A 72089-nucleotide genomic window follows, 5' to 3' on the forward strand; every position below is an offset into this window, starting at 1 on the left:
TTACAAATCCCAGAGTATCTGTCTAGTTAGTCCCTAAAAAGATGCTACAAGTGGAGTTTGGAGTCTAGGTCAATTGCATCATCTAGGAACTTCTGAACACAGGTTGGATTTGGCCTGGAATCTCCGACTGTCTGTCACATGATCCTACTAGAGCCAAACCCAAAGCATTTAGTGTTTGAAGTGATTAAATAAGTATGAATACAATGAAATATATAGGTATAGATATGCATATAATAAATACATATGGAGGGAAAGCTTTTCTGGTAAATGCCTTCCCCTACACTAAGTTGACATAGTGGTCCTGATGTAATGAAGCATGGAATTCTACCAACAGATGAGACAGATTTTTTTTTTTTTTTTTAGAATGTGACAATAGCAGGGAAAAAAGAAGAAGAAGAAAAAACAAGAAAACAAGTACTTAAAGGTCCTTTGCCCTTAGCAAACTTTATAAGCAAAATGTCACTCTGTTTTAAAATAACATTTCTAGACCAAACACATTTTTAGAAGTCTATTCCAAGCAGGTTTTAACTCAGTGCTAAGGAATTTTTATCCTAGAATAATCCAAATTTTCCATTCCTTGGAGGCCAAGAGACTTAGGTATTTGGGAACCATGTGGTTTCCTTATCTAGTCAATCAAATAAAGGCCTTTGCGTGACTTTTGATTTGATCCCTGAACAAATTTGCCCTTCTGATTGTGATACTTGAGGAGCTAAATAATGTGTGAAATTTCTTCCCCAGTGACTTTATGTTATGGATCTCAAATAATTCTTCCCTTGGGTTCTTTAATGCACCAAGTGCTCCATTCTACTCAGAAGGTGATTCTTTGAAAGTAAAATTTTAGTCCAAAGTAATTCATTAGCAATGCCAGTGAAGGATTAAAAGGAAAATTTATTTTATCAATAATAAATTGCTCTCTTTTGCTTTTATAGATATGAATTAAATACTTATTGGTTGTAACTACTGAAATTTAATTTTAGCAAAGCACAATTCACAGATTGAGACAAGGAGTTATTATAACTGAAGAAGATGACAGAGTTTGGGTTCGGACTGATCTTTCTAATTTCCTGCTCTAACCACTGATTGATTTCTCTTGGCACAGAACTAGACATGCAAGAGATTTCTACTTGGGTGTTAATTAGGATCTTTACCTTGAGTATGCTTCTGACAGTGTTTGCATAGAGCCTTTTCCTAATAGAAAATGTCTGAAAAATTTTAAGCACACGAAAGGGGGAAGGTGGGGAAGCGAGGATCTATAGACAAATGTACAAGTGTAGGAGAAGATATTATGCATAACTGGGAAGCAGGTGTCCTTGAATAGATCAAAAATAGCAGTTAGGGTATAAAAAGAAAAGAGACATCATTTCTAGTCCAAAATGAGAATCTGAACTTGTGATTTAATTACACGGCTCTTACAAATGCCAACTGAAGTGCCAAAATCATAGAAGAAGGAAGAGTGCAAATGGCCCAGGCAAGAACGGAAGAGCACCTCCCGTAGTCAGAGACACTGAGGCATTTATTCAACACGTGGTGCAAGAAAGACGGAAGTGAGAGAAAGACCAATAGGTAGCAATTTCAGGCTTGCGAGGGAAGTGATATGGGCTTAGTGAAGGGAATCTTAACCAAACTGTCCTAACAACTTTTGGCTGGAACAAAATGAGTCGGAGAAAAGAATGAATAAAAGGATAATATGAATTGGCCTGCTTTGATCCTAAAAGAGAAGACTGAGAAATGTGCTGGATGCTGAATCCCAACAGGAAATCTAATAGTAACCGCATCAGCAGCCACCACAACTAACACTTACCGCCCAGGTGTCAGTGTTTTATAGATATTAACTCAGTCATCACAACACATTTGCAATGTGGCCACTTTAATTATCCATCTTGGTAAAATGTATTATGAATCCTTCCAGACCATCTTCATGAAGATGATAGATGATGGATAAGTAGGTACACTTGATCTAGCCAAAAGGCTGAGAAGTGGTGATGGATAGGTAAGTAGGTACGTAGATAGATAGATAGATAGATAGATAGATAGATAGACAGACATACAGACAGATTTATGTTATGGATCTGTGGGAAACCAAATGGCATTTCTCAAATCCCATCAATGAATGAAGATTATGGATAGTTGGTCATCTATATTGTTAATTATTCCCAAGTGAGTGGTATCTAACCTCAGAGCTTGAATCCTCGTGAAGAAATCAGTTGGTGTAGGGATGGTAGCTAATTACAGCTTGTCAAAGGCAAAGAAAGCCTCCACTCCTCCCCACTAGAGGAGGCCACCTTTGGCATCCAACTGCAAATATTAAGAAGTAGAACTCAGGCTTCAATTTATTAAAATGAAACAAACAACCATCAATGAACCAAGATGCCAAGTGTTACACTTGTGTTTCCCACAGATTAATTTAGTCTCTTGATTCTTAAAATCCTTCATGGTTAGTTTGGAAATTAATCAAACTGCAAGGTCAATTTCCATTTCTCTTTGCTGATGCGACAGATTATTTGATTACTTGAAGATAGTCAAACCTAAAAATACTTATAAATACTAGGGGAATAGAAGAAGATTATAATGGCAATGAAGTTATAGTTTCTGCAGAATTTTTTTTAAAAAGGTACAATCATACATTTTGATAAGAGAATAAAATATTTTTTCTTAATTAAAGAACAAGAATGGCTATCAGAGAAAAATACTTAAAGGGATACAAGCCTGAATTGGCAGGGTAGTTTCTCAAGAAGATAGTTGTTTAATTTATGTTTAGAAATGAGAGTATGCTCATCTCTTTTCCTTCAAGGTCATAGTCATTGCCTCTAAGATAAGGATCCTAAGCTTCCATACAGAATCACAAGCACCCAGAGACCTTTGAGTGTGTCTTTCCTTTCTGAGGCCAGAGTCCCTGTGAGTCTATAGAAGATGACAAGAAGCACCTGCCAAGAGAGCCCCAGGAGGTGGACACCCACTTCATCTCACCCTTACCTTGTGTAGGCATGAAACCACAGTTGCTACTCCTATGGCAAGACAGCCGACTTACTGGTGTCTCACAAATATATTTTCCCAATCTTTAGCATTTGTTGTCTTATTGTTTTCTATCATTTCACCACAGGCTGTACTGATAATCTGAGTAAAATATGTCAGTTTGACTATTTTTAAGTTATGGGTTTCAAGAGGCACATGTATATACAAATACCCTAGCATGTTATGGAGGGTAGACCTAGAAGCTAAAGGGAATAGTGTTTGAAATGGGACAAAAATCAAAGCAAACCTCAGTACCTTGACTTCATTTTCTCTCTTACCCAGAATGATCCCTGATCCCTGTGCCCAAATCGGCATTGAGTAGAAGAGAATTTTTCTCTCTGGTCCTCTAGACTGTAATCAAGCATGCCTGAATCTTAGGATAACACAATGATTAACATTTTTATTCATGGATTTAGTTTTTTTGTTTTTGTTTTTTGGTTCTTCATGCCATGTTTATTGAACACCTACTCTGTGTTAGGTATCATGGAAGGTAACAGGAGACAAAGCTAAGATCAGAAAGGATAAGGTAGCTGTCCTATCAAAGCTTACAGTTTGTGTAGGTGATAGACAATTAAAAAGTGTGCAAATAAACAACCAGAAATGATTAAGCTTTTAGTAAGGAATAGGAAGGAAATAAAGAGTGTTCTGGGGTAAATGGCATAGTGAATGGTGGAAGGTCAGAAAAGCCTCTTTGAACAGATTACATTTAAGCTGAAACCTAAAGGATCGGGGGAAAATAAAAAAGCTAGCCACACTTTTCTAATATATTTTGCCAGCAGAACACTTGTTTTTAAAATGAAATCGTTAGTGGAATATTCCTCAAAAGCAAGTAAAAGAGACTTGCTCTGATAGAAGCAGTTGGGGCTGCATCTCTGCTCACTCAGCCTCTCTCCTAACCATCCTCCATCCAGAGGGACCTCAGACATTCTTGGGCCTCTTCCTGGTACCTGGATGAGCCTCACCTCAAAAAATTGTACAAGGCTCTGTGGAACACAGTTTGAAAATCACAGTGAGATATGACCCTACACCAGTTAGAATGGCAAAATTAACAAAATGGGAAACAACAAATGTTGGTGAGGATGTAGAGAAAGGGGAACACTCTTACACTGTTCATGAGAATGCAAACTGGTGCAGCCACTCTGGAAAACAGCACAGAGGTTCCTCAAGATCTTAAGAATAGGACTACCTTATGACCTAGCAATTACCCTACTAGGCATTTACCCCAAAGATACAGATGTAGTGAAAAGAAGGGGCATGTGCACCCCAATGTTCATAGCAGCAATGTCCACAATAGCCGAACTGTGGAAGGAGCTGAGATGCCCTTCAACAGATGAATGGATAAAGAAGATGTGGTCCATATATACTTCAGAATATGACTCAGCCATCAGGAAGGATGAATACCCACCATGTGCATTTACATGGATGGAACTGGAGGGGATTATGTTAAGTGAAGTAAGTCAAGCAGAGAGGGACAATTATCATATGGCTTCACTCAGATGTGGAACGTAAGCAATAGCACGGAGGACCACAGGGGAAGAGACGGAAATCCAAAGGGGGACAGATCAGAGAAGGAAATGAACCATGAGAGACTATGGACCCTGAGAAACAATCTGGGGGTTTCAGAGAGGATGAGGGTGGGGGATGGGATATCAGGGTGATAGGTATTGAGGATGGCACATGCTGAGATGAGCACTGGGTGTTATATTTAACTAATGAATCATTGAACATTACATCAAAACTATGTATTATACAGTGGCTAGCTGAACATAATAAAAATAAAATAAAATACTTAAAAAAGAAAAAGAAAACCAGCATAGAGTGGAGCCAATGGGCACTTGTTTCATGTTGTCTTGCCCTTTTAATCACACATAAAAATAGGTATCTTCAATGGAATACTATGCAGCCATCAAAAGAAATGAAATCTTGCCATTTGTGATGATGTGGGTGGAACTAGAGGGTATTATGCTTAGTGAAATAAGTCAATTGGAGAAAGACAACTATCATATGATCTCCCTGATATGAGGAAGTGGAGATGCAACGTGGTGTTTGGGGGGTATGGAAGGAAAAAATGAAACAAGATGGGATCTGGAGGGAGACAAACCCTAAGAGACTCTTAATCTCAAAAAACAAACTGAGGGTTGCCAGGGGGAGAGGGATAGGGAGAGGGTGGTGGGGTTATGGACATTGGGGAGGGTATGTGCTATGGTGAGTGCTGTGAAGTGTGCAAACCTGGCAATTCACAGACCTGTACCCCTGGGGCTAATAATACATTGTATGTTTATATAAAAAAATAAATTATAAAAAATGTATCTTTTCCTCATGGTTGAACCTGTGTTCAGTTCTGGCACATATTTCAACACTTTTTTCAAGTTTTTATTTTTTTTTTATTTATTTAAGTAATCTCTGTGTCCCGTGTGGGGCTTGAACTCATGACTCCAAGATTAAGGGTCACACGCTCCTCTGACTGAGTCAGCCATGTTCCCTAGCTCTGGCACATATTTCCAACTTTCCTCTTTAAGATTTTTTTTTTTTAATGTATTTATTGAAAGGGAGTGAGAGTAAGAGAGATCACAGAGGGACAGTGAGAAGCAGACTCGCCACCAAGTAGGGAGCTCGATGTGGGGCTCAATCCCAGGACCCTGAGATCATGACCTGAGCAGAAGGCAGACACTTAACTGACTGGGACACCTTGACACCCCAAACTTTCTTCTTCATGTCTGAAATTTCAGACACACAAATCTCCATAAACCGTGCATCTGCTCGGTTCTTTGCCTAAGGCTTTGGTGATCTATATACTCTTGCTTGCAGGCTGTGCACGCTTGAATTGACATTAGATCATTAATGATAATAATGAATGTCTCTCAGGTGTATTTAATGATAGTTAGCCTTGATTAAATACTGAGAGGCTAAGCATACCACTTGGACATCTCATCTCAAGAGGGCTTCCATTACCTCTGCCTCTGTCCATTCATTTCTGTTCTGTACTATGTGGGATAAACATAGGCTTTTTCTCTTGAGTTGTCAATGTATTTTTTTCTTACTTAAATCCCATTGAAATGAATCAAAGAACGAACTACTTCAAAAAAGCAAAGTACTTAATTAAGGCTGCTTGTAGGTGTTGTTATTAGTTATGTAGGGGTATCCAAGCATAATTGAGAAAATAATTTAATCAAATCACTTCCACTATGGTGAAGGATGCAGCATTGGCTTCTATGAAATACCTAGCCATTTATTGGGCTGCCAGTTAAATAGTGAGCTGCAGGACAAATGTCCAGATTTTTCTTATAGAATCCAGTCAAACTGAAAGTCATGAATGATTCAAGTCCATCAACTACAAGATAAGTAAGGGTGCACAGATTTTCTCTTCAGGATCACTGAAATTTAAATAAGACAGAGTACTTTGGTAAACCTATTATATAAAGATCATAAACGCATCATCTTTCAAATGTCATAAAGAGCTAATGTTCCCCTGGTGAAATCCACATAAATGTGAGCTACTTCCAGTTTTGCTCTGTGCTTTAATTTCACCAGAACTCTATTTTAACAGCCTGTGCCTAGCATTTTAAGGCCCACGTTGCGAGTCACTATATCAAACACGCAACATAGAAGAGAATGCAGAGTATTGAATACTACTCCACTTGACAAATACTCAAGGTCAGGTAGACCGGGGAAGGGAAAATGAGGTTGGTAGAGAGCAAGGGAAAACAAAAGCAAAAACAATCTCAGATTTTCAAGAAGCAGGAGATGTCAGGAACATAGATTTATCCCAGCTCATCTCTTGATTTATGTCATGTCTATCTTAAACAATTAAATTCAGCAATTACAGAGAAGTCAGAGTATCTGAGTTCCCATTTCAACTTCCCTGTTTGAGAGTTCTGTAACCTCAGGCAAATTTTCTTAATATCTTTAAGCCTCATTTTTTTATCATCTGTAAAATGGGAATTATAGAATATGCTTCATGCATTTTGGTGAGAATCACATCTCACAATTCTACATAAAGCATTTAATGCCACAAAATAAACGATCTTAATGAATGCCTGTTATTATTATAAAACAAATAATCATTGAGGGTTATCCCATGCTAGGCACTCAGAGACACTCAGAGACACTTCTAGAGACAGAAATATAGGTAAAAGAGTCAATTTTTTTTTTTTTAAAAAGGAGTCTATGTTTTCAAAGGTCTAATAACTTCAAAGCATGTGAACCACTACGGAGTAGGGTGGGTTAGCAGAGATGTTAACTGATGCAGAAACTATGTTGGGAGATTCTTGTCCTTTCTACTCTTCAGGGATCCAGGAAGCCAGAATCCCTTGAAGTTTCCCGTCACCAGTAGATGGGTGCCCCTCCACCTTGGGCTTCAGTTTATCTAGAAACCGTCCAGCTGCTGAATAGAGGCTGAACTGGCAGGATTCTCTTCCTTGTCAGGTAGACGGCTGTTACCTCTTACCCAGAGTCTCCTCTCTAGAAAAGCTTTTGCAGGGGTAAAACCTCACAGGGAACAAATTGAGTACCTTTTTGTGACTGGGTGTGTTGGGTAGATGTGGAAGAGAAACGGACAATTTTCTTCCTATTCACTCTCTCTCTCATTTCCTTCTAAGAAGGGTATTTCATAGATGGAAAACCTTGGCCACTCTGGCGAGTTACAGGATGGTTTCGAGCATCTCAGAGGATCTCCGAGCTAGGCTCACACTTTACAGTGTAGAGTGAAAATTTCACAGAACACTTTCTTATAATATTCAGTAATTCTATATTACATGTAATGAATGACCGTACTAGATCCTAAACTCAATTAATGCCATTCAAATTTTTTTTGAATAAAAGAATACAATGTTAAAAAAAAAAAAAAGACCAATTCTCCTTTAGGTCTTTTTATAACTTTCTGAGAAAGAGCCCACCCAATAAAGGGGTTCACTGCCTGGGCTACATTGTTACATATATTGTCTCCTCTTAATAAATGAGCCATAAAAATGATTTAAGTTAAGTTTGATTAAGAAAAAGGAGGTGACTGAGTGGTGATCAAAACTCTACCATCCTTTCCCTTTTATTATTCTGCAGCCCCGTAAAATCCAGCAGCTCCGTGCAGGTGCAGGCTCTCTCAAAGGCTGCCACTCTTCTGGTTACTTCTGGCTAGGACCTGGGCTCCCACAGGACAAGGGAGCTCACTCCCACCTGTCTCCTTGCAGTTTTCTCCTTTCTCTTCTTTATGCCCACAGAAACGTGGAAATCAGCCCTTTCCTGTTTCCACTAACAAGTTATTCACCCAAGCTGAAGGGGAAGGTGATTGAGAGGTATAAATTTCCAGTTATTAAATAAATAAGTCAGAGGAATGAGAAGTACAGCGTAGGGAATATAGTCCATAATATGGTAATAACGTTTTATGGTGACAGATGGTGACGACGCTTGTGGTGGGTACAACAGAATGTATAGAACTGTCAGATCACTGTGTCATACACCTGAAACTAAAACAACACTCTATGTCAACTATACTTCCTTAATAAAGCAAGTTATTTTGTGTATAGCAGATTTTACGAGAGATTTAGGATACAAGTGTGGTTTGTGCTACAGAAATGTAACAAACTAAAAACTGAATATTAGTCTTCTCTCTTTTTTTTTTTTTTTTTCAAAGATTTATTTATTTATTTATTTGACAGACAGAGATCACAAGTAGCCAAATCCACACTGGATGTCTGACCTTGGATAAATTATCCTCCAGGAGTTTTAGCTTCCTCATTAGCGATGAGGATGGAGATAGCCCACAGGGTTGTTTGAGAATTAAATGAAGTCACACGGCCGGGTGGTAGAGACGCACAGCATACGAACAGATGAGTTACACACCTGTCTGCAGAGCTGTGATCTAAATTATGCGGGTAGGGCAGCCTGGCTGCTAACTCTTGATGTCTCTCAGCTTCCAGAGCATCAGTAGCTACACTAATAGCCTACATTTTAGCAGAAGAGCCTTAAGAATCTTCTGGAAAATGACTCCCAGTCACTCAGCAAAGCTCACAACTCCCTTGTACTAAAAAGAGAAGCAATTAAGAGGAGCATCAGTTCACTTCAGAGCAGGGTCCTTCTCGGAGATTTACACCATCCTCAACATTCAGGATATTTCGTATTAATGAAATGGCCCCGAGAACCCTTCACAGTGGCTCAGTTCCTCAAACAGCCAACCAAACATGTGACAACAGGCTTCCCTGCCCTTCTTAACCACACCTACCTCACAGGAGGATGGGATGACACTGTCCAAGGCATTATTCCCTTTCTGATTATTGTTCCCTGACTGCCAATCACCCAGTGAGGAACCAACTCCTGACTCAAATGTGGGTGGTGTGTGCTACTAAAGCTCCCTGAGGACAACAAGCAGGCTGGTCTTTAATACCCTGTAAGCATGTGTGGGGTGAGGACAGATGTCCTATTAGGTCGGAGCTCAGAATCTAGCTAAACAGAATTACATAATCTTTCATTAATTTACTAGGAAAATGTATCAGCAGAGCTCATTAATCTCTAAAATTAAATTCCCCGGGGAACAAATTTAAGGCATAGTTTTTCCATGAATTTCTAATGCCCCCTATTACTTATTTCCACAGAGAAATTGGATCAGGAGGCAAGTAAGCATCTTTGTAGAAACAGTAGGGTTGGGATCTGGTTTTCTACGAAATCTAACTGGAAAAGCCCAAGATCGAAAACTTCTACTGCATAAGGGATGTCCCCCTTTATTCATCTCTGTAGGAGGTTAACAAACACTTGGCATATAACCTGCATACATGGCTTTCCTTTTTTCATTTAAGCAGTTCAAAATTTTTTTTTTGAGATTTTACATATTTATTTGGCAGACAGAGATCAGAAGTAGGCAGAGAAGCAGGCAGAGAGAGAGGAGGAAGCAGGCTCCCTGCTGAGCAGAGAGCCCCATGCCGGGCTTGATCCCAGGACCCTGGGATCATGACCTGAGCTGAAGGCAGAGGCTTTAACCCACTGAGCCACCCAGGAGCCCCAGCAGTTCAAATTTTTAAAGAAAAATATATCAGTCACACACTAGATGTAGGGAATCCAAAAGATCTGACTTAGGTATGTCTTTTTGATCATTTAGAATGTAAAGGGCTTTGGTTTGAAAATGGAAACTAAAGTCAAAGTTCTTGATCATAAAGAGGTAAATGGTCAGTGTGCTAAATTTCATCTCCAAATACGAGAGAAAAATATACTTTCATTCCCTTGTGAGGACTTCAGTTAAGTAAGTTAAATCATTGGGACTGTGAGGGTTGAAATGGGAAATTTACAGAATTCCCAAACTTGCATGCCTTTTAATATAATATTAAAGTAATTATCAATATCACTTGTTGAGCATTTACTATACAGCAGATGTATATTTTGAAAACTACCTTTAATCCACGCAATTGCCCTGCAAGTTAGATCTGGCATTTGAACTATGAATAGTGTACCAGAGTTTCAATGCCCAATTTTTTAAAAAAATATTTTATTTATTTATTTGACAGAGAGAGAGATCACAAGTAGGCAGAGAGGCAGGCAGAGAGAGGGAAGGGGGGAAGCAGGCTCCCCACTGAGCAGAGAGCCCGATGTGGGGCTCGATCCCAGGACCCTGAGATTATGACCTGAGCCGAAGGCAGAGACTTAACCCACTGAGCCACCCAGGCGCCCCTCAATGCCCAATTTTTAAAGCCAGATCTCTTTTGATTTCAAAATCCAAGATGTCTTTTAGTTGGGGAACCCGGATCCTTAAAGCATATTCACCACACTGACTATCACATGTCTGTGGCTGAGAACTCCGACTTTAGTTTTCATTTTGAATAATGTTGAAGATAGGCATATGTCAGATTTTTTGCTCCTATTTAGTGAAATCGGTATATTATTCTTTAAAATTCTGAATCATTTAAATGAATAACAGAGTCATACAAATGGATCTTATGTCCAGTGTTTGTCAAACTCTTGCAAGAAGATCCAACCAGATCTTTTTAGATAAAATTTAAGCATTATCCTATTTTGTTATTATCCTTACATGTAAACAGAGAAACCACATAAACCTTCTATGTTCTCTGTCTCCTTCTGCCTCTTGAGTCTTTGCCCCTTTTTCAGCACTTGGTCCCTGAGGGCACAGCAGAGCAAAGAATGGGGCTCAGATAGTTATAAAGCACCAAATATTAGTGGTGATATAACTCTAGTAGCCAATTCAACACAGGATTCTTGACCACTACCCCAGAGAAATAAAAGCTGAGTCTAAGACCCACCTGTCTCCTTGATGGATGATAATCTGAGGGTAAGAACCACATTGCTTCATTCTTTCACCCTCTGAGCACATCACAGTGCCCGAGTCATGATAAATGCCCAGTGCATGCTTGTGTAAAAGATGAAAAACTATGATCTCATTTTTGAGCCTCTAAGCCTATATTAGGACATCTAAACCTACTGTACTCCTTTTCACTAAACTTAGAAACCTACAAGTAATTGTAGGAAAACATACATTTACTTCATGCAGTATAACACAGGCTCAAATTACACATGCACATACTTTACATATACCTATACATATTATATATCCTTCATATACATACATATATATCCTTCATATATGCACATCTCACATGTATTTCTTTTACGGGTGTATGTATATATATAAAGGAACTACATTTATGCATATGCATTGTCCTATATATACATATACATATTTCCTTTATATATATCATATATATCTCATTACTATATTCGATATTATATATCTATCTCCTTTATATATATCATGTATATATAATTCACATATATATGTTTTGTACTATATTTCCTTCATAAGTTGATTGTATATTGAATTCTTTTAGAAGAGCTGGTAAACTACAAGGTGTCGTGAAGTTTTTGATAAAATAGAGCTTATTGCTGTGAAGATTTACTCTCAATGTAGCCTTTTTGTATTAAATAATATAACAGAGGTAAATTACCTAGCACAATACCCAATTTTGTTGAATTTTAATCTAAGCATTTATAATTTAGAATATACCTAAAACTTAAATGCCCTTTAAGATAAAGAATAGAAAATGACCAAGAAAACAAGGCAAACATGTGATTCCAAATTTATTAAAGTGGTAATTCCAGGAACGTCCATCGATTTTAGCTTTACAGTTTATGCCATGAGCTTTTTAGTAAATGTCTTTTTTTTTTAACCTTTTTTAGTTGGTACCATGTTTGTTCAAGGATGTGAAAAATGAAGTAGTAAACTCTTCACTGAGTTTATTTTGGCTTCTCAGTTGATGCTATGACTCAAAAGAACAGAAAAGCTTCACGAACCATAAGAAATGATTTTATTTGACCACACAGTGGCACATCAAGTCATGTGGAGGGGAAAATTGTATTTTGTGTGGATGCTATGATTGCTTTCAGTGCTTTCCTGATTTCTTATGTATGACCACAGCCTTTCTGTTTGCTGTGTTTTGTTTTTGTTTTAGCATTTGTGTAAAATATAGCTGTTGAATCTCTCAATAGCTTTAAGGAAGTTTCCAGTGATGGGTAATCAGTAGTTATTGGATTGCTAAGTAGAGTCCAGAGATATAGGAAGGGCATCCTTTGTAATGAAGGCCAGTGTTGTGTATGGTGGGAGGATGGGCATGGGGCACACTTGAGGAGGACTGTGATGCTATCCAGTTCACAAGCAAATTATCCATAGGTGGACTGTTAATTGAATGGCTTAATGTGTGATTGCTTCAGGTCTATCAGCATATCAAATAGACCTGACACGGAATGTTATTTCTACCACTTTCTAGCTTATGACCTTGGGCAAAGGCCGTGATCTTTCTCATCTTTATTCTCTGAATCTGTGAAGTAGGAATGTAATTATATTTAGTTCATGACATTTTTGTGAGAATTAAATTAAACGGCTCAACATTCCCCTGTGGGAATGTTTTTTTAGGAAGATAGCAAGTGTGTCCCTGGACTTTGGCATTAGGTCTGGGAATGAGTTCTCTGTACAATAATACAGAGGAGTATATGTATTTAGTGGGGAAGCAGTGGGAGAGAAACCAGAACATGTAGTCAGGGGACCAAGAAAAAGACTTGTCGACTGGGTCCTCTTGCCTTCAATCCCCAGATAAGTTCTTTTACCAGCTTCTCTTGGATCTACCTCCAGAATATATTCTGAATCAGATCTCACCACTCCTCTTATTCCATCAAAATTAATAGCAACATCAGCAGTAGAAACTAAAAATAATAAAGGGTGCCATGTCTCCAACATGGTCCCAGAGGAAGAGTGACAAAAGTTCCCTTCTAAAGGAACAACTACTAGAATTGCACTGTGAACACCAGAATGACCACTTATACAGTTGGACCCTGAATGATGAAAGCAATGTCCTAGTTCTCTGGGCTCCTGGGTGGACAGCTTCTGAGAATGCATCCTTTCCCTTCATACTTCCATAGACTGTATTTCCACTTACTAAGAAATAACCTGATGGTGCCTGTCTATGTCCTTTGTAAATGAAAGAGCCTACTGAACATGTGAGTACTGTTCAGCTTTTCAGGGCCCTGTTGCTATACAAGTTATATTCAACTTCCCCAACAATTGAGCACACATGAGCATATGTAATGACCTTCAGTTACATGCCTTGAAAAGCATGTAAATGACCACTTTTACTAAAACGAAACCCTCAAGGACACACATAAAGCACAAAGGAAGGGGTAAAATTATTTTGTAAGTGGCTGTTTAGTTTCAGCACAGTTTGGTCCTTGCAGCCACCGTCAGGTAGACCTGTGACTGTCTTCTCTCTCTGGTCTCCCTTTCTTCTCACATAGCAGTGGCTCTTGTTAAGCCATCTCCTACTCTCAGGGCCCTAAATAGCTATGAACCAGTTCCTCTGAGTTTTCTAAAGGCCATGGAAGGGTTTTTTTGGACTACTCAGTCCCCAGGAGTTGCTGGAAAACTACCAAGGAGATTTTTCTCCCGTTGACACTGACCACTTAAACAACACTGTGTCTTATGCTAACAGGTCACTTTCGCCCTCTTTTACCAATGACAGACAAGGGTAGGGTTAGAAAAGAAGAAGGTGGAGAAAAAAAGCCCATCCTGCCACAGATGTGTGAGAAGGCACACTGCCATGGTTACATTTTTTTTCTAGGTCACAGTTAATAAACACTGACAAATTGCCTATGAGCATTTTATTCCTGTTATGCTGAGATATGAATATTGGATCTGAGTTTCTCTGTTTTTAATGTTAGGAGGAGTCTGCCTCCATCACAGGAGGCAAAGAAGATAGAGACTGTGAATTAGGGCCATAGTGCCTGTAACAGCTTACTCTGTAGATTTAATAATATATTCTTTCACACACGGTATTTGCTTCTTGCACCTATTCTAGACACCCAGAGAGTGACTGTCTACTTTGCAAAACCTGTAATAAAAGTGAATGGCAGCTAACAGCTGGCAAGATGGTCTAGACTCCAGAATCACCAGTAAAGTAAAAGGGCTTCACCAATTTTTGTCATCGCACATCGAACCATCACTTCCGAGAAAGAACAAGTTACCCAACACATTGTCATAATCACCAGCAGCAATTAACATTCCGTAAGCCTGTTTCTCTAACGCCTAAGCTCTCCCTGTTCACAAAGACCTCATTTGCTCTCTTCTCAAAAACGCTGCGTTCTTTTTCAGGCCAGCGAATACAACGTGTACCTTTGTGCAGTGCCCTACAAAATCAGAGAGCAATAACCTACAGCCCCTGGGCTGGAAATGGAGCTCTTTAAACTGCAGATAATAAGTCTTAGTGGTTAGAGGGATGAGGAGAGATAGGATTGAACTTTAGCTGTGATTCTCCCGGTGTATTTTTGCAAAAGCTCTCAGGGGCCGCCATGTGAGGGTTTTATAGCAGCTGGAATTCACTGACATAGAAAGTTAGACCCTCAGAGCTTTCTATATTACCCTGCCCTGATGAAGCCATGCGAGGTACATGACAATTAAACTGCCCCTTTTTGAGAAGTTCAGAGTACCCCAGTGAAAGACTCTTCCTTGTGAGTTACAGCCACTTTCTTAGCAAATCCTTATAGGTCATTATGTTTGATGGTGTGTGACTCTGCCAAAGAAAGGGATTGTACTCATTTGGGTCCCTGACCAAAAAACAAAATGTGTATACTGGCAATTAGTCTGAATTCTGGAATATTATGACATATCTACCCAACTGAGTCTCCCTTGGATGATTCTTGGATGGTGGCTGGCCAACCTCATCATATCCTCTCCCTTAAGGAGTCTGAATTCAGAAGCAAAAAGAAAGTAACACAGAAAACAGGGTATTATACAAAGTAATATGCATTGCTTTAATTGAAAAACAAAAACAAAAACACCTGGATCTTCTTAGCTAAGGATTTATTGGAAGGATGCAGAGCCTCCCAGGATTGATTGAAGGCAAGAGGACTGGGCTTGGAAAACAGGAAGGCAGGACTCAAAGATTTCTCTGGCAGACTGGACAGCAGGAGATGCCAAGGAGTCATACAATAGGAACAGAGAGTCTCTGAGGCATTGTGCAATGGCACCCATGACATGCCCTCCAGTCATCACTTCCATTAGTGAGTGGTTTTCTCTAAGATACAAGCTCCCAGGCTCAGGGACTGACCCTACATCTAATGCTCACTCTCTGGCTGCCCAGGTAGGGAACTGGACAGGGACCCCAGGAGCCTTTGCAGCAGGAATTGGCCACTACCTCGTTTAATGATCACACAACAATGGAGGTTATTTCAAAAGGTAGATTGAGGTCTCGTTTGGAAGAGAGGATTAGAACACCAGTTAAGTCAAGTGTGGATGCAGTTACTAGCTTTTGCTGCCCAACATGTACATTTGCGTGGAGATGAAAGAACAAACCAACAAACGAAACACTGGTGCCTACACAATGCCACTATCCCTCATGTTTCATTAGACTTTTTACCTTTTCCTCTAAAGGTTCCCACCACATTCTCATGATTTACTAATTTTTAGCTCAGACTTGAGGATCTCTGTCCATGTATTCACCCTTAAGAACCATCCCAACAAACTCCGTTAAAATATTTACCTACATTTGCTGTATCTAATAGGGTAAATGAAAAGTAAAGACAAGGAAAATTAGTTAAAATATGTAAATATATTCATTAAACATTAAAGAAGGGAGTATGGGTGGCAAATATTGTCCTCATTTCTGAACTTATTATGAGGTGTGGATATGACTTCCATCCTCCCCACCACCTCCCCTTTGCATTTAGCCAGAAACCCGGAAGCCTCAAGGTTCTTTGACTATTAAAATACCGATTGAATTTCTGATGCATCTTGGTCTCAAATGCCCAAGAGAGATGTTCTCAACTTCTAATTCAAAAGTATCATTGCTATGTTTCCCAGCTGAAGAATTCCTCGCTTAGGTACAAAAATACCGAAACCAGTGAAGCCTAGTTTTGCATGCAGAGTAAAACTCAAAATGACCTAGGAACTATTGTTTTAAAAAATAGTATGTGTTCACAGAAGAGCAGAGCCTGGGTTCTGCTAAAAATATGGGTTTTCTACCATGATTTTCTTACGGAGGCCTGCTATAGGCTATAACGCATCATCACAATCTGGCACAAACACTATTTTATTTTATCTTATTTTTAAAATTGAAATTCAATTAATTAACATATAATGTATTATTGTTTTCAGAGGTAGAGGTCAGAGATTCATCATCTTATATAAGCACAAACCCTTTAGATAACATTGAATCTACCAAGTCATAAAAGTTAACTATCATAATCTAGACCAGCTTTGAATGTTCTCTTGAAAATGTACTCTTAAAATGGAGAAAGTTTTGTGTTACCAGAAAATGGCTTCAGCATCAAACACAAGTGTAGTTTATGTTGTTTCTAAAACCCAAACAAGATGACCTAATTTCTTGGTATGGGGCACAGGTTAAATTTTTTGAGGAGATATTCCAAAATGTCCCAAGCTATTGGAATGACCAGAAACTTCACTAAAAAAATCTGTCTTTTGCTTTATTGCCAAAGCACCTAGGAAACTAAAACTGTCTGCTTTCCAAGTCCTATTAGCATGGTGTCAACAAAATACTACACTTGGAAGGCCAAGGTTTCGCTTGATTAAATTGCAGGACAAAAATAGGAGGTTGACATATCCCTGAGTTAAACATTTGTCAAATAAAAACAAACTTCTCCTGTTGCCTGCTTATTGGAGCAAAGAAAATAAAAAAAAAATTAAGATCAAAAGTTTGTATCAAGTGTCCAACAAAGATGACACATTTGTGATGTCAGATCCATTGGAGGTATACCAGGGTCAGCTGCCCACCATCGCACTGCAAGATCCATCTACTTTGCTCTATTCAACCTAGACAGTGAAATGGAAATACGATCCTATATCACTGATTCTAATGTTTGATGATAGCCCTAATCTCAATGATGTCTTCAGGGATGTTTAAATGCTTTTTGGTTCACTAATTCAATACAGATGGATAGCTCCAATGACTTCCACTGGCCCTTCTGACAACAGTCTTTAATCTTGGGTCAAAGAACCAATAAAGTCGCCTATTGATAATAAAAATACAAATGAGACAATTAAAAGAAATATGTATAAACATTTCTCCAAAATTGTTATGTAAATCATCAATCAGCACATGGGAAGATGTTCAACATCATTTATCATGATGGAAATGCAAAACAAAACAAAAGGAAGAAAGAACAACGCACAATGAATGTTATTCTACTTCATACCCACTAAAACATCTATAACCAAAAAGATAATCACAAATTTTCATAAGGCTGTGGGGAAATCAGAGCCCTCATAAGAGTAGGTACAGTCACTTTTAAAAGCAGTTTGACAGTTCCTCCAAAAGGTAAATATACTATTTGACAATGCAGTGTCAGACATAGGAAGGTACTAGAGAATAAAAATAAATGCTCACACAAAAACTTGTACAGGAATGTTTATAGCAGTATTATTCATAATAGCCAAGAAGCAGAAACAACCTATATGGTCATCAACCTATGATGGATAAACAAGTGTGGTATACACATACAGCGAAGTATTATTTGGCTATAAAAAGGGATGAATTATTAATAGATGCTAAAACACAAATGAACCCTGAAAATAATATGCCCTTAGCTTAAAGAAGCCAGACACAAAAGACCATATATATGATTCAATTTATATGAAATGTTCAGTACAGGAATCCATAGATAGAAAGTGGGTTAGTGGTTTCCTAGGGCTGGGGGTGATGGGAAGATTTGGATGTGATGGATAAATGGTATGGGCTGCTTTAGAGGGTGAGGAAATATTCTAAAATTGTGGTGATGGAGGCCCAACTCTGTGAATATATGAAAAACCATTAAATTTTACACTGTAAGTGAGTGAGTTGTATCTACATAAAGCTGTTATGAGTAAGAATAAACCAATGAGTCATCTTTTTGTTCCAGTAATGGAAGGTAAATGGTTCAAATATATATTAGGTTGAAGAATAATTGCTGATTGGATTTGAAATCCTGCTGTTTTTTTTTTTTTTAAAGATTTTCTCTAATTTATTTGACACAGAGAGAGAGAGAGAGAGAGAGATCACAAGTAGGCAGAAAGGCAGGCAGAGGGAGAGGAGGAAGCAGGCTCCCCGCTGAGCAGAGAGCCCGATGCGGGTCTTGATACCAGGACCCTGAGATCATGACCTGAGCCGAAGGCAGAGGCTTAACCCACTGAGCCACCCAGGTTCCCCTAAATCCCGCTGTATTTTTCATGAAGATTTTAGTCAAATTTTATCATGGCCCCATAAGCTCCTCTTGGACAGAAGGCGAACAGTGATGTTATGTTCTGGATCCCTGGAAATTAATATTTATTGACAAGATCCAAAGTTCCATATCATTTAAGATTTATCCCATTCCCCAGTATATATATTCCCTGGTTAATAAACATAGGTCTCTTTATGGGAATCTAGAAGGAAAGTGACGTTGAGCAGATGCAGGGTTATCACAAAGTCCTTGCTCAGGGATACACAGCCTCCCACTAAGTTTAAAGATTTGATTTGTAAGTTAACTCAGGGCAAGTTTTGTGTAAGAAGCTGTGAATCTCTGTTAGGGTGACTTTATCCCAAAGTATTTTGTTTTTACTTTTGTTTTATATAGCAGGGAGAGCCTTAGAGGCCTAGCCATCTAGGTCCCAGGGATCCCATGGATGAGTAACCATCACCAAAACTCTTTTGCAGGTCACAATATTTTGTTTTTACTTTTGTTTTATATAGCAGGGAGAGCCTTAGAGGCCTAGCCATCTAGGTCCCAGGGATCCCATGGATGAGTAACCATCACCAAAACTCTTTTGCAGGTCAGAATATTCAAATTGCCATCTCAGCTCAACTGCCAATTATGGAAGATGTGAAGGTTGTGTACAAAACCTCTTCCTCTTTGAATCTTGCCACTGTCTCCCACTCCCCCACCATAGTTGGGAACCTTATTTCATTCAGCCAACAGAGAAGAGCACTTCTCAGACTCAAGTTTTTGGAGTGGGGAGGGGGAATGGGAGGAGAGGGAGACCAAGTCTTAAGCAGACTCCACCCTGAGCATGGAGCCCAGCATGGGGCTCTATCTCACAAGCCTGAGATCACCACTTGAGCTGAAACAAAGAGTTAGCAGCTTAACTGACTGTGTCACCCAGGTGCCCCAACAGTCACCCATTTTAAGTGTCTAGTTTTATGATCTCTTAGAACTGCCATAACAAAGCACCACAAACTAGATGACCTAAATAAAATAACAGAAATTTATTATCTCACAGTTTAGAGTCTTGAAGTCCAAAGTCAAGATGCTATCATGCTCTCTCAGAAGTCTGTAGAGCTAGTTCCTGCCTTGCCCCTCCCAGCTTCTCGTAGTCCCAGGTATTCTTTAGCTTATGATAGTGTAAGTTCATTATCTGCTCCTGTCTTCACATGGTAGTAATCCCTGTGTGTCTGTATCCAAATTTCCCTTTTATTATAAGGGTACCAGTTACTGGATTAGGGCCCACTTACTCTAGTATGATCTCCTCTTAATTTGACTAATGACATCTATAATCACCCTATTTCCAAATAAGGTCACAATGTAGAGTACTGAGAGATTAGGACATCAACATACTATTTCGGGTAGAACAACTCAACCAACAACATTATATACCCATCGCCACAATCAAGGTACAGAATACTCCCACCCCCCCCCCCAGAAAAATTTCCTTTGAACGCTTGCATTATTTTCCTTCTCCTCACTTGTCCCCGACAACTACTGACCTGATTGCTTTTGCTATGGATTTGCCTTTACTAGAATTTCCCATAAATGATAATACCTGTATTATACATATATAATGATACCATGCAGAGAGTCTTGTGTTTGGTTTCTTTCATTCAACATAATGATTTTGTACATTTGTACATTTTGGCATAGTGATAGTTTATTCCTTTTTTATTGCTGATTAGATGGATATAACACAATTATTTATACATTCAGTGCTTTATGGGCATTTAGGTTGTTTCCAGTTTTGAACTGCTATCAATAAAGCAATTATGAACATTTGTGTACAACTTATATAGAAGCAGAGTTTCGTTTTGGGGGAGTAAATATCTAGGAATGAAATTGGTGGGTCATAGACTAAGGGTGTGATTAACTTTATAAGAAACTGCCAAATGGATGTATATAGATACATATACACATAGATAAATACATATCTATGTATATGTATATTGTATGTATATGTATGTATATGTATGTATAATACATATACACATGTATATATGTATAATACATATATGTGTATATATATATAGTCTAGAATGGACTTGATTTAACATTTAACATTTATATTTTCAAAGAAATATTTTATTGGATACAGAATTATCAGTTGATAATCTTTCCATACTCAAAGAATGATACTCTATAATCTCCTGGCTAACATAGTTTCTGATGAGAAATATGCTGTAAATCTTTTCTTTGTTTCTATCTGGTGTCATATTTTTCTGGTCACTTTAAATATTTTCTCTTTATCATTGTTTTTAAACAATTTGATAATAATATCCCTTTGTGTGGTATTCTTAATGTTTCTTTTATCCAAAGTTTATAAAACTCATTATATTGTGCGTTGATTGTGTCAAATTGTATGAATTTTTACCTGTTCTTTTTTTCAAGTGTTTTTCTGTCTCAACTTCGTTTTTCTCCTGCTCATCTAAGTACACATGTGTTGGGCTGACTGATAGTGTCTCACAGTTCATGGAGTCTGTTCATTTTGTTGTTGTGCTGCTTTATTTTGGATGGTTTCTATTGCTGTGTCCTTAAGGTCATCAGTCACTTCTTTACAGTATCTAATAGGCAATTAATAGTTTCTAGTTTATTTTTCATTTCATATACTGTGGTTTTATTCTATAGACATTCTATTTGGGTCTTTTGAAAATCTTTGGTTTTTCTTATCATCGTGTTTGTGTTTTCCTTATACCTTTAAGCATATTTATAATAGGTGTTAAAACCATGGCTGCTAATCACAACACTTACCTATTTCTTTGTATTGCCTTTTTCCTCCAAATTACAGGTTACATTTTCTTGCTTCTTTACTGTCTGATAATTTCTTTATGCTAGACATTGCAAAATTTATGTTTTTTGTGGTGAATTTCATTATATTCCTTTAAACTGTGTTGCTTCTGTCACACAGCAAAATTACTTGCAAGTCATTTTTATTGTTTCAAGGTTTTCTTTTCAGTTTGGTCCAGAGTAGCCTTTATTCTAGGTATAAGTTAGCCCAAGTACTAAGATGGGAGCTTTCTGAGGACTCTACCCCCATGTAGTATGAGAGGTACAGTCTGGCTATAGATGAAAAAACCTGTGTGAACTTGGGGAATTAGTCAACCTACTAATTTTGGGGACTTCCTTCTCCAGCCTAATGGAGCTTCATCCCATCCATGCTCAGATAAACTTTTACTCAATGATTCAAAAATATCCCTTAAAGATCTTTATAGCTTTCCCTGTGTAGAGCAACCCTCTCTCCAATAGTCCTTGAATTCGAAACCATCTCAACTCAGAAAGACCACTGGGCTCTGCTTGAGTTCCTTTTCCTGCATTGTCTCATGGAAACTTGACTGTAAGCAACAATGATTGGCATTCCATTCTTCCTTGTATTTATTTAATAAATATTCATTGAATGCTCACTCTGTGCCAGGCACTGCTTGACTCATTAAATATTTCCAGTGAACAAAGCAGAAAAATTTCCCAGTATTTGTGGCTTTTACATTCTAATGTTTTGTAAGAAAAAGGAATGTATTGGAAAGATACCTCTAGGAAGCATAGAAAAAAAAATACATAGGAGATATACAGGAAATTCAGAGTCGGGAAAATAAGCAAGAGCCAAGGTCATGCACAAAGATAATATGTACACACGTGCTATTGCTGGTGAGAGAAAAGGCCCTCTAACTATTTTTAAATTCTTCCACTGTTTACTCAAGATCTGAAGTTTTAGAAGAAATAATCACATTGGCAAAATTTGTCAGTTCTTACCCCACAAGTCCTCAAAGTCAGGGAGAGAGATCAGGAGCCCTTAATTTTCATAGTAGAAGTGAGGCATGATCTCCACCAAGATGGCACATAAGCAAGAATTCCCTAGAAGGGGGATTTGATACGATCAAGAAGGTGAATAGGGGTGTGATGCCAGACAATCATAACATGACAAAAATTCCCCAAAGTTACATGGCAAGGTCAAGACCCAGAAAGAGATGGCAGTATTAAGAAACCGAAAGAAAGTAAAAGGTGAAGTTAAGAGTTGGAGAAACAAAAACGAAGTCAGTGATTAATTGGTAGAGAAGAAATAAGCAGCCGAGAGCGAAGACCTGAGTTCTGAGCATCTGAAGTGGTCATTAGGTCAGCAGCACATTGTTGCAGACTTCCTAGAGTTAGCTGTGTTCCAGGAAGCAATGACTCATGTTCCAAATGCCCACAAGGACTGAGTTTCTGCCAGATATGATATTTCCACTCCCTTTTTATTGCCATGTCCATTTACAATGTACTCATCATTAGACGAAGACACCAGAGAGTGTCTCTTTCTTAACATCTGAAGGAGCAGACCAAACCCTGCTCTGTTAAGTTAATGAGGAAGTTACATAAGGACCAGCAAAATGCTGGGAGTTCTCCCAACTGTGTGAATTCCTTGGTCCCAGTGGTCAAAGGAATCTCATCCATAATCTCACTTGCAACCTCCACATCTTCCCTTCCTACATTAGGATTGCTGCTCTGGGATTTTATTTTAAGAGATGTGACAGAAGATAGTAATGATTTGACGACTGCTCCTGTCTGTGACTTCCAGCAAGCATGATTCATCCAAAATAAGTCATGGGCATGGAAGTTTTGCCCTAATATTTAGAGAAATTAAGTGCCCCACTTTGATTTTTCCAAACGCAGACAAGTTTAGCTGTCTCAGAGGGCAGGGCGCTGTGGAAGTTTTCTCCAAAGAACCAACTTCCCCCTTTAGCACCATCAGCTATGAATCAGGAGTTGTAAAGTGGAGAGAACAATTAAAATCAATGACAGCACTTAGTTTCCTGCCAAGAGTAGTTTGCCCGGTTAACAGACTGCGCTTAGCTGCCTTCAGTGCTCTGAGAACACCCTGGGCTAGCTGGTGGCTCAGCTGGGGACACACTAATTGCTTTTATTAATGAGGAGAACTCTCTTTTCTCCACTGATGTTTCTTGAGCTTCCATCTCATGCTTGGTCAGTGAAGCAGCACTACTACAAGCTGAACCACAGTTACAATATTTTTCTCCTAATCGAGATCGGCGGAGCATAATTTGAAGGAGGAAATAGGGGGAAAAAAGGTATATCTGAATTCCTAAGGGTTCTTTTCAACCATGAGCATTTTAGAGTATAAAATGAAGAGATTATCAAATGAATTTTCAAAACTACATGTCCCCTCAAGTTCTACACATTAGTACCAGGGGGGTGGATTCTGGCTTCAAAATAAGGAGTACTGGATTTGGAGTCCAAAGATGGAGGTCCATGTACCAGTTTTTCAGGGGCATTCATTGTGTCACTTGATATTACTCGACTCTAATCTAATTCTACTTTCTTTGTGAAAAGGGGATAATCCAGGATCAGGCTGTCTCACAGCCCTCACAATAAAAACAAACAAACAACAAAAAACTAGAATCTGAAATAGTGGGTACTTACATATCTATACTATGGTTATCCTACCAGAAGAGGTTCGATTACCAATCACTGAGTACATATTCTCCTACTATATGCCCAACATCATGCTGGCCAAAAGTAGTGATTTCATGTCGCTTCTCTTACCTTTGTCAATGGCTCATTATACAAAAACCCCAGCGGCTTGGTTAATAGAGTCATGGACAATTAGAAAGGAAGATGCTCACTTGCTCCTGTTTCTAAGAACCAGCATGATCCAGAGTCGAAGGGATCGTTTGGGGGAATTGTTGTCCTCCTGACAACATTTTCCCTTCAAAAGAAAATCACTTCTCCCACCACTGGATTAGTAATAATACAAGAGAAGACTGCATTGTGTCTGGAAAAACATGGCAGATACAGGAGGAAGTAGACAAGGAGGAAGCAGAGCAAAAGAGGAAAAACAGGTAAAGGGAGATCCAGGAGAGAGAAAGCGTGGGGGTGGGGGGGCGTTGGAAGGATGGAGAACAGGTAATGACAAAGAAAATGACATTTCAGGAGGGAGACACCAACTTAGCAAGAGGGATCAACAGACATTTGAAATCAACTTAGAAAACCATATTACAAAGATAATTTTTGGAATAAAGGTCAACCAATACACAGAGCTGTGCTAAATCTGTGCGTGGAAAAGAGATAGTCTGGTTGCAACTCCTATTTATATAGCTTAACATGTAGACCTGGTGATTTAATACTTCTGTAATTATGTATGTAATTGACACTCTTATAATGTTTTATTTATTCTTCCAGGGTCGTGTTTATCGCAGACTGTCTCATTTTAGAGTTATTTATGTCCTTGTCTGTCTCCTTTACAACTGAATGGATTCTCCCAGGCCAGGGCCAGGTCTTATTCATTTCTGTATTATCGTCGGCACCTAGCTCAGTATCTATTATGCAATAAAGGTTTAATAAAAGTTTAAATTGAAATGAATTATTTTAAGACTTTATTATCTCGTGTATGTGTGTGTGTGTGCACTAAATTGTTCTGGAAAATTGCATTTTAGTTTTAACTTCCCAAGTTAGAAATGCAATAGTGCACTAAAATACCAGGAGGACAATTCTGATAATCTGTTCACTAAACAATGGCTGGGGAATGATTATTTGCTCTTGATGGGGTCCATCTGTCCTCGGACTTATAGAGTAAGGGGAGGAGGTGTGGATTATAGTATTGATATAGAGGTCATTATCCTTACTGGCAGGTAGAACAGATGTAAGGGAGTAGCTTTGAGTATAGAAAAGAAATATTACACAAGGCACAACCCTTGCTCCTTACCAGCTGTAAAATCTACCCAGAGAAGAAGAAAAAGACAACTGAAACAATTCAGCGGCTCTATGGTGGAAGCAAGTCCTACATATCTCTACGTAATGGGAATATTTTGGCATTACAACTGTTCTCTACCACACAACTGGTTCAGACCCATCCTCTTATTTTTTGTTTAGTTATCTTGAGGAAAGGCTTCCAGTCTTAATCTTCCTGATTAGTTCCCCACACCCTGTTAGTGTTTGAAAACGTCCTCTAGCTCCAGAAGCAGGTGTGACATGGTGGATGTGAAGAGGACCATCAGTCAAGGGGACGTGGTTCTGCAGAGAGCCTGTACGAATATGCGAATGAACAACTTCCTGACACACAGGACAAAACTGCTTCCTTCTCTTTATCCATATGTGACAATTCTTCACTCAGACCGTGAATGTGTGTAGGACCAGTGGGTGATACAATTGTGACTTTAGAGGAACAGGATGAAAACAGAAAGACCAAGCTGGTCTAATACGCTGGGCATGTTGACTCATGCCGAAAGCAAAGAGCTTTCTCCTGCTCATCCGGCTGAAGGAGGTTGTCATCTCCTCGTCATTAGAGAGAATTTCAGTTCTCATTATTGTCATGGTGATTTTTGTGTTGTAGACTTAAAAATAACTGAAATTATTTTCACTGGAGGGACAAAAGGAGAGATAAGGAAAAAAGGATTCCTTCACTATATGGACAGGGAAAGCTGTTTACATGAGGCATGGAAAACCCAGAGGCTTTTAAAGTTTTCTTCACTTTCCTGAATTCAAACGAGGGTAGTAAAACACCTCAGGATAAAAGGAGAGCATGTCATACTTTAAGAAAGTTAAAATCTATTCCATGAGGCTTTAATAAATTGGCAATGTTCATATTTGAAGTTGCTCGTGGTTGCGCTTGTGCTACTAGATGGAAGGACTCCCATGGCAGGGTTTCACACTGCAGACTTGGGGCGGAGGTATAGTCCAGTAGTGTGAAGACTGTAGAAGTTTGGAAGGAAGGGAGAGAGAGATAAAGTAGGAGGGAGGGAGAGAGGAAACTAGCTGATTTTGAAATAAAAAAGACCTTGGCATTCTCATACTTTCTTTTGCAGTTTATTTAAATCTAGGAATATAAATTTTGGGAAAATCAATTAAATTCAGTAGCTGTCAGCTACTTACATACAGAAACCACTGACATCTGGTTCTATCTTCTTCTTCGTCCCAAACTTGCCATCGTAACAGTAAACACGAGACACTAGAGACTATACAGATAGAAGCTAAGAACAGGCTTTAGAACCAGCTTCATAGGTTCAAATATTATCATTCTCTTACCTCCTGGGTGAGTCAGGGAAAATTGCCTAGGTGGTCTGTTCCTGCTACTTCATCAATGCCCCAGTTTCTTCATCTATAAATCTGGAATGTAACAATAGTGCCTCCTTATATTGTTGCAAAGATTAAGTTAATTAATGCATCTAAAGCTCTTAGAACAGTAACTGGTCCATAGCAGGTGCTCAATAACTTAGACATCCCCAACTTGGGTTTCTCTGACCTCTCTTCTCACTTTCTCCTATCCACCTCTCCCTTCAATTGCAGCAACTTACCTCCTGAACCCTTGATCTTCTATTAGATACGGAATGACTCTGTTTCTAAGTACTTAAACTTTAATATTACTGGATCCAGTCATACCTATTACCCTTCCATCTTTCTGACTCCCTGAATTTGGTACCCAACAACTTGGGAATCTGCTGTTGACATAAACAAGTTTAAAAGACAAATAACAAATTGAGAGAAGATATTTACCAATCTATACTAACAAAGGAATGGTGTACAGAAATAAAAAGAATTCCTGTAAGTTATTAACAACCCAAACAACCCAATGGAAAAGTGGCCTAATGAATGGAGAAACAACTTAAAGAAAAAGAAGATGGAATGTCCAAAAACATACGAAAAATGCCCAAACCTTGTTAGTAATTTGGAAAAGTGAAGAAGTAACAAAACATTCCATACTTCAGAGATGGTATGAACTCATGGCCTGAATTTACAAACTGTTGGTGAGGATATTTGATAAGATCATTCATGTATCGCTGGTGGGATTTAACTGATAGCCATTGGAGAACAATTTGGTAACGCCTAAGCTAAGGATAGACATCATTTGTGTGTCAGACACCACTAGATGCTTACCAACATCCTTCCTTAAACCTTGCTTTTTATTTATTTATTATTATTATTATTTTTTTTTTTTTTTTATAGAAGCCTGATTTTGTTTGTCTAGCTATCCTTTTCCCTTCATAGTCATGTGCTTCAAGGAAAGAAGATGCTACCCCCAGTTGCAGGAATGGGCTTGATATTTTATAAAAGTAACCATATTCCCTTTGGTAATGACCTAATTGTAGCCTATAAGTTATAAGAGGAGGTCTGCTGTGAGTATTCTAGAGAAAGATTACAAGTCCTGAGAGATTGCCTTAGGAAAAACAGTCTTCCCTCTTCTGGACACTGTTGTGTCTCAATGTCATGTTTCCAAATTTTGTAACCACTTTGCTACCAGCCTGAGAAGGGAGCCATACCCGGAATGGAAGGATGGAAGACGAAAAAGAGTGGTTTCTTAATGTTCTCGTTGGCAATTGAACAAACTAAGCCTAAAAAGCCAATACCACCTCAACAACCTCTATTTAAGTAAAATAATGCATGTTTTCATTTCTAAGTCAGATTGAACAGAGGATTTCGCTTCTTATTGTCAAAATCAGTCTATCTATAGTTAGAGACCCTACAAAACTCCCACTCAGGTGTACATGGATATATATGTACAAGAATACATATTGTGGCAATCTTTATAAAATCCCCAAATTGGAAGCAAATTGTCTAGCTTCACTTGAGTAGTTCAATACACTTAGTATAATCATATGATGAAAGACTGAAACAACTAAAATATATTAAAATGAAAACACTTGATCTGTCTCTATAGACATGGCTATGTAACTGAAATACAGTATAGGGTAAGAAAAGAGTTACAGAGCAATATGTACAGCATAGCATTTGTTTGAACTATATAAGCACATAAAACAGCATTTTTCTTGGTCCATTTACATGTACATAAGGAGTAAACATAAAAAAAACATGATAAACACACATAGACTCATAATAGAGAAGGAACATGCTAAAGGTATAAAGAGAATTCCAATTTTATGTGTCTTATTTTATTCCCTTTACTAGAGATGCAAACGTCAGTGTTGGTTAATTCAGATTAATGGCAATAGGGGTATTTCTTATATTACTCTGTAATGTGTAAATTTCTGTATGCTTAAAATAATTCATAATAAATATTTTGAAATAAAATAAATTTTAACATAAAATAAGCCAGAAAAAAGGACAGAAAAGAGATACTGGAAATGGAACTGGAGTGGGATCATCTTTCACTATTAGATTTTTAAAAAAAATCTTTTATTCATTTATTTGAGAGAAAGAGTACATGAGTGGGGAGTAGGGGGCAGGGGCAGGGGGACAGCAAGAAGCAGGCTGGTCTGCTGAGTGCAGAGCCCAAGGCAGGGCTCAGTGGCAGGACCCTAAGATCATGACCTGAGCCAAAGTCAGATGCTTAATTTACCAAGCCACCCAGGCACCCCTATTAAATTTAAACAGTGTTTTCTTGTTTGAACGTTGTAACAAGTGTGAATTTTATTTGCAATCTCTTAAAAACAGAATTTTGCATGAAATTACACTGCATCTCTCACTAGATCTCAGTTGTGTTTCAAGTAATCTACTCGCTCTATGTTATATGATCTTTCCTGGGCAGGACGAACAACATGATGGATCACTTGTACTACCTGCACATAAGCATTCCCCATTTCCTATGTGTCTCTGAGAAGTTCACCGTATGCTCAAAATAAATGCCAACATGTGAAATTGCTAGAGAACACTGTGCTCCTGGAATTCCTTCATATCCTGCTTGATTATATCCTTCTTAGCTCAAACCAACAATCCAGCTTCTCTGTTCCTAAGCACAGCTATTGAGAAAATAATCACCACAGTGTTGATTTGTTATGGTCCTTAATCCATCTTGCTAATTTAGTTCAGATCTTAATCCATCTTCGACCTGTCTCTACATGGATTGGGTGATATCCTTCACTCCTGAGGTTTTTCCTACCATCTAAACACTTTGCTTCTCAAATGTGTAACTCCTGTCAGATCTCTACCATCAACCTCCAGCGAGATGTCAGCTTTTCTATTGAATTTCTCTCTCCAGGTATGTCAAACTGAACACAGTGTTAGACCTAACAAAAGAAAGGTCATGATTGGGGTGAGAGGTAATAATCTATAATTAGAAGTCATATAAGATGGAGAATGATGAGTAGAGAGCCAAGAATGATCACAGCAATTCATTTGGGATGGCCTCAAATTTTTTTACACTCTTCTCATTGACAGGTGGGAGGGGTGGTCTATGGCCCCTCGTGGATTTTATGACTTTTCTGACCAATAAAATATGACAAATGTTAACACTATGCCAAATTCTGGGCCTAAACATTTTATCACTGCCAACTTCTGCTTCCTGAGTCTTAGCTCCTGTCACCACACACGAAGTCCACCACTCTATGATGGCCAACCTGGAGAGACAGGAAAATGTGCCCCACTTGCCAGTCTTAGCCGAACCCAATCTGCTAACCATCCCCCTTTGGGTGCCAGACCCGTGAATGAAACCGTCTTGGACCCTTCTGATCAGCTTATCCACCAATAGTTCTGAGTGACCTCAGTCAGTGCTGTGTGAAGCAGAAGAATCAAGCACAGAGCCCTGCTCAAATCTGACTCACAAAACTGAAATGTAACAAATGGCTTCGAGTCACTAAGTGTTGAAATTTGTAATGTAACAGTGTATAACTTGATAATTTCATCCTCCTTGGAACTATTTAATGGGCATCTTGGGCTTCACATAGTTCTCACCCATAAGACATTTTCCAGTTATTATAGATCTTTCAAAAATAATCACAGGGGCACCTACATGGCTCCATTGGTTAAGCAGCTGCCTCTTGATTTCAGTTCAGGTCATGATCTCAGGGTCCTGGGATGGAGCCCCAGCACTGGGCTCTGCCCTCAGTGGGGAATCTGCTTGGGATTCTCTCTCTCCCTCTCCGTCTGCCCTTCCCCTGCCCCATTCTCTCTCTCTTTCTCAAATAAATAAATCCTAAAAAAATCACAAACTCCTTCATTCTTAAAAAATAAATAACATAGTTATATAAAATAAAAACTGAAGACTCTACCTTTATTCTTTACCTTCATTCCATTTCCCACCTCAAAATTAACCACTATTTCCCCCCCATAAGGTTAACCACTGTTCCTATTAATGGATGTTTAGATTATTTCTAGATTTTTGCTAGATCAAATAGTGCTGGAATAGCTCTGTATGAGTAGTCTCTCTAACTTTAAGGTTCATTGAAGCTGAATTGTGGGGCCAATAGTATATGTAATTAAGCCTGCGGTATATAATATCAAACTGCCCTCTAAAAATTAAAAATCTTTACTCATTTATATTGTCACCAATAGTTACAATTATATCCATTTCTGCAAATATTAGCCATGAATAGATATTTTCAATCATTTATATTTTGCCACTGTGAAAATTGTAGACGTGGTAGCTCATTGTCTTAATTGATATTTGGTTATCTCTAAAGTTTATAGCACCTTTCTTATGGTTATTACTACTTGGATTTCTTCTTCAGTGTATTTTCTGTTTATAATCTTTTAAAAAATTATTCCATTAGGTTGGTTTTTTTGCATTTATTATTAATATTCTGAATATTAATTTGTAGTCTGTTTATATGCTATGAATACTTTTTTCTAGTTTATGGCTTATCTTTTGCTTCATAATCTTTTATTCAAAAATATTTATTGAGCATTTAGTACCAGACATTTTTCCATATATTGGGAATAAAGATGTGAGTTAGACAAAGTCCCACTCTCTTGGTATTAATAGTTTTGTGTAGAAGATATAGAAGGAACAAATAGCACATAGGTATAACATTATATAAATGTTATAAAGAAAAGTGGATTAGGGTAAGGGATATAGAATGATGTAGTGTTCTATTTTAGATAGAGAAGTCAGGAAGCTCATTTGAGAACTGACATGAGCTAATATCTGGATTGAAAACATTCCAGTCTGAGGAAATAGAATGTGGAAAGGCCCTGAGACAGGAGCAAGATGGGAGTGCTCCAGAGATGGCAAGAAGGCCAGTGTGGCTGACGGACTGCACGTAAGGAGGAAGATAGTAAGACACCAGCCTACAGAGACATCCAGGGCTTAGAAAATTTAGGCCTTGTTAACTATGGACTATGGCATTCTTTCATTAGAGAATGGAAGCAATTCGGCATTTTTGATGGGCAGTGATGTAATCTAACTTCCGTTTGAAAATGATCAGGCTGGCTACTGTGGAGAGCGGACTGTGTGTGTGTGTGTGTGTGTGTGTGTGTGTGTGTGTGTGTGTGTGTGTAAGGGGGTGTTGGGAAGAGTGGGAGCAGAAAGATCACGTGGTTGTTAATCCCAGCACACAGTAGGTAATTTTGGTAGTCCAGGCAAGAGATGATTGAACCAGGGATTGGCAACAAGGGTAAAGAAAAGTCGCCAGATTAAGGATATATTTCAAATGTAAAGCTGACAAGAGCATCTGATGGTTTGGATGTGGGATATGAGGACAAAAGGGAAAAGACAATTCCAATGCATTTGGCCTAACCACGAGGTGAATGATGGAACCCTCTGCTGAGATGGAGAAGACTGGAAGGGGAAAGCAAGAAATCCCTTTTTTACATGGTAGGCTTGAGAAGACTATTCAATATCTCACTGCTATATAGCAAAGGGTGGAGTCTGGAGTTTAAGGGGAAGGAGGTTGGAGGCAGCATGAGTTGTGAGTCATCAGTGTGTGATGGTATTTAAAGCCATGGAACTCTGTGGAAGTCAGTGTGGGCAGGGAAATGAAGCTGTCCAAGACCAAGTCTTAAGGCTCCAATATCCACGGGGAAAAGACTGGAGGAGGACCTATCCTGGGAGCTTGAGAAGTGACCAGTAAGGTGTAAGAATACCTGGGAGCCTGTGGAATCTCAGAAGGCAGGGGAAGCACCTAGAACAGGGTCTAGTGCACAGTAAATGCTACGTAACAGTTAGCTTCTCTTATTATTTCTCCTTTTGAAGACCTATGATTGATTTCCAAGTAGTCCTCTGAGCTCTGATTTCAAATAGGGCTTGTTCCATGACAGTTTTTCAGTAGACTGTGACAGTAGGTATTAGACTCCATGAGCAGATCATAAGTGATAGAGAAATAGAATAACTAGGACTTAAAGGAACTACTATATTTGGCAATGTAAAGATCATTGGTGACGTTGAGAAGAGAGGTTTTAGTGGAGAGACAAAATTCCAAATGGACTGGGCTCTAGAGAGAATAGCAGGAGGAGAAAAGATGTGCCAACTCCACTGTTGAGGAATTTTGCTCCTAAAGAGGAACAGAGAAATAAAGGCGTTGTCAGAGGAAGATATAGGATCAAGGGAAGGTTGGTTTATTTTTATAAGATTGGAGATACTTTTCTACGATGGTTTCATGCTGATGGCAATGAGCCAATATAGAGTCTCAATTAAGAAGGAGGAGAGAGAAGACAATTCTAGAAATAAAGTCCTTGGGTGGGTATGAAGCTACATTAGACAGTGCCCAAATCTTACCTAAGACTCGGGCTTTAGGTAAGAGCACAGATCATTCATCGTTTTTAACAAAATGCAACAAAGCAAATCGACAGGTGTAGGGAGGGTAGGCTAGTAAATGTTTCAATAGGAACACAAGGAAGCTTGATTCTGATGGATTCCTTTATCTCAAAGAGATAGGAAGGTCACCAATTGAGAATGAGGAGGAACAACTAGGTATTGGAGATTTCTAAACGTAGGCGACTAAGTGAACGGTTTGGCTTGGGCCAAATCTATGGCTTCAGTATGACAAATTTCCAGGGCAGCCCAGAAGGGGACTGGAGGTATGTGGTCATGTTAAGGTCAGTATGGCGTTTCTCTATTCAGCCACTGCTACGTAATTTTCTTCACCTATATTACTTACATTGTTTATGCTGTCTTAGATCATATGTAAGGTGTTTTTTTTTTCTCTTGTGAAAGAAACTCAAATTTTCTAATTTTTTCTCTAGAAATCCTGGGTTTTTTGGTTTTTTTTTTTTTTTGGTATCTTCTTGAGAAGGCTCCACAGCTACCCTAAAATTCGTTTTTTTTTTAATTCTTCACTATTTCTTATAATATTTTCATAAGAACTATTAGGATTTTCTTCTATATAGATTTTTTACTTGTGTATAACACTTTTACTTCATTTTTCTCAAAATGTATAGTAAGTTGTCCTAACATCATCTTTCGAAAATCCACCTTTTTTCCTCTTAAAAATATTTGCTCATATGCATGTGTCTATTTTGGACTTTTGTAGTTGTTTCATTTATCACTTGCCTGTTCCTGCATTATTACACATTGCTTTAATCACTACAGTATTTTTCAATATTTGATGGTAAGTCACCATTCAAATTTCTTTTAAAATTGCATGGCACACCTTGGGAATTTTTTCTTCCAGATGAAAATTATCTCCCAGATGACTCTAATTCAATACAATAATCACCTTGTAAAACATCATTTAAAATCCAATTTTGATTGGAATTAAATTGAATTTAAAGATTAATTTGGGGAGAATTAACATTTATAATCTGAGGACTTTTCACAGAGAAACCTGTGATTCTCAGTATTTATTTGGATCTTTTTTTATGTTCTTCAGAACAGTTTTATAGATTTCTGCCATGAAGAAACTCTGTGGCATCTTAAAGGCCTTTTCTGGTTCTGACACCATAAAACAAAACTCATCTGTGATCTTCCACACGGCACCACCTAGAACAAATGAATCTCTTTGTGCCATGGTTTCCTTATCTGTTAAGAAAGGATTGTTGTGCGGGAATAAATGAGTTAGCACCTGTGAAGCACTTGAAACATGCCTGGTGCTGCCATATTGAAGCCCTATAATCTCAAATAGTCCTTTGTCATCTGACTACATCATACCACCGCCTTTCCGCAAGGGAGTATGTGTCTGAGCCTTTGCACACACACATTATGCCTCAGTGTCTGAAGAATCTAGTTTCCAGATTTTCAGCTTCTGTAACTCAGGAGAGACCTTAGTAGGGCAGGATGTCACTTTCAGAGAGATGAGAAAGATTTCTCACAGAAACATAAAAATATGTAAAAAATTATTTTGAAACTGCTCTGTAATTTGCTATTTGTGTCAGATACCCCTTTTTTTTAGATATTCTAAAAAATCTTTATAGAAAAACAGACAATTTAAAAAAAAAAATGTTTTAAGGGCAGAAGGGGACTTCACAATAGATGAGTTGCCTGAAGAGCAGTATCTTTATGTACATAACCCAAAGGACATCTTTTGAACCTGCCATGCAACCCATGGTATCCATTTCATATTTAACAAATGAAAGTTGTACCCTATCATGTTATTTTTCACGTGCTTTCAAAATCACAAATAACAAAGATAACCTGTTCATCACTGAGAAGAGGCCTTGCCAAACTACTTGGGATGGGAATATTTTTTTTACCCCATAGTTTTATTACTGGAACGGAAAGACCTGTGAGACTCTTCATCTGTTAAAAAATATTTTTTCATAATTAAAAAATAAAAAATAAAAAAGGGAGTATTAAATGTTGTTAGTGTCAGAAGTCTGTCACAGAAGACTCTAATAAATGGATACATATATGTTACGTGAAGTCTTCCTACATATTTCCTTTAAAAACCAGAGTTTTAGACAAAAGTTTTCAGAATATTCCAGGTCGGGCTGAGGGAGGTAACCCTCACTCTTCCACAGTGGCCGTTGGTTGGGGAGGAAGTAAAAAGATGGCAAACAGAAAACTTACCTCTGTTTCTGTCTCTGTTTCTTTCTCTCTCTCTCCCCTGAAATAGGGACTATATTTAATTATAGATCCCATGGATTCTCCTTCATGTAAGTATTAGCATAATAATCCCCTAGAAGGAGGCGGTACCAGAGTATTTCAAACCACTGACGGTGAGAGCCCTGGGATCACTTTTGCCGGCATGGACTAACTTCTAAGAGTTCAACACATACTGCATGGCCAACTGAGCTAAGCCCTGTAAAGAGAGCCTTGGTCTCTGGAGAATGTCTTTAGAACATGGTAACTAGGGTACTAGGTCACTGCAAAGCTACATCTGAGAGTAAGTGAAACCGACAGAGGAGAAAATAGCCCATGTAATATTAATGCATATTGGGCTGAAGAAAGAAATATGCTCCAATTGCGGTGTCCCTATGACCTGCTGCCCTAATTTACATGCCCTTGGACTTAACACACTCCCACAGCATCAGCTTGTGGTTTCTGCTTCTCTCTGATGTGTTTATTTCTTAAAATAATTGAACTTTTTGAAAGAACAGTCAACAGGATAGAGTAAAAAACAAAACAAAGTCAAGTTCAAGGGTAGATACTACTCTGTGATGGTTGCCTGGAGGATGGCCAATCACACTGGGGGTGGGGAGAGCAGTTCCCTGACCTTCATTCTGGGTTTTCAAAGGTCTCAGGCCCTAGAAGAGCCCCTGCCCTTACCCCAGGCAGTGGATCCCTTCACTGCTCACTAGAAGTATGGTGCTTGAGGATTCTCAGAGCAGAATCTGATGAAGAAAGAGACCTCAGAAAACAGTACTACCACACTTCCACCCCAGCTGGGATCCAGAGCTCAGGCACAGTATGTGAATGTCTGGCGCATTTACTTCTATGTGAAATCAAATATATTTGTCAAACTGAAAAGTTATTACTGACTTAACCATTGTGAACAGCTTAAGCACTAACCTATGAATGATGATTTAAAGTAAAAATATGGCAGAGGAAGCTCCCAAACCCCTAACAGGGCACCATGCAATAATGCAGTTCTCTGCAAAGCCCAAACCAGGCATGCTGCTCCAGAAAACTGTGAGACTCTGAAATGTAGAACTTACCAAGAAAAAATATTCTGTTGCAATTGTTGTTCCACTTATGATAGGGTACACCATTTTCTTTCAGCCTCTGTAATTTCGCTGTCCTTTAGTTTCTAAAAGAGCAGTACTCAGCAGATTTTTACAACTGTTTTATGCAGATGGAGAATGCTGGCAAAGGTCACTGTTTCCGGATATGACCTGGTCTTAAAAGAATGTCCTCCAGTAGGGGGCTGCATGGACGGAGCAGGGGAGCCATGGCCTCTTAGGGAGAGAGAGCATGTCTTAAGCCAGAGCTCATCATTATAGACTTTAAACTGGTTTAGCGTTTATATCTCCATGTGAATCTAGTCATAAAACATAATTCCCCCCCTCCCCCCATTTTAGATTCAATTTGCCCTCTGGTTTGCCAGGAACAAGAACATAAGTTATATAATAGGTCATCTCCCTTGCTCCAAGATGCCATCAGTTACTATTCCATTACTTTCCTTGTTAGTTAAGCTAATGAAGTTGAACCAAAAGCCATAGTGCCTACCAGAACAAGGCCCTCGACGCATAATTGATTGACTGACAGAAATAAGAGGAGGAGGTCCACAGAGAACCTACAGGCACAATGAAAAACATTGATTGAGACCACAGAGTCAGCCTGCTGTTGGTAGTTTCCTTCACAAGCGAATGCACCCCTAAAATCAATTTCGCTGTATGGAAAACGTGGGTAAACATAATGCAGCTGAAAATAAGGAGCCGTACAATTATGGATAGAGAAACAATTTGAGAAACGCTGAAAGGTTAGTAAGGGAAGCGGGACCAGATAAAGAGAAGTGGGCCACCATATGACCAGGGAGGCTTGGGAGCCACGGAGCGAGGCAGGGGAGAGAAGAGGTCTGAGCAGAGGGTAGTTTTCCAGTTCCTCACTGGCTCTCTTCTTAAGGGTACCATTTTCATTCTGGAAAGCTTTCCGGGATGAGGTGAGTTTTTAAATGAAGGATTTGCAGAAAATGGTGAGCCTGGCTGTCAGAGCAGAATATCATTCTCGGCAGCAGGGGAGAAGGGCTGCATGCTAACAAGAAACACAGGGCGGCTGGGAGAGGAGCCTGTGCGCCAGGCTGGAAGGAAGCGATGAAGGAGACGCCAAGGAATGTGCTGCGGCAGTTAACACGCAGCCGCCTCCGGGGACGGCAGCCCTGACAATAACCACGTCAGAACACAATTCGGTGTCGAGAGGGAAAGATGTGGGGAGGAATTTAAATCAAATAAAAATAAAGACCATCCGAGCGTAGAGAGAATAAGGATATCAAAACACTAAAGGGTGCCCTAACGCTGCCTCCTGCACCGTATCACCATTAAACTCCCCTTCCCTGCTCTGGATTCTAAAGACACCGCGACCAACGGGACCCCTGCGACCTCCGTGTCTCCAGAAATAGCAGCAGGTGGTGCACACTTTCCCATCAGGAACTAGATATTTTTATCTTTCTGTCATCCTTAAGGAAAAAAAATAAAAATAATCATAGCTTGTGTTGTCGGGTGCCTCCTATTTGGCAGCGACTGTTCTGAGCACTTCACGCATGAACTTATGCTATCCTCGGAACAGCTCTGCGCTATAATTATCCCCAGTTTTTGGTTGAGGAAAAGGAGGAACAGAAAAGTAACGTTCCCAGAGTCACACGGCTAGTAAGCAAGGAAGCCTGGATGCAAACCCAGGTAGCTGGCTCCAGCGTCCATGTTCGTGACTCGTCTATGCTGCTGTCTCCTGAAAGTACCAGCACCAGAGTTAACTATGACCTTGGACAAGTTTGCACTGCCTTCCAAAGACCGCACTGTCATACACAGGCAGGACACGTGGATGCAACTTGTGTTGTTTCTATGGGGTGCACAGTGTGGGCACAGGAATGCACATGCTTGTGCCTAGGACCTCGGAGCAATCTGGCCCATGTGCCTTTCATATTTGGTTCATTTATGGGAACTCAAACCTGGTCCTAGTTCTCAGAGAAATTTTGATTGTCATCTCATGTCTTTTTCCAAATTTGAGCACCTGGTATTCTCTTTAAGGATCCTAGTTTGCTATCCGATTTAACTTTTAAAATAAGACCGCCTCATCCAGATTCCTAAGATAGTTAGTCAAGTACCGGGGATACATACTCTTGTCTGTAAAGGTTAGGCTTTATTTTTTTTAAGTTTTTATTTATCTATTTGACAGAGAGACAGTAGGAGAAGGAACATAAGCAGGGGGACTGGAAGATGGAGAAGCAGGATTCCTGCTGAGCAGCGAGCCTTAAGTGGGGCTCGATTCCAGGACCCTGGGATCACAACCTGAGCCAAAGCCAGATGCTTGATGACTGAGCCACCCAGGCACCCCAAAGGTTAAACCTTAAACTTGTCTGGATTTTCTAATAATTGTCTTATTTCCGCCCCCCCCCCAAAGCATGGTATTGGGTTTCTGGATTTGCAGAGGTGTAGGATGTGTTCCTTTGTGTTTGTCCTTTTGTAAGCAGTGCCATCCATTGCTAATTTCCAAGGTCATGTTCATCTCAGAGTAATGGTAGTGCAATAGAGGAGGGTTGTGAAGGTGGTAGAGAGGAAGAATAATGGGATTCGGGCTAACTGAAAAAAATATGTAAATACATATCCAATCAAATCAGTTACAAAAGACCCTAGTCTTTCACGAGAGGGGAAAATGCTGATGCAGAGAGAGATCCATTTTCTTTTAGTAATTTGGTAGAGGGCTTCCTGCTGAAGGCAATATTCGCCGCTATACGCTATACGGCTTTTCCTATTCTTCAGCCTTCAATCCATCCCGGTCGTGATAATTTTGGAACACAATGTAGCATCTTCTTTCTTGGCTCCAATAAAATGCAGCGTTTGCTGCTCATCTTTTTAACAAGAGTTCTTATCCTTTTATAAAAATGGACATCGGAGTGTAATAGGCCATCTAAGCCCCTAAAGATATCTTGGGTTGAAGAAAGAGAAAGACTTACAAATGAGGCAATAAAAAATAAATTACACAACATTAAATTTACTAAGTAAGCAAGATAATAGAGTCTGAAAGCCAAAGGTGCTGAGTGAGCACTCCATTCAGATCTCAGTCAGCTTCGACATGACTTGCATGCTAATCCCTCCGTGTGGAAGATGCATTGTGGAGAGGGCCCTCGGTACTGGCATTAGTTATTCAGTTTGCACCCTATATTTCATTACTAACCTTCTCTTTTCCAAAGCCTATAACTGAGTGGTAAAAATTTATATCTTCCGTTATTTTTAAAGGACCGAATTTGGCATACAAATCCTGGTGCTTAAAATGGAATTTTATTTGAAGAGAAAATTGGGCTGCATTTGAGTGAGACTCTCTTAAATATTACACAAGATTACTGGTTTAACCGTTAAATCTAAGGATGAGAATAACAGTTAATACCGTGGGGAACAGTATTCTTATTTCTGTACGAACAATACAAACAGACTGGCAACTGTGTGAAAATACTGCTCTGGCAATTTGGGAGCCCCAGAAGATTCCATTCCTTTTTGGGCATTCAGAGAATGTATTTCTGGGGGGTGAGGGATCTAGAGTAAACCTTACGGTATATTCTTCATGTTTAAAAAAAAAAAAAAAGCCAGAGGATTTATATATGTGAACAGCCCCCAAACAAAAACAGAGATGAGACAGACCTTGTGACTTGGTTTGTACGGAAAGATCTAGGGCGTGTGGGCAGGCTCACTGCTCATGTGTGTCCAGTGGACAAATGTGTGGTATGGCCTCTCCCCAGCTGGGGTCCTCGATGTCATTACTGGATATCATGTCATTGAGCCAAGACAGCATCTCTTAGCATTTTAAAGCCCGTGACCCCTTTTGATATACTTGACAATCTTGTCATTCCCCCAAGACTCTTGTTTCCCCCAAAGCCCCCTGGATTGAGCCAAGTTAAAATGGAAATACAATGGCCATTCCAACACAAGACTTCTCATTTATTCACTTCTTGAAGTAGGTTACATATATTGGATCCTGTTCTAAGAGCAGATTTTAATCAGAGAGAAAGGAGTTTGAGGGGAAGTGACTTTTATTGTGCCGAATACATAGCAGGATCTCAAAAATGTTAGTCCTCCAGCTGGACTGCTGGTGGTAAAGATGGCTAAAGAGAAACCAATGTTTCCAACCCTACTGGATTCTGTATGTACTTGGCAATCTTTACTTAGCTGGCGCCCCACTGTTAAGTCTCCAGCAGTGATGAGGAAATTCCCACTGGTCTGATTGTCCAGGAGAAGCTCAAGCAGAGAGAACGGAGCCTATGAAAGACAAAGAGTTAGTGCAATTTTTGGTTCTAATATTTTGCATGAGGTTATTTTTTTTCCTCAGGGAGTTAGTATCCTGAATCCTAATTTATCTTATTATTTTATTTATTTTGCATGACTGTTTCTCCCATGGTCCATTCACATACAAGTTCTTTGCAGACAGCACTGAATCTCCTTCAAAGCATCAAGACCCTGCAGCCTAGAGCCCCCCAGGGTTGCCTCAACAGACCCAATATCAGTCTTTGCTCCCTGCAACATCACCTTGCTCCCCTCCCTATAGTCTTAAGCAATGGCAAGTACACAATGACTTTTCTTAGATTTCTTTGGCATAGTTTGGGTATACAATAAATTGATTCAAGTTGCACTTCAGGTTGAATAGAAAAGAAATATATACCCTTTCTGGCCCATTTGCCCAGCAGTAGATTCTCTTAGGATAGCATGAATGCCTAACAATACAAATTATAAACAGAGCATGAGATACTCTTCAAAGCAATGTATGTTGATGGTATCACTAATAAGTTTTGAGTATCTTTAATTTATTGATCTATTAGGAATTGGAGATATAGGAAATCCATTGTGTATGAATTAAAAAATAAAATTACTTTGCTACATATTGTTAATTAAAAAGGAATTCTGGCACCGCCTGAGTAGATCAGTTGGTTAATTCCCCACACTGGTTTTTGGTATCATTAATCAGCCATATCAGGTCTTGAAAGTAGGTCAGTTTTCGTTCTGTTTCTCCTATATACCTCACATCACAAAATCTCTAGGATGAACTCACTTTACTCGAGAAATATCCTCTTGATCTATCTCCTCAACTTCTTCTCCATCAAGTCCATGTTAACTCTTTCTGGGACCAGGCACAGTAGACTCTCTATTGCACATGCTTCTCAGCAAGGAGCAGGTGAAACGTTTTCAGCTCTCCCACTGTACTGGATGCCCCTCTGTGTATGTCATGGTACACCTGTGCTGCACCATTATGGAGCTCCCAGCCTGCCCTGCACTGATCATGCCCCTACCTTGCTTATGTGTTCTGTTCTGGGCACATGAGACGCCTATCAAGTTGACTCTCGCAAGCTCCCTCATTTAGCCAAGGCGCTCAGATGGTTCTCTCTAAAGTAGCAAATTCTTAACCCCATCCCAGCCCACTGGATCAGAACTTCTGGGGCTGAGGCCCAGCAGTCTGGTTTTATCAAGTCTGACATCTGATTCTGATGCAAGCTGAAGCTCGAGGACCACTGTGTAGTAGCTTCCTTGTTCTTGACCCAACTTGATTATAAGCTCCCTTAGAGCCATCAAGCAGCCAAGCAGATAACTCGACATAGGGCAGGAGCTCAAACAATGGGCTGCAATTTTGTTCTACATTTTTCTCTGCTATTATAATGGCACTGCCTTGTTTTCTAAGGGCAGTATTAGCTCCTTGCTGTTGCTGGGCCCTGGGTCCCTCTCCATTCCCTAGGAGTTTCTTCAATTTACCCATACCTTTTATTAAAATCTCTTCCGTTACAACTTCTTGAGGTGCGCCATCTGTTTCCTGTCAGAATCTTGATAGATATCATGCCTTAAAGAGTATATTCAATTTTGTAAAGGACCACAAAGCAGTGCCTATTCCAAAGAAGAAAATTGCTGATGCAATACATTCAGGTTTTGGTGTTTGAGGGTAAAGAACTTCCCAATGCTATTCTAAAGAAGGAGCTGGGTTTATTTTCTATATTCTGTTTGCCAGAACTATCCCAGGTCATTATACATTGCCATTTAATTCTCACAGTCATAATCATAGGCCTTATTATTTCCATGTTACTGGAAATCCAAGCTGAGAGCATCTGTCACTTGCATGAGATCAAAAAGCTGGAAGGTGGAAACTCCAGGGCTGGAGCATCTGTCTGATGACAAAGTCAGGGTTACTAAACCCCCTGGAGGCCTCAAGCATTGCCCCTTTGCACAGGGGACCCCGCAAACACTATATAGGAATGGAGTCACTGGTCAGGCCAGTCAGTAGGCAGAAAATAAAAGCCTGGAGATAGCCTGGAATACAGCTTCTGCTTAGTGAACAATGGCAGGGAACTCTGGGGGGCCTGATAGGGCCATGCGGAGAATAAGGAGAGAAGAGAATTCAAGGTGAAGGGCATTAAGTGTCACTAGAAGTGTGTACTTTTCAAGGATTAGGCTGTGAAGGCATAAGGAAATTGTACAGGATTGATAGATGAAGAAAAAGGACAAAAATAGACCATATTGCAACTAAGTGTCAGCAAAAAGAAGCAGTTATGGAGACAAATACAAGGATGGTACAGGTAACCATTTGGAGAGTGAGCGAGATTATGCTAACTTGTCAACCCTCCTTGCTGGGGGCTTTCCTGGCCTTTTTACCCCTGGGTTGAAGGCAGCAGTCACTGGCACTTCAGGGCATGTCCAGGGGGTCACTGCTTTGACATTATTATGCTAACTATGACACCTTCTCAGTATAAATGCCAACCCCCCAAATGGGCTCAGGGGATCCAAGTTCAAAGTCCACACTGAACACAGCAAGACTTGGCCTCCTGTAAACTGCCTGGGAAAGTGCCTTTTAGTGAGTGGTTCATCTAGTCATCATAAATTATGTCTGTGGAATAAATGGGGATGTGAATCGTAGCTGGAACGAAACATCACTTTCCTCAGCACGAGAGATTGAAATGGTGACCCCCTCACCCAAGCTCTGTGCTCTGTGCCAGACAGGCCACGGCCCCTAAACCCAGTGGAGCTTATCACGCTGTAGCAGAGGGACCAGACAATATAGAAGTAACCTCTCCAACTGTGGTAAGTGAAAAAAAGAAGTGAACAAGATAGGATGGAGAATGATATCAAATATCAAAGCCCCCTGAGGAAAAACCATTTGAGCATCTGCCAAAAGGATTCCAAAGACAAAGACAAAAACCGACCATTCAAAATACATGAGCCAAGCTTTTCAGATGGAGAGTGCAGTCAGGGCATAGGCTTTACATGGGGAAGGCTCTTGGTACCTTCCAGGAGTGCCCAGAGCAGAGTGCCTGAGGAGAGGGGCAGGAGCTGAAGCTGGACAGAAGTGTCAGCTTGAGACCATGTATGAGCCTAAGGAGGCCTAGATCTCTCAGCTCCATGATTCTCTGATTCCGTCCAAGCTGTGGGTCTCTGAAAAAAAAAAAAAAAAAAAAAAAAAAAAAAAAAAAAAAAAAAAAAAAAAAAGAAGGTGGTTGCACTTTCCTTTCTTTGACTGGAATCAGAAGAAGGAATCAGTTCCTTCTTCTGCTCCTGGCAAGCTGTCCATTGCCTTGGCAGGTGCAAGCTCCCCTGACTTTACAAATGGGCAGCCCGTAGTCAAGAATTTCCAAATGTGATTAAAATGAAACTGCCATTGAAATCAGGTTTGGCTGCCTGTCTCTCTGGTGCTCAGAAAGAAGAGCCCCTCCTGGACCTGGCAGGCAAACTCAGTGACATTGTTTGGAATAGATTTAGGAAAGGCTGCCAGGTAGACAGGAGATTTCAATAACCGTGCAGCCAAATTAGTAATTAGAGGGAGTGGGGACTGGGGACGCACCGTGAAAAACCCTATGACCTCTCCATAGTTGAAGTCATTGAGATAAATGAGCTCTGAAAACAGTGCCTCATTTGAGAAAGCGGATACACTTTATGATTAACTCCTTATGAGGCTGACTAAACTCCATTCACGGAAGCCAGAAGATGGTAAGCTCTGAATAGTTCTTTTGGCCAGTTGAACCCTTGAACAGTTCAAGAGAGGAAAGATTGGCCCCAAATGTTCTACATCAGTGGAGAAGTACAGATAAAACACATTTTCCTGGAGGGTTTCGGTTTGAATCCAAGGCCAGCAGACCAAATCTCTACAATTTCCTCTCTCCGTGGTTCCTCGCGTTGTGGAAGAGATGGTTCCAGAACGATAAACAAAAGTAATGCTTTAAGTAAACGGACTATACCTGCTCGTAAGAGTAATGAGGGTCCGCAGCCAGCACGGCAGCAGCAAGCTTCCTCCGTGGCCTGTTTTAATTGAAACTGATGGAGCTGGGTTGCTGACTGGGTTTTGCATAAATCATCATCGGTAATACACTTTCAAGGGTAATCACAACATTAATATACCAAGCAGGAAGTGAAATAATTAAAATTTAGCACATTGCGGTATTGAAGTTTCCAAAATTAATCTAAAGCACCTTTCCTCGGTACAAATGAGCAAATGCTTCAAACCACAGAAAGGGGCAGTCAAAGAAATACATTACGTATACCATCGGCCACAAAAATAATGTCCACTTTTCTTTCTACTTTGCAATCATCTGCATGTATTTTAATTGTTTTTTCTTCTTTCTCTGGTGGTGCTAGGCTTTAAAAAAGAATTCGTTTTACCTGCCTTTAAGCTAAAGATGTGGCATAAAGCCATATAAAATAGAAATCCTACAAATCGGGAGGTTTTGGAGAGAAAAATTATTCCCATATGACCCTTAGGAAGATAATTCCAGCCCAGAGAGTGAATATGGATGTGTACAATGCGGAGAAAACTGTGGTGACGAGGATCTCATTTCAATATATCTGTATAAAAGGTAATAAAACATCCAGGCTGGATACCCTAGTGAGCCACAGGGGTAAGGTACTCAGTGGCACTAAATGGCTCACTTGTCCCGATACAGCAAGTATCTTTAATGCCTCAAGTCTGACAAAAGATAATCAGCAAGAAAGCTCCCTGTTGTAATGTATAATCTCATATGCAGACAGCTTGAGCACAATAATATTTTGCAGGGGGCCACACCCCACTGTTCTCAGACTAGGAGCACCTTGACCTAAAAGTACAAAAATAGCAGCTGTGGCGCTTGCTTTCATCAGGATGATGGGAAGGGGCTTCCTCCAGTGGGCAAGATGACCAGTACTCAGCATCCCAGATAAAAGTTACCCTACTCCCAAACTGTAAAGTAGGTAAATTGGCTTTGGGGGTCTCCTAAGTCACCTTGGCGTTATTTCTTTTCTCCTCAATATCACACCTTCCACAGGGAGTTAGCAATCTCTCAGGATCTGGAGCAAAGAGAAGATAATGACCTCCTATCACTGTTCTAAGAATGACTTGAACTCGGAACTTCATCTAGACTCTGTTGATGAGAGGAACGCCAAAGACGAATTTTGTTGCTGTTGTTCGAACTGGTAGTTCATCCTTTTCCAAGGAAGATGTGGATTGTTCTTTCCCAAATCCACTGGTATCACGTCAGCCACTCCCTTGTACATGCCTCCTAGAAAATGGTCCATGGCATCCTGACATTAAACTATCCAGAGGCACTTAGGGCTATCTGCCTTAGCGATTCATTCTTACTTCTTCTTCCAGATCATTTATAACAGTTGAATGATGTCAGTCCTTATATCTATCCTGGACAGACTTCACTCTGACACTTACCCATCCTGAGAAATCTTGGTGTGCTCTTAGTAATGTTCTTCTTGGAGGTCAGGTTCAAAGAGAAACAGGAATTTTGAATGGTGGTATTTCGAACACTAGAGAAGGGGTACTGGCAGTGAGAGATGGGATAGTGCTCCCGATGTCTCTTGCATAATGTTATTCAAATTGTGCTTCCAGTGCTGCCTATCTGATGAAGTCAATTCTGACAACCATTTGAAGCAGAGGCTGCCATTTCCTACAGCGAAAAATCCTCTGGTGAGTTTAGCTGCCTTCAAGTGACGGGATACATGAAAATACATGCAGAGTAAGGAGAGCTGTCAGTTAAACTTAGGTTTCTGAGGATCACCTGGCCAACAAGAATTCCCGTAAACCATGACCCAAAAAACCACTTCATTTGGAAAATAGTAAGAGCCCTCATCAGATTATCTTTATGCTTTTTTGAATGAATAACCTTGCATGTTCTTAGTGCAACTCTTTCTGTTAATACTAGAGAACCCAAATGCAAAGAAGTGCCATTGAAATTCTGAAGGCACAATCTAAGCATACCTTATGCCAATGTCCTTCATCAAAAACTTCAGTATCTTTAAATCTCTATCTCTATCTCCAAGTCTTACCTAGTACATATCCCACAGTTTTGCTGCTGTTAAATCTGTCTCAGCTTCCTATAATTTTCAGGCAGGAGAAAAATGTGGGTAATATAGGTGCCATCAATTCATATCAAGTCAAAGTATATTGACGGACTATCTACTAAGAGGGGAAAAATGGAAAGTGGAAAGCAGAGAGGAAAGAGGTGGAGGGTAAGAAAGGAAAAGAGGAAGAAGAGAAACAGAACCAAGCAAAAGAAGCAGGAAGAGGAGAAAGAAGAGGGGAAGGGGCAGAGGAAAGAAGACCAGAGCAGAGAGAGGAAGAAGGGAGAGGGACAAGAACCAAAAGGAGAAGAAATCAAAGTAGAAACTGTGCTCAGCCTCACTAGCTGATACTACTGCGACCCTCCTCCCCATCACCCTCACATGCTTGCCTGTCACCATTCACCCTCCCCTTTCTTACACTCACGAATACGTTAGAGAAGTTACAGTATCTCTAAAACTCTCGTCGTTCGCTTTTAATGTAGCCAGCTTTCAGAAGGGTTTTAACCAAGGGTCTAGTCATTTCCCTTCCAGGAAATGTGCAAAGCGTCCCCTGTTTGTACATTACTGCGATGATACAGCAAGAGCCACTTTCTTCCAGGTTTTATTTTGGTTTTGATCATGTTGAATTTTGATAACTTTGTCATCAAGCATAATTTTAAAAATAATGTAATTATGGAGTACATAACGCAGGTGAAATGTAATTATTTGGGCTCCCAGGAAATGAGCTCTTATAAGCAAAGTAGCAACTTGAAGGAGGATCAGGAAACCATGTGTCATCCTCCTCTGATTGAGTGGTGCTGCCATCTGTACTGGGCTGAATCCAAGCAAGCAACCAGCCAGCCAGAAGGCTAAAGGCAGGATCAATGAGTTGCAGCCCCAAGGAACATCTGGTTCCTTGATGTTAGGCACAGAAATTCCATAAATGGTTAGAGCCAGAGTGTCTTCAGAGAAAACATAAAAAATGTAAGGTTTACTATTTTCTCTTGCCAGCTGACCTTCTCTACTTTGACCCTCTCTCACAAGAAAATATAAGGCATGGCCTAACGATAAAATAGTTGCTGTAGACCATCTGTGTCTCCCCCAAAAGAAATGTATACATGGAAACCTATTCTCCAGTGTGACAGTATTTAGAGGTGGGTATTGAGAGGTGCGTAGGTTAGAAGAGCAGATACCCCATAAATGGACTTAGTGCTCTTGTAAGAGAGACCTGAGAGAGTTCCCTTGACTCTTCCTCCATGTGAGGGCACAACCCTGCAAGAATCAGGGATCAGGGGCTCACCAAACACCAAGACTGCCAGCACCTTGACTTTGCCCTCCACCTCCAAAACTGTGAGAAATAAATTGTGGCTAAGCCACTCAGTCGATGATGTCTAGATAACATAGATTACGACAATAATAATTTGGGAGGTAAAGTTCTCTGGTAGACAATGTGTAACTTCAGAACAAGAACTGGTTCCATGCCTGGCACAGAGCAAGTGTTCAGCTAAATCAATGACCTGTTCATTCTGGAACAGCTTGTGACTGGAATGAGGACTGACTTCAACCTAGACTAGACCAGAGATGACCAACCGTTCTGAGTTTTTCCTCCCCTAAGGCCAGGGAATTTGAGGAGCTGTTCAGAGACCCAGTCCTCTGGGGATCGCTCCACACTAGGTGGCTATAGACAAAGATGGGATGAGCAGAATCTCGGTATGTGTTTGCTTTATTATAAAATGAGCATCTGTGCCCGAATTTTAAGTTGTAACTTGCTTCAGTTGGTGCAGACAGCAGAAGTACAAGGCATATGGAAAAAGAACAAACAAAGTGACAGTATCTTCAGAGCATTCCTGAAGGCTTCTCATGGATGAAGCACATTCCGTTTTCCTTTGGGCTTTGATCTTAGTTTCACCTAAAAAGGAAAATGCCTTTTTATTTGGCTTGTTTGCAATTTTTAAAACTTATTTTGTAAATATTTTATAATATTTAAAAAAGTATATAATGAGGACTCTATGCCTCTTACAGCAGAAAATAATTAATAATACTTGGCACTTAGTGGTACTTTTCATCATTAAATCTCTTTGTAGACATTAATTAAAGGAAAGATACTTCATCTTTTTAAAGTTGCTGTTATGCTCCCATCATTGCATTTCATGAATATCAGTTGCAAGGGGAAGTGAAATATGTAGAATCCAAAATAAAAATCTGCCAGAGGTTTGCTTGAGAGGTAAAAATAAGTCTTTATGTGCTTTTCATTGTACTCTGCCTTCAATTAGGTTTTAAATAACTTTTATTCATGGCTCTATCTTAAAATCTATTTCTTCTTTGATTAAACTACTGTGATATTGTATTAGAAACAAATATTTTGTAAAGTATTTTGAATTATTCAGATGTAAAACCTTCATGAAGAAAGGCACCCAAAGCACTCCTATTTGTGGAGAGATAGTTGAGTTGGCAAAATTGGAGCAGCCCCCTGCTTTTCTATCCTGGAAAGAAAGAGGTTTATTTGGTGAGAGAGATGGCCCTTTTGATCTTTCTTCCTCCTCCCTCCAAAGGGACACAATGTACCCACTTTCAGGGCCAAACTTAACAGCCTTATTTCAATGGTCCTCTTCTTCCAGAACTCTCCTTCCATTGGTTTCTGATGTCTGGATTTTTTAAAGATAATCCCTTTATTTTATAATTTGATATAATAAACTTTGTCTACTTCTTCTCATGTAAAATAGCTCCAACCTCTTCTCACATTTGCATCCTCACTGCCTTGGAGACTCACTCCTGTCTCACCCACACTCATTCCTCCGTCAACACCTGCAGCTTCACTCCCACCCCTCCAGCAGTCAAGATGTTTAACTTTATCCTCAACTTCCCCCTTCTTACTGACTCCTTGCCAGAATTCTTTACACACAACCCATACGGGTCGTATGCATCCCCTCTAGGCACTGCTTTGTCCTCCTCTTCATGTTGAGTTTCTTATAAGAACAGCCCTCTGTAGGAGTGGTCTACATCAATACCTCTGTTTTCTTTCCTCCCATTCATTCTTCAAATGACATCAACTGCTTTCTGCCCTCACAACCCCCTGAACAGGGGCCTTGGCACTCATCATCCAACTGCCATATCCAGTATATGCCTTCCACCCAACACCTCCTCCTTTAATATCATTCTCCTCTGGTTCCCCACATACTTGTTGTATACTCCCTTTCTGTCTTTTTCAGGGTTCTCATCTCTCTGAATGTTAGTGTTACCATGAATTCTGCCCTACAAGTTCTAATCACTGCCTTCCTCCTCCCTGAGGGACTTCCTGAAGCCTAGACTGTCAGCACAACCCGCAACCACAGTTCGCACATGTTCTACCCAATTCTGTTTTTTAGCACCTTGTTTCTTCTGCCTGGGGTGTCATTCAGCCCAGAAAACTCCTTATTGGTCTTCAAGACCAGGTTCAAGAAGAATTCTCAAATTCTCTCTCTTTCTTTTCTCCTCTCTCCCTCCACCTTTCCTAACCCTGACAGCAGTTGGTTCCTTCCTCAGCCCTCCATAACTTCGTGTGTGTGTGTGTGTGTGTGTGTGTGTGTGAGAGAGAGAGAGAGAGAGAGATGTTTATACTTGAAGATTTCTCAAGGAAAGGGATTCAAGCTTAATTATCTTTGCATTCTTGGCACATAGACTAGTTGGAATAAGTCAGGTCAAGATGACTATTTTGTGTTACGGAATGAAAGAGAATAATAATGTGAATTTGGTTAAAGGTTACTTTTTCTTTGTTTTACTCTCCAAGCACCTAATGAACAAAGCAAAGATTATAAATCAGACAAGAATGTTGAGAGAGAATGTAGCTCCCCATTGCTTCTCTTTGTATCTCATAGAGGTATGCCCAAATTTGGGTGGTACTGGCAGGCCACACAAAGTGAGGCTTCTGCCAAGTCAGGGAAATTGAGCATGTGAATGTATTTTCTTTTGTAGCCACAGCCATGTCAGAACCCAGAAATATCTTTTCCCACTATATAAAAAGATAAATTTGCAACTTGCTAAGTGAGCAACCTCCAGCTTAATAGCAGGTTCCTAGCCTCCAACTGCTTGCCTTGCCAGAACTGGGTCAAACTTCCCTTACTTAAACTGATACTTTACGGCTGAAGAATTTTTACATGTCCATTTAGCTGTTTTTTGTGGTCAAGCCAGACTAAGTTTATAAGAGTTTTGTAAATATTAAATGAAATAGCCAATGAGTAAAGGACCAGCTGGCTGAAGTAATGCGTTGACTGTGTAATCCAGTGTGCTGTAATCCACCGACAGTGGGGGTAACTCACACATGCTGGGTATGAGTAGAATCAGCTTCTCATCATGGGTTACTTGACATAAGCAGCTATCTGAAATTACCTAGGGACCCCAGTCTAATAAGACCAATTGAGTTTGAGGAATGCAATTTCCTTTTGTCTATCCTTCACTATAATTCTGATATTATATTCTATCTTCATACTAGTTCCCATTCAGTTGTAAAAGGCCAACTCAACTGTACTAATGTGAATAATGATACATCATGACTCCATTAAGAAACCCCCTCATGAATGATTTAAGAATGAAGCGGATGAATGTGTATGTTTATGTATGTATGCAAGTTAATTCAGATAAACTCAAAATTCATTCTGTTTAAGGTGAACTCTGTGTCCTAAGAATTCTATTTTATGTGGTATCACTTTTGCATACAAAGTAGCAGCAGAACTACTGATAACTACAGCAAGGATTTAATGACAACTTGCCAAATGTCTCTAGAGATACAAGAGAACTATAGTTACCTAAATATCAGATTACCTTTAGAGAGCCTTCTACATGCCAAGGACTATGGAAGACCAGTCTTTGGATTCAGGGCCCTTGCAAATGTGTTCATAAGGCAAAACGTATTCACGTGAAACATTAAGGAAGAGTATATTTAATCACATGCTACATAATGCTATTTGGATGAAATGCTATAGACTAGGGACAATGTAGGAGCATGTCACCAGCCCGCACATCACTGCAGGAGCAACAGGTCTTTGGAAGTCGAGCAGTTTTGGGTTGAAGTTCAGTACCTGCCAGGTCATTTTAACCTCAGGCAGCACTTAACTCATCCCTTTAAGTGTAAGTTTCTTTAACTGTGGGGGTAATTCATCTGTACTACTGACTGGCCAGTTCTGCACCCCAAGTTTTAATGTTGCCGTCAGAACAGGTGAGGCAATATAAATACATTAATATTTTATTGATTTTGATGATTCTGACCAAATCAGAAAAATGCACATCATCTCTTTCTAGAAGGTGCTGTGCCCTAAGACTCAAACCAACTCTTGAACACAAAATCCAGTCACCCTCTTGATGATCTCCTGCTTTGTCATCCAAACTCCTCCTAAACCTGTCCCTCTGCCTCCTTCCAGTGGTGGAGCCAATGTGGCTGCGCATTATTGCCCTTTGATTACTATTTATTTTTCACCTGAAAATGTAAAATTGTGACCATTATGTGGAGCTGGTCCTGGAAAGACAGGAGAGGTATTTTCTAGTAAAAAGAAACAGTAAACTCAAAGCTTTGAGGCAGAAACAAATGGGACATCTTCAGGTGAAAAGAAGAAAGTCCAGTATGTCTGGGACATAGACAACAGGGGAGGCAGTGATGGAAAGTGGGCGTGTGAGAAGGAGGCAACAATCAGATCAGGCAGACAGGTCAGGAAATATGGATTTCTTCTGAGAACAATGCAAAGCTGCTGGTGGTTTAAGCAGTGAGGTGACATGATTAGATTCATGATTCAAGGCTCATTCTTCCTGTTAGATATTTATAAGGCAGTGAGAGTGAAAGCATGTAGACCAGTCAGGAGACTGTTTCCATACTCTGAGCTGGAGGTGATGGTGTTTAGGCTAATGTTATAGCAATGAACTGTAAACAGAATAAAAGGTTTCAACATACATTAAGTTTATATTTCCAACAAATGTAACACATCTGAGGAATAGAAAGGTCAGTGCCACTGGAAAGAGAGCAAGAAGAGTGATGGGAGGGTGAAGTCTGGGAGGTAAACAAGAATCATATCAAGGAGACTAAGTTAGGAAATGTGCTGTCACATTTGGCAGAATCTATTGTCAGATTGGATGTGGGAGTCGAAGGGAAAGAGATGAACTAGAGATGATTTGTTTCGAGGGCTGTGGCAAGAGCAGTTGAATAGCTAGTGGTATCATTTATGATGAAGGCAAAGTCCTGGGGAAAATAGATTTTGGGAGGTGGAATCCAGAGGTCTCTTTTAGACATGATAAGATAAATAATAGTAACTGCTGTGTATGATTGCTGGAGCAACTGAATGACTGAATGTGTATAAAGCACTTGGCCAATGAGACATATACATAGTAAGAACTCAAAAACTATTGTTGCTTTCATTGTCAACATTATTATGCATGTAACTATCTTCACTAACTGGAAAGTTTACTAAAAGGAGCTCCGTTTTCCCATGACTTCACTAGCCCATCATTTATGGACCCCAGCAATGCATGTTACATTTTGTAGAAAATGCTGGGTTGGCTCCTTTCCCTTTATGTGTGTGCAATTGATTTTTTGTGAATGGAAAGACGTGAAGTAGGGTAAATGAAATTTACAAAGCCCCTATGTATCTGATTTCTTTTTTTTTCTCATGAAGATTAAGGAGTTTTCACAGATGGATTACATTCTTTCCATTATTAGTTAAGCTCATCTTAGTGAAAATTCTACTCAGGAAAATATCTGAGAAAGGCAGATCAATCTGACTATGCAAAGAAATCCACTTCATATAAAGTCAGAGTATCTGAAAGGAGTTAGAGGCGGAAGAGAAGAACCAGAGATTTCCCAACTCCCTCCACATCTGCCCCTACATCTGCCTCCACCACCACCATCTCCAGATGATAAATGGTCACCCTCTTGACACATCCATATACTGAGAAAGGAACAGCAATGCAGACCATGATCGCCACACACAACAACACATAACTTTCACTTGCCTTCAGGACGTAAAAGGTACCAGGACACCTTCTGTGAGTTGGCTGAGGGGAAGCAATGATTTAGATCCACCCTCTTCATCAACATCCCTGAAGCAGAAAGCCAAATGATTAACCAGCAAATGGATATCACTTCCAGACAATGTGCATCTAAAAATAAAAGCTAAAAAGGGCAAATGTTGATCTTGAATGTGGCCCTGGGTTTGTGTAGGCAGTGGGTAGACAAACGTGGATATAGTTGGCCATTCTTACCAAGGGCCAGGAAAGAAGGACAGACTAGGGAAATGTTGCTGCAACTTTCTTCAGACCAATGACTGAGGACCACATGCGACCCCTCAGATGTTCCCAAGGATGACTGTCAGTTCACAGGAACTGCCAGAGGAATGCTTCAGGATGACTTTGACCCATTCCAACTCTTAGATCCTTATATGGTTCACACTGGTCTGCCTTGCAAGAGGCTGAATTTGTCATTTTTAATTGACAAGAAAAGTCTGAAATCAGTCAAAGTCAAATGTAAGAAACGCTGAGAGTCATTGAAAATGCTACTAGGGAAAGGTCTGTTCCCCCAAAGGGCATTTTGCTCTTAAGGAACAAGCAGAGATGAAGCAAGTGTGTTTGGGAGTGTGTTTCTTTCCGTGGACGTGGCTATTTCCCACATCACCTGTACATCATGTAAAGTGACATTTCCTCTGGTCATCACGTGTTTCCTCACAGCAGCAGAGGAACTGTTCGTGTGTGAGACACGTGGTTGTCAGCCCATGAAATCGTGCTTTTCAGGAAGCTTAATCCAGGACCCCTAGGGTCCAAATTTGTTTCCTAAAGGTCATGTGTTTTCTTCTTCAGATGATAATACATATCCCAAGGATAGCACTCTGCAAATTGAATCTTAAAAGTTCCAAAGCACAAGGAATGAGCATTTAAAACTGGGGTGTCAAGTAACCATTAGCAAAAGAGAACAGGCAATCCATCCACAATGCTCTGCACACCTTAGTAACAACAAGACAATAAGGGGGCAGGGAGATTTTGCATATTTAATATATATGATCTGAATATGCACATGAGAACAGACGCAAAGATGTAAAGTTTAATACAGCAAGACAAGGTGGAGCAGAAGCAAAGAAAGTACATTGAGAAATCATTGTTCCTTTCTTCTTTTTAATTAGAGAAAAAGTTATTCATATTAAAGTGTTAACCTGGGTCAAGCCTTTTTCCAGGGAGTTAACTATGCCAATCCTCTTAATTATAATCATACCAATCTGTGTGATAAAATCTCCACAAAGCCTGCTTAGGCATTTTTCAGTTAAGGAAAATGTATTATGTATGCTTCAGTGTCCCGAACTGAAGGTTTATTTAAAGCTGTAAATAGTTTCACGCTCATATTATCACTTTAAAGAAAGACGAGAAATAACCCAAATAAGCTTCCTGCCTCCGACCTTCTGTGGTGGTGCCTCCCAAAGATTTGTGAGCACAGCTCGCATTTTAAGTTCCAAAACTTTATTCCAGAATCTTCCTTTTTAGCAAGATGGAATCTGTGACAGTAAATGGCACCAGGAATCAAACAAAAGAACGACATAAGCAATGGCCATAACAATTTCTCTGGGTTCTTCTCGGCCAGTGATGGTCACTGTTCAGGCTGCAACTTAGAACCCTGATGCATGAAAGAAAATCACATGGTTCCAGAATCTCCCAGGTGTTGAATGCTACAATTTTCCCAAAGATCTTTTAGTCCATAAGAACAATAGCATGGTAGGCAGAGGCAAAGAATGTGGACACTATGTGGACATCTAAACACTCCTGGGCTCTGCTCATTGTAAACTGTGGTCCATGACAGTCCTATCTTTACCCACTTGGGAGGAATAGGAAAATGGCGCCCTAGATCCCTGCCTCTGTACACCAACACTATCTCTTGGAGATGCAGGGAGGTAGGGAGCTACAGTGTAGTTCTATAATCAAAGTTACATGTTTCTCTGCCATATGCTTGCTTTGTCCTATTTATTAGCCCCGAAGATCCTGTCAGATGCACTTGGTAGAAGAGGGATTAGCCAATTAGAGTTGACACATTCCATTCCAGAACCAGAGAGACACTGACAGATTCCTCTAATCCATCTGTCTGCTCTTAGCAAGGGCCATGGGATGTTACCTATACTGTTTCCTTAAAATAGGAAGAGTAGTTCTAGGATATGGCTAGTGGCTTTTAACCCATGCACTAAGTCTTCAGTGGTGGGACTCATTATGCACAAAGTCTTGCTCTGTGACACTGAAGGTGACCAGTATTAATGTTGGTTTCATCTGGGGGATCCCTGTGAAGACCCTTCTTGGATATGTATTATATCGAGGCACCAAGATCTTGAGTCACCAGTTTTAGAAAAGAACATGTATCCTGAATGCTTTGCGAACACGTTTCAGGTGTTTTAAGAAAAACCAAAGGGAACTGTGTATTGAACCAAGTGGTTTGGATTTGCTTAACTTCTTAGAATTGAGAGAATTACTTGGCTTAAATCAGTTGGTATCAGCAAAGTGGGGAGTCTTGATGAAACCGCCCTTGAGATGGTGGATTTTAATAACCAAAATAAAATATCACTTTCAAAAGCTAATGTTTCAAATCCATACAGCATTTGTGGCTGTTATGTCTCTTCTAAAAGTTAAAACAAAATCACATGTGTAGACCAACAAGGGGCAGATGGGAACCAGCTGCCAAGGGAGAGAGACTCAACCTGTTTGCCAGTTGCAGCGGCCATAGGAAACAAAGAGCCCTAACAGGGATTCTATTCTAGGCAAGCTGACAGACCACTTCTGAAAGGCTCTACCACACTTCACTTCATCTAGTCCAGATCATCAGGGGAAGCCTAAACTATCAGGAGAGGGACCACACTCCCAAGAAGGGACAAAGAACACACAGGATCCTCCCTACTTGGGTCCCTACTGCTATGGCTAAAGGGAAGAGGGGAGATAGGGTAATGTGGAGAGGTTATTCCAGAAACTATATCTGAAATGGTCATAGGTTATTACCATGAAGGATTATTGAGGCTATCAGATATTAATCTCTAGTCTAAGAGGTATAAGGTCAAGGAGGCCTTTATGTACAGATCAAGCTGCTTGGCTTGGAACCCTTCTGTAAGGAGGAAGAACATGCCAATAAGCCAAAGGCCCCCTCTTGCTGTCTTCTTACTCTCTGTTGCACAGCCATGCAAAGACCTAAAAGTGACTGCAGAGATCACAGCAAAAAGGTCCAAGAAATTTTTAAACTCTTCTTCCCTTTTCTTCACCCTAATCCAAGACATTTTTCTGTTCTTTGAGGAGTTAACAACATTGGGCTGGAAGTAATTACCTGTTAGGACTTTCACATTCTACTCTTGCACAGGTAAAGAAACTATGAGAAACTAAGGTGAACAGGCTTAATACCCATGCTCATGTGAGTTCACTGGGAACTTCAAACTCATCTTTGTCTCTTTATGCAAGCTCATTGGAGAACAGTCCTTGGCCTGGACCAAGGGCTTGAAGAAGTGTCTCAAAGGGCATGTGTACCCTAGATTATAATGCATATTGGGCAGTGAGGCACCTCATGGATTGTTTTAACCAAGCCACAAGAGGTTATGCCCTGGAAGACCCAAGAAAGGTCTTCCTTGAATTTGGTCACAAAATATGGAGCACAGGTGAGTTGCACTCTACAAAGCCAAGTGTGGTTTTGTTGCACTTACTGAGTTCCAGTGTGATTCATTTGTCTCAGCAACTGGACATCTGTGTCCACAAAATGGAGGGCATCCAGCCAAGTGTGGGAATGTTCTGATGGAGTTTGGAATTTGTGTGTAACATTTTCCATGCTCTGCTGAATTACTGGTGGAAAGCAAGATGCTGCCTAATGAAAAAATCACAAAAGAAGCATAGGATATATCTTTCCTGGGACTATTAGTGATGAAGCAGTTTACTTTTGTCCATTATCACAGCTGAAAATTTAAAGAGATGACATTGCATATGTTGTATTAGTGCCTCACTTTAAAATTTTTATTTTATTTTATTTTAACCTTCCCATAGCCTCTTTTTTCCTCTTCCTCATTTTGCCTTTGCAACTTCCTGGTGAAAGGGGTATTGCATAAATTTCATTGGAGAAAAATCACACATAAATAGGTTAAAAGATCTACGTTAGGGTTCCATAACTCTAATTGATTATGTATCAGAGGGCTCTTGGCAGGAAATTTGGATAATTTAAAGAGAATTTAATAAAGTGAATTATTACAAAGGCCCAGGCAAAGGTAGAGAAATAATTAGAGATTGTGCAAGAGGCTGAGTTGGCAAAGGCCTGGTAAAGGGGCAAGATGAGGCCCCAAATACCCAGGGGTCTCTAAGAGGAGGATGAACTTCAGTCAAGGGATGCAACCAACCCAAAGCAAGACTGAGTGGCAAAATCCAGGGGAATAAACACCCAACCCAGCTCTCCTCCATACCCCTGCTGGCATGTTGCTTGTGTCATCTCTTTTCTTCCCCAACCATTAACCAGACCCCCCTGAAAGCCAAAAGGCAAAGAAATCTATTAGTGGAGTCTAAAGAATGGAGCCTTCAGGGAGTACTCCAGGGAAGGGAGACTCTACAAAAGATGGTCTGTTGAGTCAGCTTCACAAAAAGCCAAGGCTACTGATTGCTAGTTCCAGGATCCCTCAGTGCCTCGTCTGTCATTCACTGTTGTTTCCCAGATAACCAAGGACAGGTGTGTTATAACCAAGGTTATAACCACCCTTGCTGGTGACTGAGTGACTCCTGACAGTCCCAGAAGTAAGCCTGGCAAAGATAGGCTTCTGCTTTCAGTTCAATCTAATTCAGAAAATCATGCTTGAGTCTTGTAACGTGAGCTACATGTAGGGAAAACTATTATGAGAGATCTCCAGCTGTTACAATGACCACTTCCTCTTACTGTTCTCTAAGGCACTTTCTAAGTCTGGTCTTATCCTCACCACACACACACACACACACACACACACACACACACACAGCAAGGCACATGCGCGCAAAAGTTCACATAGGAAGATAAGAATGAAGCACAGCTTGTGTTTCTGGCTCAGATGCTACAAAGTTAATTTTAGTTGGAAAACTCCTTAACAGACTTCCAGGAAAATACCACTCCAAACAGCAGAGCTCCCATCAACAGCTGTCTGCTGTTTGCTCAGTGACACCCAGTGCCAATCTCTAAGTCCAGATCCTCAAATCTTTCTCTGAAATTAGTCACTTTGATGAGACTCATGATGATATAAAAACAGTTGTTACTGAAAGGAATTGCTACCTCTGGTGGTGGTGGTGGTGGTGGTGGTTAGGGAGCAAATAAGAACATAAAAGTATACAAGGATAGATGGATGGATGGATGGATGGATAAGATGATTGGATGGCTGGATAAAGGGGTGGATGTGCGGGGAAGTGGGTGGGTAGATAAATGGTATTAGCTGGAAGATGGAAGAATGAAAGTGGAGGAAGTATCTACCTAACTCTCCCTTCACTATTCTTGGTGAAAATGAGCATGAGGTCCCTCTAAATCCTGAGAAGGATTCAGAAAACAGGCTGTAGAGTCCAGAGTCTTGGCTTTAAATTCTGAGCCAGGGATGCCTGGTGGCTCAGTCCTTAGGTGTCTGCCTTTGGCTCAGGTCAGGATCCCAAGGTCCTGGGATCAAGTCCTGCAGAGGGATGCTTGCTCAGCGGGGAGCCTGCTTCTCTCTCTGCCTATACCTGCCACTCTGCCTGTTTGTGCACTCTCTCTCTCTGACAAATAAATAAATAAATAAAATCTAAATAAATAAATAAATAAATAAATAAATAAATAAATTCTGATCCATCTTCAAGTTATAAGCTGAGGGGCCTTCTCTGTGTCTCTACAAGAAGCTGTCCCTCTCACCACACAGTTGGCTTGCTCTTTGGCTGGTGGCTCTTTACCTTTGGGCCATATAGGGATAAAGGTCACCCCATGACCCTGAAGTCATAGACCTCTATTAAAATCAAACTTTTCACTAAAAAAAGTGAAATCATTTGTCAGAAAAAAAAATATTGAAGTAGAAATTGCACTCAAATTGCACTCAAATATCTGTGACCAGATTGGCTTGAAAATAAAATGTTTCAAAGAATTTTATCATATATCAGTAATGCATATAGAAGTCAGCAAGCTGTATTGAGAAACTGAAACTTAGAAACCCAGCTCAGGCATTTACTTGTTTGGGAGACCTTAGGCAATCTATTTAATCTCTCTGAGTCTCTACTGAAGGTGGTATAAATGGGTATCCCTCTGGCCAAAACTGTCCAGCAGATGTGATTCCTTTGGGTCATATGCTGTTTTAAACACATGTAAGTCAAGACTTTAGAGTTGGGAAACATCTAGATTTTTTATTTTATTTTATTTTTTTCAGTGTTCCAAGATTCATTGTTTATACACCACGCCCAGTGCTCCATGCAATATGCGCCCTCCTTAATACCCACCACCAGGCTCATCCACCTCCCACTCCCCTCCCCTCCAAAAGCCTCAGTTTGTTTCTCAGAGTCCACAAATCTCTCATGGTTTGTCTCGAAACATCTAGACTTTTCTTTTTTTTCCTTTCTTTTTCTTTCTTTTTTTTTGGAAAGTAAGGAGGTCTGACAGCGCTGGGCCCATATTCCTACACAGTACCCACTCGGTTGCCCCCTTCAGACTGGGCATCTTTTCTCCAGATCTCCAGAGCCCTACCACTCCCTACTGCCCACCCACCACCTTCTTTCATCGGAGGTACCCACTGGCTACCAAAGCCCAGGGAGCTGCAACCTTTGCGCTCATGTATAAAAATAAAAGTGGTGGGGGAGGAGTTAAGATGGCGGAGAAGTAGCAGCCTGAGACTACATCAGGTAACAGGAGATCAGCTCGATAGCTTATCTAAACATTGCAAACACCTACAAATCCAACGGGAGAGCGAAAAGAAGAAGAACAGCAACTCTAGAAACAGAAAATCAACCACTTTCTGAAAGGTAGGACTGGCGGAGAAGTGAATCTAAAACGACGGGAAGATAGACCGCGGGGGGAGGGGCCGGCTCCCGGCAAGCGGCGGAGGAACGGAGCACAAAATCAGGACTTTTAAAAGTCTGTTCCACTGAGGGACATTGCTCCAGAGGCTAAACCAGGGTGAAGCCCACGCGGGGCCAGCGTGGCCCCAGGCCCCGCAGGGTCACAGAAGGATCGGGGGTGTCGGAGTGTCGGAGAGCTCGCAGGTGTTAGAACGGAGAAGCCGGCTGCAGAGACAGAGCCGAGGACTGAACTCTCAGCTCGGGGTTACCTTGAACTGGTCGTGGGCTGGGTGAGCTCGGAGCGCGGCTAGAGGCTGGGGCTACGGGAGTGATTGGAGCTGTCCTCTGGGGGCGCACTGAGGAGTGGGGCCCCAGGCTCTCGGCTCCTCCGGGCCGGAGACTAGGAGGCCGCCATTTTCATTCCCGTCCTCCGGAACTCTACGGAAAGCGTTCTGGGAACAGAAGCTCCCAAAAGCGAACCCGAGCCGATTACTTAGTCCGGCCGCCGGTAAGGGCGGTGCAATCCCGCCTCGGGCAAAGACACTTGAGAGTCACTACAACAGGCCCCTCCCCCAGAATATCAACAAAATATCCAGCCATGACGAAGTTCATCTATCAAGGAGAAAGCAGATTCAATTCCTAAGACAGCAGAGCAATTCCAGAGGAGGAGAAAGCAAAGCACGGAACTTATGGCTTTCTCCCCATGATTCTTTAGTCTTGTGGCTACTTCAATTTTTTTTTCTTTTTTCAATTTTTTTTTCTTTTTTCAATTTTTTTTCTTTTTTCTTTTTTCTTCTTCTGCTAAATTTTTAAAAACTTTTACCCTTTTCTTTTTTAACGTTTTTTGACTAGTTCATCTAAATATATATATTTTTTCTTTCTTTTTTATATTTTTTTGTTTTATTTTTTAAATTTTTTCTTTTTTTTTTTTTTTTCAGAACCTGTTTTTATCCCCTTTCTCCCCCCCACAATTTGGGGTCTCTTCTGATTTGGTTACAGCGCATTTTTCTGGGGTCTTTGCCACCCTTTTAGTAGTTTATTTGCTCCTTCATACCCTCTTATCTGGACAAAATGACAAGGCGGAAAAAATCACCACAAACAAAAGAACAAGACACAGTACCGAAGGCTAGGGACCTTATCAACACAGACATTGGTACTATGTCAGATCAAGAGTTCAGAATGACGATTCTGAACATTCTAGCCGGGCTCGAAAAAGGCATGGAAGATATTAGAGAAACCCTCTCTGGAGATATTAAAGCCCTTTCTGGAGAAATTAAAGAACGAAAATCTAACCAAGTTGATATCAAAAAAGCTATTAATGAGGTGCAATCAAAAATGGAGGCTCTCACTGCTAGGATCAATGAGGCAGAAGAAAGAATTAGTGATATCGAAGACCAAATGACAGAGAATAAGGAAGCCGAGCAAAAGAGGGACAAACAGCTACTGGACCATGAGGGGAGAATTCGAGAGATAAGTGACACCATAAGACGAAACAACATTAGAATAATTGGGATTCCAGAAGAAGAAGAAACAGAGAGGGGAGCAGAAGGTCTATTGGAGAGAATCATTGGAGAGAATTTCCCTAATATGGCAAAGGGAACAAGCATCAAAATCCAGGAGATGCAGAGAACCCCCCTCAAAGTCAACAAGAATAGGTCCACACCCCGTCACGTAATAGTAAAATTTACAAGTCTTAGTGACAAAGAGAAAATCCTGAAAGCAGCCCGAGAAAAGAAGTCTGTAACATACAATGGTAAAAATATTAGATTGGCGGCAGACTTATCCACAGAGACCTGGCAGGCCAGAAAGAGCTGGCATGATATATTCAGAGCACTCAACGAGAAAAACATGCAGCCAAGAATACTCTATCCAGCTAGGCTATCTTTGAAAATAGAAGGAGAGATCAAAAGCTTCGAGGACAAACAAAAACTGAAAGAATTTGCAAACACCAAACCAGCTCTACAGGAAATATTGAAAGGGGTCCTCTAAGCAAAGAGAGAGCCTAAAAGTAGTAGATCAGAAAGGTACAGAGACAATATACAGTAACAGTCACCTTACAGGCTAATAATGGCACTAAATTCATATCTCTCAATAGTTACCCTGAATGTTAATGGGCTAAATGCCCCAATCAAAAGACACAGGGTATCAGAATGGATAAAAAAACAAAACCCATCAGTATGTTGCCTACAAGAAACTCATTTTAGACGCGAAGACACCTCCAGATTTAAAGTGAGGGGGTGGAAAACAATTTACCATGCTAATGGGCATCAGAAGAAAGCTGGGGTGGCAATCCTTATATCAGATCAATTAGATTTTAAGCCAAAGACTATAATAAGAGATGAGGAAGGACACTATATCCTACTCAAAGGGTCTGTCCAACAAGAAGATCTAACAATTTTAAATATCTATGCCCCTAGCATGGGAGCAGCCAACTATATCAACCAATTAATAACAAAATCGAAGAAACACATCAATAATAATACAATAATAGTAGGGGACTTTAACACTCCCCTCACTGAAATGGACAGATCATCCAAGCAAAAGATCAACAAGGAAATAAAGGCCTTAAATGACACACTGGACCAGATGGACATCACAGATATATTCAGAACATTTCATCCCAAAGCAACAGAATACACATTCTTCTCTAGTGCGCATGGAACCTTCTCCAGAATAGATCACATCCTGGGTCACAAATCAGGTCTCAACCGGTATCAAAAGATTAGGATTATTCCCTGCATATTTTCAGACCACAATGCTCTGAAGCTAGAACTCAATCACAAGAGGAAAGCTGGAAAGAACCCAAATACATGGAGATTAAACAGCATCCTTCTAAAGAATGAATGGGTTAACCAGGAAATTAAAGAAGAATTGAAAAAATTCATGGAAACAAATGATAATGAAAACACAACAGTTCAAAATCTGTGGGACACAGCAAAGGCAGTCCTGAGAGGAAAATATATAGCGGTACAAGCCTTTCTCAAGAAACAAGAAAGGTCCCAAGTACATAACCTAACCCTACGCGTAAAGGAGCTGGAGAAAGAACAAGAAAGAAACCCTAAACCCAGCAGGAGAAGAGAAATCATAAAGATCAGAGCAGAAATCAATGAAATAGAAACCAAAAAAACAATAGAAAAAATCAATGAAACTAGGAGCTGGTTCTTTGAAAGAATCAATAAGATTGATAAACCCCTGGCCAGACTCATCAAAAAGAAAAGAGAAAGGACCCAAATCAATAAAATCATGAATGAAAGAGGAGAGATCACAACTAACACCAAAGAAATACAGACAATTATAAGAACATACTATGAGCAACTCTACGCCAACAAATTGGACAATCTGGAAGAAATGGATGCATTCCTAGAGACATATAAACTACCACAACTGAACCAGGAAGAAATAGAAAACCTGAACAGGCCCATAACCAGTAAGGAGATTGAAACCGTCATCAAAAATCTCCAAACAAACAAAAGCCCAGGTCCAGACGGCTTCCCAGGGGAATTCTACCAAACATTTAAAGAAGAACTCATTCCTATTCTCCTGAAACTGTTCCAAAAAATAGAAATGGAAGGAAAACTTCCAAACTCATTTTATGAGGCCAGCATCACCTTGATCCCAAAACCAGACAAGGATCCCACCAAAAAAGAGAACTACAGACCAATATCCTTGATGAACACAGACGCAAAAATTCTCACCAAAATACTAGCCAATAGGATTCAACAGTACATTAAAAGGATTATTCACCACGATCAAGTGGGATTTATTCCAGGGCTGCAGGGTTGGTTCAACATCCGCAAATCAATCAATGTGATAGAACACATTAATAAAAGAAAGAACAAGAACCATATGATACTCTCAATAGATGCTGAAAAAGCATTTGACAAGTACAGCATCCCTTCCTGATCAAAACTCTTCAAAGTGTAGGGATAGAGGTCACATACCTCAATATTATCAAAGCCATCTATGAAAAACCCACCGCAAATATCATTCTCAATGGAGAAAAACTGAAAGCTTTTCCGTTAAGGTCAGGAACACGGCAGGGATGTCCATTATCACCACTGCTATTCAACATAGTATTAGAAGTCCTAGCCTCAGCAATCAGACAACAAAAAGAAATTAAAGGCATCCAAATTGGTAAAGAAGAAGTCAAACTATCACTCTTCGCAGATGATATGATACTATATGTGGAAAACCCAAAAGACTCCACTCCAAAACTTCTAGAACTTGTACAGGAATTCAGTAAAGTGTCAGGATATAAAATCAATGCACAGAAATCAGTTACATTTCTGTACACCAACAACAAGACTGAAGAAAGAGAAATTAAGGAGTCAATCCCATTTACAATTGTACCCAAAAGTATAAGATACCTAGGAATAAACCGAACCAAAGAGACTAAGAATCTATACACAGAAAATTATAAAGTACTCATGAAAGAAATTGAGGAAGACACAAAAAAATGGAAAAATGTTCCATGCTCCTGGATTGGAAGAATAAATATTGTGAAAATGTCTATGCTACCTAAAGCAATCTACACATTTAATGCAATCCCTATCAAAATACCATCCATTTTTTTCAAAGAAATGGAACAAATAATCCTAAAATTTATATGGAACCAGAAGAGACCTCGAATAGCCAAAGGAATATTGAAGAACAAAGCCAAAGTTGGTGGCATCACAATTCCGGACTTCAAGCTCTATTACAAAGCTGTCATCATCAAGACAGCATGGTACTGGCACAAAAACAGACACATAGATCAGTGGAACAGAATAGAGAGCCCAGAAATCGACCCTCAACTCTATGGTCAACTAATCTTTGACAAAGCAGGAAAGAATGTCCAATGGAAAAAAGACAGCCTCTTCAATAAATGGTGCTGGGAAAATTGGACAGCCACATGCAGAAAAATGAAATTGGACCACTTCCTTACACCACACACGAAAATAGATTCCAAATGGATGAAGGACCTCAGTGTGAGAAAGGAATCCATCAAAATCCTTGAGGAGAATGCAGGCAGCAACCTCTTCGACCTCAGCCGTAGCAACATCTTCCTAGGAACAACGGCAAAGGCAAGGGAAGCAAGGGCAAAAATGAACTATTGGGATTTCATCAAGATCAAAAGCTTTTGCACAGCAAAGGAAACAGTTAACAAAACCAAAAGACAACTGACAGAATGGGAGAAGATATTTGCAAACGACATATCAGATAAAGGGCTAGTATCCAAAATCTATAAGGAACTTAGCAAACTCAACACCCAAAGAACAAACAATCCAATCAAGAAATGGGCAGAGGACATGAACAGACATTTCTGCAAAGAAGACATCCAGATGGCCAACAGACACATGAAAAAGTGCTCCACGTCACTCGGCATCAAGGAAATACAAATCAAAACCACAATGAGATATCACCTCACACCAGTCAGAATGGCTAAAATTAACAAGTCAGGAAATGACAGATGCTGGAGAGGATGTGGAGAAAGGGGAACCCTCCTCCACTGTTGGTGGGAATGCAAGCTGGTGCAACCACTCTGGAAAACAGCATGGAGGTTCCTCAAAATGTTGAAAATAGAACTACCCTATGACCCAGCAATTGCACTACTGGGTATTTACCCTAAAGATACAAACATAGTGATCGAAGGGGCACGTGTACCCGAATGTTTATAGCAGCAATGTCTACAATAGCCAGACTATGGAAAGAACCTAGATGTCCATCCACAGATGAATGGATAAAGAAGATGTGGTATATATACACAATGGAATACTATGCAGCCATCAAAAGAAATGAAATCTTGCCATTTGCGATGACGTGGATGGTACTAGAGCATATCATGCTTAGTGAAATAAGTCAATCGGAGAAAGACAACTATCATATGATCTCCCTGATATGAGGACATGGAGAAGCAACATGGGGGGGTAGGGGGATAGGAGAAGAATAAATGAAACAAGATGGGATTGGGAGGGAGACAAACCATAAATGACTCTTAATCTCACAAAACAAACTGGGGGTTCCTGGGGGGAGGTGGGATTGGGAGAGGGGGAGCGGGCTATGGACATTGGGGAGGGGAGGCAAACCATAAGAGACTATGGACTCTGAAAAACAACCTGAGGGTTTTGAAGGGTCAGGGGTGGGAGGTTGGGGCAACCTGAGGGTTTTGAAGGGTCAAGGGTGGGAGGTTGGGGGAACAGGTGGTGGGTAATGGGGAGGGCACGTTTTGCATGGAACACTGGGTGTTGTGCAAAAAGAATGAATACTGTTACGCTGAAAAAATAAATAAAATGGAAAAAAAAATAAAAAAAAATAAAAGTGGTTATCTAAGCTAGGATTGTTGTGAAAAACACATAAAATCAAGTGAGTGAAGGGCCCAGCACATATTTGACATATGTTCGTCCTGGGACACAGATTATTCCCTTCTCTTCACTGGCATTTATTCGTTAATTCAACAAACACTACCCGTTCACTATATGCCAGACCAGGTACCAAGTGGGGATAAGGAGATAAATATGACACAGCCGTCCCTCAAAATGCTTGCATTCCTGTAAAGGAAGATCGATCTGTAAACAGATATAACAGCCATTTTATCAGCCTGCTCTTTCTTTCCAACCTGCAATGTTTCCCTGAGGGCATCTGAAAAAGTAAAGAAAACTTTGGAGGGTTTATAAATGATTCCCTGAAAAATATTGCTCAAGATAGCAAGGGATGCTCTAAGCCTGGAGTAAGGAAGTCTCCACAGGGAGTTTTCTAAATCTGTTAGTTTTACCAGATTAGACATGTTCTTATGAAGTTTATTTACATTTTATGCTTGAATGGGAAATTGCAAGGTCTTGTATTATAAGATCAGAGGACCTTGACGGAACACTTCAATCCCGCTCTACCTACTTCTCCTGACTTCAGAGAGATGAAAATTAAACCTCGCTCCCAGTCTAATGGAGGGAGTGAATGGAAAATGGAATCATAAAAGTCTGGAGTACTAATTGCACCTCAAGATCAATTTTAATACAAAACAGCCCTGGATTTGTGTTTGCAGAAATCCACCTTCTTGCACCATGTACGCTTGAAATCCCCAGAGAGCCACAGCCTGCTGTATGTCTAGAAGTAGATGTGTGACGTGCTATGGAATGTAGTCACAAGACACGCGGTAATAACACAAATGCTGAGGTCCTAAAGTGCCCTGAGCACCCTATCACTCTGCCCCATATCTTTCTTCTGCTCACGCCACGCCATGCTCGGGCTTTCATTCTTCTCCAAATCAGCTGTGTAGTCAATTTCACCCCATTACTCTAGACTTCTGAGACCACTTCATAGACATTTACAGGTGGCCCCATTAACAAAAGGAAGACATCTGTATTTACCAGATTTGCAAAACATGAACATCAGGACTTGGTTCTTATGTTCAAAAGCTCTGTTCTTTCTTAAAAAAAGAAAAAAATCATTATGGTGTGGAGGTAAGAATATGTATCTTTGAGATCTGATAGACCCAAGTATAAACTCTTCTTCTCTCAATTATTAGCTCAGTTACCCTTGGACTCAACCTCTGTAACCCAAGTTTTCCCAACTGTTACAGTTTATAGTAAAAATGATGAGTAAATTACATTAGACCCCCAGAGGGCCTGACAGAGAGCAGGCTCTGGAAGTGTACTTGTCCGTGACCATTCAAATAAAGTGATTATTGGTTCTACGTTGTAATGGTAATGTAATAGCTCTCCCTCATATGCTGCCTAAGATGTACAGACAATCAGCTAGATGATTTCATATACACTTACTAATCTTTGTAAGAAACTATTTATGATTTGTGAAATCTTTACTCAGAGATTAAGCCAGTGCTTTGTGTGAATTAACCTATTCCATTCCCATAACAACTATTATTATTATGCTAATTTGATAAGTGAGGAGACTAAGGCACAAAGAGTTCAGGTAACTGTCTCAAGGTCATAGATAGGAAGTGGTGGAAATGGTGTTCAGGCCAATTGGTTCTATAGGCATGCATGCTCTTAACTAAGACTACCAGCCAGGGAGCAGACTGCCAGTCAGCACTACCTCCCACACACATGCCCATGGAGTCTCCCCAGTGTACTGAGACAAGTCTGGTATAGCCCAGTGCAAGCAGTGTGACTCCCATACTGGGTGAGTTGGGGCCATAATGGTTTAGCACTCTGTGAAGTACCACAGTAGGAGCATCGCATGAAGCCTAAGACCTTATATAGAATTGATCCAAATCCTGGCGTGCTGCTAAGGCTGAACAGAATTCATAGATCCCAACATGTAAAATGGAAGGAATAGGGGTGCCTGGGTGGCTCAGTGGGTTAAAGCCTCTGCCTTCAGCTCGGGTCATGATCCCGGAGTCCTGGGATCGAGCCCCTCATCGGGCTTTCTGCTCGGCGGGGAACCTGCTTCCTCCTCTCTCTCTGCCTGCCTCTCTGCCTTCTTGTGATCTCTGTCTATCAAATAAATAAAATGAAATCTTTAAAGTGGAAGGAATAAGCACCAAACATCCATTTTTGTCATTCTTTCCCCCTCCTCTGCATCTTTGTCATCTTGGTAATTCACTGGTGTGCACCACACATCGGGTCCCAGGATGGCCCGGAGTCCCACTGGAACCTGAGGTGGTGTGGAGCTTGGGAAGACAGGCCACTCTGAGAGGAGGGAAATGGTCTGCCCTGGGATTCTGAGGAGTCAGAGCACGCGGCAGCAGAGGAGGCAGATGTGGGAAATAAAGAGTCTGGGGAGTTTGAAAACACCTCTTCTCGTTGGTCATCACTCATTCCCAGGGCATTTCAGCCCCAGTCTAGTATCCCCTGAGAGAAACAGAGCATACTCATCTGAGTCAGATGATCTGAGGAATTCCAAAAACATGCACCCATTCACTGTCACCCTGTTTCAAAGGTCTTTGAGCCCAGGGCTGCCTGCCGATACTCCTGAGGTCAGACATGTCGTGGCCGCGGCTCCCGCACCCACGTCCTCCCTGCCCCGGGCCGATCTTGCCCCTCCTAGGCCCTCAGAGAGTTCCATGCACTCCTTTGAGTGATGTCCTGAATTGGCAGCTTTCACTTGACCGGTTCTCCCCTAGCCTCCAGTCCTTCCTCTGGAAACATCAACACAGGGTTATTTGTGTGAAATAAAGACATGCTGTGCTACCATTCTCACTAAAGCTCTATCGCCAGGCTGCTTGCCAGACGAGCTGCAGGGACTGACGGGGATGGCAGGGTGGTGAGAAACGGGAGACGGGAATTCGCTCACACAGGCCTGGCTGGGAAGGGGTGTGTCAGCATGTCTGAGGGAGCACAGCCATGGAGGGAGGGAGGGAGAGGAGGCAGCGAGCCGGCCAGGGCCCAGGGGACACCTCTGCCCTTGCATCTAAGGAGAAACTGGGCCCATCCACCTGGGTCAGACTCTGGCCAACGACACAAAACCCCTCAGCAAATAACTGTTGCACTGACTCCAATTGGCCCGCATCGTAATTCTAGGCACCACACCAGAAATTACTTTTATTTTACTTTGTTTTGTTTTGTTTTAGGAAGTAGGCTATAAACGGCACGAAAACATACCGGTGCTCTCGCTTCCTGTCCTGTGAGCCCCAGCATGCCCCCCAAGATCTTGAAGTCTGACATCACAGGACTGGCTGGCTGGGTCGGAGCTGTAGCAAGTCACAGTCACGCAAGGCTGTTTCCTGCTGGCTGGGTGTCTGGGCGTGGACGCGAGGACCTGGGAATGTGATGAATAATCAGCAGTCTGCTGGTCAGGTGATTCTCTCTTCCCCATGGGAAGGAGCTGAGCAGAGAGGTGTGAGGGCTGCTGAGGGAAAGGGGGGCTGTGAGCAGAGCCTGGGGCTCCTCCACAGGAGGCTGCCTGCCTACCACCTGCTCTCAGAGCCCTGCGGCGGCCACGCCAGCCACCATGTGCTGGGACACAGAAGCCGTGCTGTCTGGGGTTCTTTTCAGCTCCCTCCCCACCCGACTGCTTCTCCTGACCTGATTTTCTGAATTCATCTGGGTGTGTGCGCGAGAGCATCAGGTAAGTGCCAGGGCGAGAGCCCTCTTGGGAGACTGCTAGGGCCACGTGAGGCCTTCAGAGTGCCTTCTGTCTGGAAGGCAAGCAGTCACAGAAGCCCTGCTTCCCCTCCTCCACAGCGAGCCTCCTTCACCAAGTTCTCGAAATCTAGGATGCTCAAACTCTGCTCAGTGCACCAGCAGCCTCTGGGTCCCCTGGGACCTTGCAATACAGGAGCTCAGACCCTGCCCACATCTGCTGGACCAGGACGTGCAGGATCCCCAAGTGCTTCACAGGCACATTACATTTGAGAAGCATCAGCTCTAGGTGATCTCCTAGTGTAAACAGGATAAGTTCTTATCACGGGGTTCGAAGAACATCAGGAACTCGGATCCATCCTCAACCATGTCCCAGATTAGCTTTCTCATTTGTCTTGAAAAGTCATAGAGATTCATTCTCGCAGCCTCTCCTCTTTCATCTAAGCAGTGCCATTTTTATGAAGTTCAAACACACCTGGGAGGGAGAGCATACGGGATTCTCCACTTCTTAGTAAAAAATTAAGAAAGTCGGGGTGTCTGGGGGACTTGGCTGGCTGGGCGTCCAACTCTTGATTTTGGATCAGGTCATGATCTCAGGGTCCTGAGATTGAGTTTGGCTTGTGGCTCTGCGCTGAGGGGGAAGTCTGCTTGGAATTCTCCCCCTCTCTCTCCTCTTCCCCTCTACATGCCTGCCTGCACATGTTATCTCTCTCTCTCTCTCTCTCCAAAATTAAAAAAATTAAGATATTTTTAATTGGGCCTGTATTCTGTGTGACACATAATACCACAAGCTATGAATAAATGAGATTAGTGTAAATTAATCCTTTTCATTTTCCCTGGAGATAAGAGAGCTGGTCATTCAGAGAACAGCAGGCTTCTTTCTGGAAGGAAGGATTATTCCAGGGACAGAAGAGTGGGCACTCCAAAGGCAAATGTGACCCTCAGCTCTGTCTTGATTTGACCCAACTTTCCTCTCAGAGCTCATCAAGTTGTTGAACCGATGCTTCCATTTCCATTCCAAATCATCCTTTGTCATTTCAACTTAATGGAAAAGCCCAATGGCATTTTGAAGACAAAATGTCTAGGTGCCTGTTTGTTTTTAGAAGGAAATGGACCACACCACATCCAGTCTGGAAAAAAAAAAAAAAAAAAAAAAAGAGTAAGCCATGACTGTGCATACTGAAAGTCAGCAGTACCTCAGGGAGGACAGCTCAAACTCTCCAGGGAATGGGAAGTGACCCCAATTTATTCTTTCCCAGATAACATGCAGCAAGTGTACAATATGTGCAGAATTAGTGCCAAGACCAAACGTACAGGAGGAAAAACAAAACCTCTTTTCCAGGTTTCTGACTTGGTTGGAACATCTATGAATGAATAGCAACTACTTGGATTTTTAAAACATGTGGGATGCATGATGGTTTGTTT

Source organism: Meles meles, chromosome 14, assembly GCF_922984935.1.
Source record: "Meles meles chromosome 14, mMelMel3.1 paternal haplotype, whole genome shotgun sequence".
Lineage (NCBI taxonomy): Eukaryota > Metazoa > Chordata > Mammalia > Carnivora > Mustelidae > Meles > Meles meles.